Source organism: Oryzias latipes, chromosome 23 (assembly GCF_053564925.1).
Source record: "Oryzias latipes strain Hd-rR chromosome 23, Olatipes_Hd-rR_3.1".
In the NCBI taxonomy this organism is placed as follows: domain Eukaryota; kingdom Metazoa; phylum Chordata; class Actinopteri; order Beloniformes; family Adrianichthyidae; genus Oryzias; species Oryzias latipes.
Genome location: NC_136259.1, coordinates 8,619,521 through 8,691,609, shown reverse-complemented (window position 1 = coordinate 8,691,609; position 72,089 = coordinate 8,619,521). Strand labels below are relative to the sequence as shown.

General features: G+C 41.3%; 1 long non-coding RNA gene across 1 annotated transcript; it reads right to left on the bottom strand.

Moving 5' to 3' along the window:
* Positions 1–16,206: 16,206 nt before the first annotated feature.
* On the bottom strand, positions 16,207–66,110 carry LOC144989322 (uncharacterized). The gene is made up of 2 exons (XR_013653464.1): positions 65,719–66,110; positions 16,207–18,423 (listed from the first exon to the last, which is right to left on the bottom strand). It is a non-coding gene; the product is annotated as an uncharacterized LOC144989322 (long non-coding RNA).
* Between the last annotated feature and the right edge of the window lie 5,979 nt (positions 66,111–72,089).

The following is a 72,089-nucleotide window of genomic DNA, read 5'->3' as shown; positions in this document are numbered from 1 at the left end:
CACAGCTGACTCTCATTCACTCAATCAACCACAGCATACTTAAGCACTGCTCTGAGCCTCACTCAGTGTGAAGTATTGTTTGTGCAGCGTGGCACAAGCAATAGCATTATGAGTGTTATATTGGGACCTGATTTTTTGTCTCCTGACTTTGTTTCTGACACTGTTTGCCTGCCCCGATTCTCACCTGGATCCTGATTAGCCCTGTCTATTTTCTGGTGATGAGTAGATGAGGCCTCGTGAAGCTCTTCGACACATCACCCAAACTGTATTGATACAGTGTCACTTAATACTGACTCCTGCTGGATCAGAAATGTCATTGCAGGCAACCCACTTAAGTCCACTGATATTCTTATTACATTTAATCTAAACACAATACTTGTCATTGTAGTTCCTCATTCCCATATCTCGCTCTATAATGCCCCATCATTGGGGACGTGTTTTTAAGTTTGACAGTTCTGCAGAACAAATTCCACATTTAACCTCCAAAACATAAAAGGATTAATTTCAAATAAGGGTCAGTTTGAAATGGAATTGTATTCTGCTAGAATAATCGGAACGGGAGAAACAAATGGCCAAAAAAACTATGAAATAATTCCACTAACCTCAATGAAACACCACATTAAACACATTTAGGGAAGATTCAGTAAAATAAAACGTCAAACACAGGTAGGCGGGGAAAACGGGGGCACGCGGGTTCAGGAATCGCTCAACATCTGGAAGCTGACCGTGCATCTGAGGCATAAAGAATATTTTCCCCCCTACTCTGTCAAACTCACCGCTGGACTGATTTAGCATCCAAGTGACAGTAATGTAACCAAGAAGATCTGGTACTTTTTCAAAATAAAACAATTTTCAAAATAAAAGATTACGTAGACTCATAATAAAACTAACCAAAACCCGCCAAATTTACGAAAAAAACACCCAGATCAAATTTTCTCTGCAAAATTAAAATCAAACCCACCCAATTGGGTGGGAAACTGCAGAATCTGGCAACACTGCTGGTCGATGCGCTTCCTTGTTTGGATCATCTGTGACACACCGACACAGTAGCTGTATTGGTCACGTGACTTTTCTTGGAGCCGACGCGTCTGTGTTGCTGGACCCATCACTACTATTTTGTAATGCTCTCATGCCTGTTATGGACCCCTGCCTGCCTGACCCTGATTTAGCTTTGTGGACGTTTAGCTGAGCTAATAGACATGCTACAATTGCGACCAGCTGTCTGCCTGATCTAGTGACAGTCTCTGTGTTTAACCCTTTAACACAGACTTTAATTAGACTACCATAACCCTTCAATCATTTACCCATTTAATGTAATTTTAGTGACTTCTAAAGTGGAGTGCATGGATTTGCACCAACCATGTGTTTTATATCTGTGTGAACCTGACATGAAAAATGTCTTTTCTCCACATCATAATTTGTCTAAACGGTCTAAAGGCCCGTACACACCGGGACGAATTTCGCGCGCGATATTCGCCGACGTTTAACGCCTTGTGATTAAACAAGGGGCACCAATGTGAGTGTGCACACCGACGCGAAAAAACGGCATGCGTCAAAGCGTCACTTTTTAAAAACACGCCTCGGGTTTGTTTTTTTGGTTTGACGCGCCGCGTCAAACTATACGACCAATGAAAACGGCGCTTTTGCACACGTGTCTGGAGCTTCTGAAGTTACAGTAAAACACTACTTGGGGGCGCTCAATCACAAAACTGCCTTTCTGAGCAAAAATACCAGCGAAGAAGATAGACGCCAAGTAGCGTCTACACTGCCACGAAGAAATAATGACGGACATTCTAAAATATCCCCGAAAACGCTCAGGATTTTCAGCTCTTGTACCAGTCGATAAAACTCCCCATGTTCTTCTCTTCTCGTAACTATGGGATGTACCCAAAATCGGGGTCTTTTCGACAGATCAATAATTTCTTCATCGCTGGAACTAGAGCTTGAGCTACCTGTGCTTGAAATATTCATGTTTTCTTTGTATGATTCTGACAATCACGTAAATACTTGCTCTCTTCTTCTGAGTGAAAAGCGACTTTAAGAAGCGTGAAGTTGCGCAGCGCCACCTTGTGTACAGGAGTATTTCTGTTTTACGTTAAGCGCCATCTAACGTCAGGGAATGAAATTACATGTTCGCTCGGCTCATCGTCAGCGAAAATCGCCTGGGTGTGAACACAAAAAACATGTTGAAAAACGCTGGCGAATAACGCCTGGCGAATATTCGTCCCGGTGTGTACGGGCCTTTAGATTTACGGAGTGTTGTGTTGTGTCGTTGTTGAAGACAACATCTGCAATGTTAAAAGGTTATGTGAAGGTTGCGTCGTTCAAGCGTTTGAGTCACATTTCAGTTACTCTATGAAGTTTTTATTCTTTGTCTTAAATTTTCTGTCTGCTTCATTCAGGGCCTTCGTCACCCCCACTGTGTATTCAGTACAGCATGGCTTTTTAAAATGAGCAATAAAATAATAATCCATATGGCGGGACATGTAGAGCGGCTGGATGTACAGTTGGCTGCGTGCAGGACTGGCGCGTGGAAAACCAGGGCTTGATTCCTGAGGGGGATGACATTCACCTGGTGCGGGTCCTTGTGCAAGACCCTACTGCCTACCTTTATTGCCACAAGAGGGCCCAAGTCTGGATTTCTGTGCTGGTCCCCAGCACGGATAATATACAGGAAGGGCATCTATCCGAAACCACCTATACAAATCAGTGAAAGCTGATTCGCTGTGGCAACCCCTGAAGGGAAATGCTGAAAGGTGAACAGCATAGAAGGGAATGTATGACAATAGTTCAAATAATTTAAAAAATGTTTACTGTTAACACAAATAATAACACTCCAACAACTTCCTGATTAGAAGACAAGCAAAAGTGATGAATGACACCGTTTTTACGCGGAAACCAGACCAGGGTCTGCAACCTCCAACACTAAGGGGTATTCAAACTGGAAACATTTGGTTTGCTTAAAGTGAACCATAGTTCATTTCCCCCAATAATCTGGAATATATTTTCAGTCTGAATGCACTCAAGCAGACCCTGGTCCGAGACCATGAACCACTCTCTGTCCCATGATGCAAGGCGGTTACTGAGTAGATCTGCACCAAATTAAGCAGCCTCAGTCCAGACCATTGGGCTCTTCCAGTCTGAACATACCCTAAGAGCCATTTGGGCGGATTTCTCTCTAAACAAAACTCAGCAGGAGCTGGAATTTAACTTCACTTTATAGAAAAGTACATCACTACCTTGAATTTATGTTAAAGTTACTTTTATACTAAAAATAAATAAACTGTGTTTTTTTGGTATAAATAAAACAAATCTGTCCATCAAACCATTTTCTAAACCTACTAAATCCCTTAAAGGGTTACATGGTTGCTGGAGCCTATCCCAGCTACTACTAGTTGAAGGCAGGACACGCACTGAACAGGTCACCATCAGTTGCAGGCCAAAAACAGAAATATAGAGAGAACATTTTTTTTTAAATGTGCAACACGGGATCATCCCACTGCAACACAAGTCAAAAATCACATTTTCACAACTACTGATGGACAAATGCTTTAAAAAATATTTTCAATTTTAAGCAAAGTGTGAAAAATTAAAAAAATGTTACTGGAGTTCTGCTTAGTATTTAAAATCTGTGGTTGTTTGCACCAACCTCCTGGATTTAATGTCAATGGGGTTGTTAAAATCAACACAATTACATTTACTGTTATTGGAGCCCCTCTGCCATGGATTCATGAACCTGAATAATTGAAATAGTATTAAAATACTATCATTCTATGTTTCCACAGAAACATAGAATGATAGAGGGGTAAAAAAAAAGCCACACGTGGCATCAGAGCCGCAGGTTGCAGACCCCTGAAATAGACTGATGTAAGACTAATCTAATGAAAAATGTCTTTTCCCAGTATTTTTCTCAGCTCCTTGTAGTCTGCCTGGTAGTATTTTCATGGACCAACTGAATATTTTCCTCACTCCCAACCATCGTGTCGGCCACCTCTGTCCTCCCTTAGACACTAAGGACTGACTGATGGAGTCACTACCGTGGTTTTGGGGGTCACAAAGCCCAATTCTTTTTTTTTTTATCACTCCTGACATCAATTTGAACCGCACTTTCTGGTCCAGTTGTTCCATAACCCCATAAAAATTGGTTCTTTACAATCTTTTTGCAGTCTGGGTTGGAGATGTGACCGACACACCTATGACAACACTGAAATTTCTGCTTTTCTCTTATCGCCTGCTTTGAAGTAGAAAAACAACGTATTCCATCTTGGACTAGAAGTCCTGCAGGAACTGTCAGTCGGACCAGTGTTTGCAAATCCCTACTAACATCTTGCAACCTACAGCTATGTGCAGAATTTTATGAGCGTCTAAAACCCTTGTGGGGTCAAAATGACCCCACCCTTACATTGACGTGTTCTCCCTACCATGACAAAGGTGGATAAAGGATAATCCATAAAAACCAGTGAAGATCACAAATCATTGAAGAAAAAAGGTTCAGCGCTTGTCTTGTGGGGTCCAGATGACCCTACTCACAACGTTGAATTGCCTTGGATAGCTCAAGGGTTAAACGACATATAGTCGATGTTTGCGTTTAACGATCTAGTGCCTTTCTGGGTTTCCATGATACTAAGCTTAGTCTAAGGCACACCTGTGCAATAATCATGCTGTCTAATCAGCATCTTGATTTGGCACACCTGCGAGGTGGGATGGATTGTCTTGGCAAAGGAGAAGTGCTCACTATCACAGATTTAGACAGATTTGTGAACAATATTTCAGAGGACTGGTTATTTTGTGTATGTGGAAAATGTTTCACATCTTTGAGTTCATACCATAAAAAATGGGAGCAATAACAAAAGTGTTGCGTTTATATTTTTGGTCAGTGTATGTCTAAACAAATAATTGACCAAATTTAAAATCAAAATTGTGTCCTGCATAGAAACTGTGCCCCTCCAGCGAGTTGGGTAATTCGTGATGTGATTCACAGATCAATAATATCTTGGAGATCAAATTACCTTTCTTGTTTTAAATTAAAAACCCTTTTCTCATTTGAAACTGCAGCAGGAGGTCTTTTACAGCACTTCTAACAATAAACCAGTGCAACAATCTACACAAAGTTACATTCACTTTCAATACTTCAAAAGAGAGCAAAACGAATCATACAAAAAGTCAGTTACCTTGAACACAAGAGCAAATTATTTATACAATCAAAATTATTCAAATTTTATAAACCTAGTAGAGTATTGTACAGCTCAAATAATATTCAAGGCAGAAAACAATTTATGACTACAATTATTAGAACAATTTATTTATTACCAACGAATATCCCAAGGTTCTGTATTAAAAGAGAAGAAAAATACAATGTGTTTCAATATGTGGAGTAAGCTGTGGGACAAAACCAATAAATGCTTGAAACAGTGTCCAAACATAAAAAAGTTTAAGTATAATTACAGAAATATGATCATTGATGAATATGTACAAATACAAGACAGAACAGAACATCAGCATTTGTAAATTTGCATGCTTATAAAATGAGAATGTGTTATTCATTGGGGTGTTTTTGGGAAATGAGAATTACATGTGCAGCTGTAACTGAATATACACTGTGCTAGGACACTGGACTTTGATGGTGGGAGTACTGGGTTTAGGAAAGTAATAACTTAAGGTAAAAGGAGTGAGAGTTTATAAGATTTTTCTTCTTCTTACTCCCTTTTGGACTGTAGTTGTTCATATCATTTTGTCTTATTTTGTTGTTCTACATAGGGTTGTATTTTAATTTTAATCTGTGTGGTCAGTGCTTTTTCTGTTGCAGAACGGAGCCGGAAGAAGCCAGGGCTAGGAGAGGCTAAAACAGTCTAACAACATTTAGCCTTTGATGAACATAAATCCATGTGGGAAATGCTACAATCTGCAGCTTGGCTGAACTTAAATATGTGGGATATCATCAGCCTTTATTTTGTCGGGACACGACTGGAAACACAAATCCACGTGATTGTTTGAACGGTTTCTAAAGACTGAGCGACATTTCTGGTTTGAAAAGCTCACATACCACCTCAAAGCCGCTGACGGTCCGAGCTCTGCCCGGACACACACTTTTACCGGGAGACCCGGTTCTCCTGAGTTTGGTAGCTCGTTCATCTAGAGCGGCGGGACGGATCACAGTCCGAAGCCTCCCACACATAGTGCACACGTAACAAAGCATCCTCCCTTCCCCTGAAACACAAAGCTGTAAGTCCACCGGTTAGTCACTTCCCTCAGTTTATACTGGATCATCGCAGATGAGTCATTAGTTGGGAAATAAAATAAATAAATCAAAATAACGAATAATAATTATATACCGAAAAATTACCCCCCCCCCCCCCCCCGACGATATCATCGTCCATCCCGATGTTTTACTGCAAACATCCTCAACTGCCAATTTAAGGGACATCGCCCAACCCTAGTTCTACACTTTTTGTCCAAAATAAATATTTTTGAACTTGAGATTTTTCATCCAAACTATCTGGCTTAAAACTGAACGGCTGGATAGCTCCAAGAGGGAATATACAAAGGTTTAGTTAAATAGTTGGAGAGTGGCTGTCCTATGGATTTATTTCAGTTGTGACTTACTTTACTTGTGTCTTTTGAATAAAACCACATTGGAACCACTCAGTAGTTTAGCTGAGCCCTAAAAATGGCTTTCAGTCTTCATAGTTTCTCAGCGAATATGTCCTGCATGTACCTTTTTATTAGTTCACCACGAGAAACCAAGCATTGTTAAAACATTACATTTGATTTTTCTCCGTGTACACTTCACATGATACAGCAGAGGACAGAGCATGACTGCCAGTGTGAGCGGAGTCAATTAGGCGTGAAGAGAACCCTTCGGTTTGAATAAATGAGAGAAAACATGTTAAGTGAGTCTCGATGAAAAGGCACGGGTGACCCTTTCCCATCCCCTCGTCATTAGTGTTCCTCTGGTTTCAGGCCTTTGCTGCCTAACTCTGGTGGGCTCGGTCATGCTAATTGCTCTTGAAACTGCAGAGAAAAGGAACGGAATGTGTCGCGTGTGACAATAAGGGACGACTGGTTAGTTCACATCAAAGTTTCTTTCAGCTAGTTCTGCTGAACTGTCGTGTTTACCTTTTTATTTTTTTTTTAAAGGATTCGTTGGGCATCTATCCCTTGTGCTATCCAAGGGACGTTAAGGTTGGGAGTTGGGTCATCTAGACCCTACAAGACAGTGCGCTGAACCTTTTTTCTTCAATGATTTGTGATCTTCACTGGTGTCCATGGATTACATGAAATCCTCTTTACCTTTAAACCCCTTTGTAGTGGTAGGGATAACACGTCAATGTAAGGTTGGGGTCATTTTGACCCCACAATGGTTAAACAAACTGCTCTCATATTTGAGTTAAAAAAGGATTTTTAATATAAAGGATTAAGAAATCCAAAATAACCCTCAGATGTTTCAATCATGGTGTGATCTTGAAGCTTTTTTTTTTTTTTTTTTTGTGTGGAGGTCATGGAGAGTTTAGAGCCCATCTGTACTGATCACTGAAAGCCAGGAACAACCGATGAGCAGACGGTGTCAAATGTGGATTGGCTCACATGGGATGAAGCCAGGAACGGTTGTTATGTAATGTTTTTAATGGGTGAGCCAATAAACAGTTAAAAGAGTGAGCTTGTCTGATTGCCGCATCGTCAGTCATGTTTCTTCAGCCGACACTATTTCAGGCCAAAATACCAGCGACAGTTTGTGAAGACTTGGAGAAAATGTTTGACTGTTGTTACTGCCTACAAAGGGTTTACAACAAAGTATTGAGGTGAACTTTTGTTATTAACCAAATACTTATTTGATTCCATAATTTACAAATAAATTCTTTAAGAATCAGACAATGTCATTTTCTGGATTTTATTTCTATAACAGGTCAGGCTGATGTTTCAAAGTCAGGTTGGTCGGATAATATCTCATTTAGCTGTGATTTTCTTTAACATTAGAGAGTGTTACTGATGATGGATAAAGTCTTTTTTCTTGAAACGCCTCTTTTTTTTTTTTGTGAAGAACAAATCAGGATCAGTTCCACAGAGGGTATTAATTCACTAAGCCTGCAGTGTGCGATCAGTCAGTATAATTATAAGCATGGTTCAAATCTCTGTTTTTCTCTAATGTCATATCAGAAACAAAAAAAAATGCACATGACATATCCCTGCATTCACCTCATTTTTTTTATTTTGGCATTTAAGTCTACCGAAGTGTCACACAAGTGACGCCCTGTTAGAGTAGAGCTTCAATTATACGATAAACTCTACGGCAGTCACTGTAATGAAGGAACACGTGTCTTTTTTTGTGAAACACGAGACAAATCAGCGGTGGGGTTTTTCCAGGATTTTCTGAACAACACAGAACCGTTGACAAAAGATTCCAATTAAAGATGGAAGCACAACATTTAAAAGTCCTACTTACTTAAGGAATGACACAGGCGGCGCCAACAACAAATGTTCTGGAGCAAAAATGATGTCACTACCTGCGGTTACATGTGCAAAATGTCTTATATCGGATCAAAAGTGGGATTAGAATTTTGTTAGACTTGGATAAAGTTTTTCTGGGCCCCATGTACAAAAATACCGGAAATGGCCGTAGAAGAAGAAATGGCGAATCCTGTTGTAAAAAAACAAAGCTGCGGCATATAGCGAGACGAAACGTGCTTTTCTTATTGTTATGATTATTATTAAGCGTCTGTCCCTCATAATTTTCTAAATTCAAAAATGGTGTGTTTACACCATTGGGTGCTTGTGCCCCGCCCAGCGTGTATTCTACATCACAGATACAATCCAAACGTCCGTTTGCCGTCGGCTCTTTGATCCATCCTAGAAAAAAAACAAAATTTTCATCAGAGTGGGGGTCTCCGTGTCGCCACTGGAGTCCTGGTTGTGTTCCAGAGACGAACCGCCACCATCCCTTTTCCGAGTGAGCTCCCTACACCTTTGGTAAATCGCCTCGAAGCCACAATGTCTCACACACGGAGGCACTGCGACAGTCGGCACGCTCACACGGCAACAGCCACGCTTCCATTAATCATCTGTATACGTGTAAATTAGGCATGAAAAAAAAGGATCTGGAGCATAAAAGATGAGGCGCTCTGTCCTTTGCTGTGTGCTCTGGTGATAAATTGGATGATGGAGTAAAGGTAATGAGCTGCTGGCCTGGTGTGTTCCTGATCATACAAACCTCAGTGAACTTTAAATGACACTGGTACACAATCACAGATAGTGCTTTCTGTTTGACAGACTTCATCGGATAGATTTTGTTGGCCTCTAAAAAGAATCCCACACTTTCAGTCACGTTGCCACACACACACACATACACACACACACACCTTTTCATCTGCTTTCCACGTCCATTTATTGCTCTCCTACTTAATGCCCACAATTATTTATCTGTGTTGGCAGTATTAAAAGACTTTTTGAATGCCGTGTCTTGGCCCAAAGATTAACAATTCACCAAGCGCCTTATTAGAGCAATTCATCAAATCAGCGGGCAGTGCTGATTAAATCAGCTTGGTAATAAATGGAATGATCTAAAGCCTTCTGACACCCAGAGTCCTCACAACACACCTGCCTGATTAGGAGGCAATTTATCCCGTAGCTTTCTACAGAGTCACACAATTTAATTGGGGGAAAATGCGAATGTCGCTGGGGTTCTGCCTGGTGGCAAAAAAAGAAAAAAAAAAAAACTGTACGTCTTGATGAAAGATCTTTGCAAAAAGCAACCTCCTGCTGTTGTCAGGGAAGTCTTTGGAACTTTTTGCCATCCCAAAAGGGGTTTGAAAATTTCCCAGCCTATAGTTTTAAGTCCAAGCGTCCCCAAGTGAACTGCATGGATTGCACTGCATGTAGTTGGGAGACTCATGTCTGGAAAAAAAAACAAAAAAAGAAATAAACACGGAAATGTGTGTATGTTACAAAAAAAATGTCGGTACTGTTGGTTTTGTTGTTTTTAGTTTTGAGAAGTTTAATAATTACTTTCACTATTAAAGAAAATTTAAAAGCTAATTTATTATTTATTTTCTTACTAACATCCTTACTGAATTATTTCCTGCAAAACAGTTACATAGCATTAAAGGCGCCTCCTGGGGTTGTTGTAGGGAAATCTTTGGGCGTTTTTGGCGTCTCAAAAGGAGTTTGAACATAAAAACGAGGCTGGGAAAATTTTAAACAGTCTCAACTCCAGTTATTAAATGGATTGCATGGATTGTACAGCATGTAGTTACAAAACTCAAATTAAACCTAAAAATAGGAAATGTGTGTGCGTCGCAAAGAATGTTGATGTCATTTATCTATTACCTACAAAAACACAGAAAAAGTCTATTTTGTAAAATTTAAAGGTTAAATATGTTTTCATTACTGCATTTTTTCTGTACTAAAAGATCATTGACAAATAAAATGGAGTGTGGGGCCACCAGAAAAGAAAAAAAAAGAAATTAGGAGTTTGAAAAATAGGCAAAAATGCCTGTTAAATTACAAGAAAAAAATATTTAATGAGAATAAAGTTGTAAAATTGTAAAAATAAAGCCTTAATTTTGAAAAAAAAAGAGAGAGAGAGAGAGAGAGTTAACAGCAGTAATTAAAAAAGCTGACATTTTACGAAAAAGCTTTCAAAATTATAGGTAAAAAATTGAGACTTTAGAAGAATAAACTTGTAAAATATGAAAAAAATGTTATAAGTTTTAAAAAACGTCATACTTTTTGAACATAAAGTTGGCGGGGTAAGTCTCCATCCCCATCATCTGCCATCTAAATCCATCAGTGCCATTTCTGGTGATGCCATAAGGCTTCAGTTTATCATCTGAACAATAATGTCTATGGCCTTCTGCAACTACATCCTACTGCCGACGGAGTAGGTGGTGCGTCCACCGGATGTCCACTTCTTCTGGATCAAGAATCTTTTCCTGAATAATGCAAATTCTTTTCATTGACTGCCACATTGTAATAAAACTATGTTGACCCACTAAAAGACAGTATTTGCTTAAATGTGAAACCAGAACTGAAGTAGCTGCTTACATTGTGCTCTACATCTCTCACAGTATTGGTTCTTTTTTTTGTTTCTATGTTTCTTAGTAAACAGACTTTTGCATCAAAAATTGACTACTTTATTCTTGTAGTTTATCAAGTTATAACTGATGAAATCATACCCTTATTATTGTAAAATATTGACTTTTTTACTTGTAATTTTAAGACTTTATTTTCGTAAATACTTTTTATTTTTTATTTTTATGGTGGCCATGATACCCCGTTATAGATAAATGACATTGAGTGAGAGAGAAAAAAATCGACTTAAAAAAGCTTACGTTATTTTGAAAGAATTTACTCCAACATGTTTGCTCTTGAGATTCCTCTCAAAATTGCAGCATGAATGAAGGATGGTGGTGGATGTCCTCTCTGGTTTTACTCAAACATGGAGGTGACATATCAGCTGAGACACTTCAATAATTGCAGTCTCACCAACTGTTGGTTTTTTCATTCACTGAACAAGATGAAACAAAGAGAAAGGTACATAATTGAATTTCCATTCTGCCTAATAAAGACAATATGAAACAAAATGTATTTAAATAAAGATTGTGCCAAGTGATTAAAAAAAAAATCCTGTGTCCTCATAAAACCATCTCATTTATTAAAATCTAGGTCTTTGTTTTCTGTGAATTAAAGAACAATTACATTAACCCAGGACACGCTGCTGTGATTGCTGATATTGATCTGGTTTTTGCCTTCTCTGCTCACTCCCTCTGCTAACCTATTGTCATTTCCTCATTTAAAACCGATGGACTCACAGGCTGGACTGTCCTCCTAATGAGCCCATTAGTGTAACACAAGGCGGGAGTGCGGACACGGACTTTGATGAAGATCCTTCTTTCACCATAGCACAATGGTCAGTTTTTAATTAATAGTACCATGAAAAAAAGGTACATTTTGAAAATGACACGGATAAATGGATGATATGGATAAAAGTACAGTTGGATGGATGACAGTGACATTTGTCGTGCTGGGCTTCCAAAAAAGTGGAAGTGACACAAAAATTAAGATTTGGGTGAAAAATAAAAGTATTTACAACTAAGTTAATAAGAGGAAATAAATTAACAAGTTGATTACCAATTTCTCTATTAACATTAGAAAGTTAGTGAATTATCTTACAATTCCAAGGTCAGCTACATAAAGATAAAAACACAAGCTAGTTAAACCAAGCCTCCACCCTCTGTTCCTAGATTTAAATCTAACCTCAAAGTACCAAATTACTTTTCCATTGACTCCTATGTTCAAAATGTCAGATCTAAAAAAACATGTACAGCCTGATACTGAAATCTTTGATTAATGCTCACTACTTCACAATCAGCTGTTTACAACTATGAGGGAAGGTAGGTCTTAACAATTCACTGTTCCTTTATTGATCAAGGGGATACGTTGTAAAAATAAACCCCAATAGGTAAAATCTGCTAACAATAATTACAGACTCTAAACACTTTTCTCAGACAGACATGAACATTTTCACACTTTTCTCTCTAAACTATCAAAGTTCAAACCTTTGCAGAAAGATAAGTCCAGTGAGACCATTTCAGCAAACGCTAAACAGGAATATAAAAAAATGGCCCCTGTATTTTCCAAAACACAAATGAATTGGAAGATGGCACGAGTTTTGTATTTATTCATTTATCTAATTTTTTAGAAAGCAAAGTAGGAGTAGAAAAAAAAAATATATATATATATATAAACGTACAAAATTACACTTCCTGTAAAAGGTGCACTGGATTACAGAATGCATGATGTAAAATATTAGTCAGAAAACATGATATGACTATACAATAACCAGATGGGACAAGAGGCAAGAGATGCGTCAAAGCAGTTGATGTGACGTTCTGTTCATCAAGCTAACCCCGTTGTTTTTTCATGTGCGCCATTTTTACCTGCAATAACAAGGCATTCACATGACAGTGCAACACCACAAATTAGTGCAGTGTTGGACACCATGCTCACTTTTTTTTTTTTTTTTTTAATGGCGGATATGCCATCATCGATTTTACGAAGTCAAAATCTAATGAAAAGGAGCCTTTTTGTGAAGATTATTCATGAGTCCACTGTTTTCTGAAGATAAAAATGTTGAGAGTTTATTAAAAAACATTTAAATACATTCTTTCGATAAAATATGTTCCAACGCAATGCATTGTGGTCTATATTTGCTGATCTAGTGAGCATCGATGCACACTGGTTTTTCGCAGAGACTTCTGGGAAATTTCCAGGACACTCGATATTGGAATTGTACTTTTGAACAGCTCTATAAAATGGCGAACGCACTATATAGTGCACTATATAGGGGTTAGGGTGGGAATTCAGACATACACTGAGTAACACGTAAAAAACAGTCCAACACAAGTTAGCCACGATACAATATTTATAATAATTTCCAACCTTGTTAGGGCCGCTTAAAAAGAAAACACACATCGACATGCCGCAAGATAGCCACATTAGCATATAAAAAAAACAAAAGAAAACACCCCGCCAGTTAGCCACGTTAGCATATTTAAAAACATAAATAAATACACACCTACAGACACACCGCAAGTTAGCTGCGTTAGCATATTTACAAATACACTCAAATTTGTTCAGAAATTGTAAGAAACAAATGCTACTACACATTAGCTGCATTAGCATATTTACAATAAATTCCATCATTGTTTGGGACTCATTCAAAAAAACACTGACATTTTGACAAAGCGCTGACTATTTCTCACTTTAATGTCAGTAGCTAAGGACAAATAAAACTATTTTTTATATAAGGGGCGCACTGTCGTTTTAAAAAATAATAATAAAGTGCTTAAAGTGCAGAAAATACAGCAACACTTTCATGGTAATCCCACCCCCCATACACACACAAGAATTTACTCTTAGCTGTAAAAACACTTTAAAACAACAACAGTCCCATCTGTTATTCTAGTTTGCTATTAGCCCATTTCTTAACCTTTTATTTAAAAAGCGCGAAAGCGACTAAATCAACAGCTAATTTCTTTATGGATGTAGATTAAATCCTCAGGGCGAGAATTCATATGCTAATGCAGTTCAGCCAGTTTTCTTTTGCATCTGTCCTTGTGTGTACATCCTGTGTTTGTCAATTAACACTCTCTGTGAGTGTGCCGTCTGATCTTTGGGCACTTCGTGTGCAGGGAGGTGAAAGTGTTGGCAAAAAAGCGACTCTACGAGCATCAGATGGCTGGTGATGAATAGTCAATTAACTAGAAACTTGTTTCCAGGAATGACCAGTGAATGAGGGAGAAGAGGGTCGCTGCCACAAAAAAAAAAAAAAAAGGCATCCATTATCTAGCAGCTAATTATCCAGCCACTGCCATTTCCATCCTCTAGATAGCTGTGTGATTAAAGGGTTTGGTCAATCAAATAGATAACAGGGATCAGAACTGGGAGGACGGAGAGAAAGAAAGCTGCGACTCAGCCAGGAAAGAGCTGCCAAAGCTTCATCTGTCTTTTGTGTCTTTTAGGCAATAAACGCCAGAAATTGAGCCATGCTTTTAATAGTCATTTGGTTATTAATTAGATTAGCTTCCCTTCATGACTTTATTAGACAACGAGCAGTACAATTCACTATTGCAACCGAGCGAGTCATTTGAAATATTCTGAGAGCCAAGTATGCCTAAATAACCACAGGACTGAACAAGTGTCTGCTTTTATTGTCTATAATAATAAAAACAGAGCTTGTTCATTCTCAGAAGTAGGTGTGAGACACTCCAGACCTCCTGGTACCTTCTTCTCAACAAATCTGTGCCTCACCTACTGGTAATTATCTAGATCAGGTGTGTCTGGCCTGTCACAATGCAAGGGATGGGGTCTATCAGAAGACAGGCACGTGGCCTTAACTGCCCACCCTGATCAAAAGAGGAATTGACAGAACCATTGTTTTAACCTGCAGAATCCCCTTTGGGGTCAGAGCCAACCCAGCGACATTTGGGCGAAGGTGAGGTATAGGGGTGTAAGGAAAAGCAATTTGGATATATATACTGCAATTTTTCATTTGGTAAAATTTGCATCAGTGTAAAATGCTGTCAAGATGATATTTATTTAATTACTTATGAGCGTCCTTCAGCATCTGACTCTTAGACCCCCGACCGCTAGTTGGCAGTATGGCACACTGAGCGTCTTTGAGCAGCTTTACACCGCACTAAAGTAACAAGATCTATTGAGAATCAGCTTGTGTTAAATGTTCAGCCTGCCTCACAATCTTTCTTATAATGAGACCTGTGCTCATTAGTTTTTACTTGGGACTGTTACTGAACTGAAACTTTGTGCTACGTTGCTGCCAGTACAAAAACGCGGATTGCTGAACTTCCCAGCAAAAGATTCCAGTCCATTGATCTGATGAATTACAGTCATGTGTACAATGCTCTGTAAAAAGGCCAGTCTTGTGGCGATGAGCTGTGACAAAGATGTTTACTTCCTTCTGCGTGTGAGAAGACGGAGAAGTGCACATCCTTCTGCGTGTGAGAAAACGGAGAAGTACAACTGTCATGTAAATAAAGCATCTTACAACGCAAATTCTACCATGTTGATTCAACTCCACAGGAGTCAAAATCAACTCTTCTAGCCCTTGTGCTATCTTATGGGGTCCATATGACCCCACCCTTACATTGACGTGTTATCCCTACTATGACAAGGCGGATAAAGGTCGAGAGAATTTCATGTAATCCATGGACAGCAGTGAAGAAAACAGATTCAGCGCACTGTCTTGTGGGGTCCAGATGACCCCACTCCCAATGCTAAAGTGCCTTGGATAGCACAAGGGATAAAGTGTCTGTATGAGTCCACACCACAAAGTGTCAAAATAACAAAGTGTTGAGCCTTTTACACTACGATTGAGTTGTTTTTGTTTTTTAACTCTGTCTGTGTTGAAAATATCAAACTTACCATCTCTGGTCAGTCTTGAGATTTTTTTTAAACACTTGAACATAGAGTTAAAAATGAGCATAGTCAGAGTTTGTTATTGAACGCCAAATAGTCACCAGTTTGACTCTGTCAGTTTGTCAGTTTATTTCAACATTTTTGAAGTGTCTTTACGAGTCCATACCAGATAGTCAAATTAACTCATTTTGGGGTGTTGGTTAATGAACATTGTCATTGTGAAGACTGACCTGGTTTTAGGTGCATTCCTTAGATTACTAAAATAAAGAGACAGTGTTTAGTTGAAATGCATTTATTTTAACTGCACTACAAAAATGATAAAACAATCTTTAAAACATGTATCTCTCTGCTCTTCAATACAATTTGCAAATGTTCATTAAAGTATAGTGTGTTGACAGCATAACTAATTAGACAAAGGATTTTCGTCATGCAGTAAATAGATGCATATAGATGAATAAACACACATGGACAGACACAAAAAATTGCAAAAGACTAAGTCTAAGACTAAGAATACATTCAAACATGGACAACAAAAGTCTATAGAACTTACTAATCCATTTTTTGTGTATGGATCTTAAAGAAAGGTAAAAATGGTCACAATTCCAAGACCATAGTGGGTGCAAACACTTATCAGAGGAATACCTCCTATTACAACAAGATAAAAAATTGATTATTTACATTTTTTCTTAACCACATTTTCATCGATCACTGTGGTGTGTGACATCTCACCCATATGCAGATGTCATGTCTGCAACCAGAATATTCACCATCTGCCTTCGTGTTACATCTGACAGAGTTTTAGTTTTGTCCCACTCCTTGAAGATCTCTGCTCCCATTGGGTTGGACTTTAAGACAGAGTTAACCATCTAGAAACAAAAAATAAAGAAAAAATGCAACTCATTCCCACACACTAACAAATGTGTGCATTTAAAACACAAACATACATAGTAAAGCAAATAATGAGGAAAAACGTGTAGCACGATCAAATATAAATTAACATCAATGTCATGCTTTTTAATTAAATGTATTTAGCAAAAGGTTTGACACAATTTGACACGGGGTGCTCCCCTCCTGGGTGGGGGTGGCTGGCCCCTGCCTTGCTCCTCCCTGGACCAACCGTGGGCCGGGTGGGTGGCTGCCTGGAGTGCGGAGCGGGTCCCCCTTGGGGGGTCCCGGCTCCGACCTGGGGTTGGGGCGGGGGGATGCCCGGAACTCCTGGGTGGTGATGGGGTGCTTGTCTGGGGCTGTGGGTGCCCTTCTCGGGTGGGGTCCTGCATTGGGCTCTTCCGGGGCGGCGGGGGGGCTGCTCTCCTGGTTGGGCTGGGGCGGCGCTCTCTTTCCCCCCGTGCTTCCCTGCTCTCTGGCCCTGGGGGCCTCGCGGCGGTCCTGCTGGTCCTGGCCTGGGTGGCGGATTTGGTCGCCCGGGGGGCGGTTTTCCCCTGCCTGCTGCCATGTGGCGTTGGAGGGTTCCGGCTGCCACTGCTGCTGTGGCGGGGGTCTGGGTGTGGGGTTAAGAGTTTGCATGATTGAATGAATAAAAGATTTAAAGGCAGTTGGTTTAAAGGCATAGGTATGCGTGTGTGAACACTATCTGTTTTGTGCACATGTTGACATGTGGACATTTTTGCAGCTGGCAGGTGTGTTGATAACATTTCAGTGTGTGTGGGGACAGGCCCCGCCCTTTTTGTACTACATTTGAACCTTACCGTAATGATAAACAACCAGTAAACCTGTGTGCTCAATGCTGCTTCATGGTCTTATCCCCCCCCCTCCTATTATCACCCTCCTATCCTCCCCCTCTCTCTAACATCCCTCTTTCCTTTTCCGTCCGGTCCAACACCAAAGATTTTCAAACATGGTTGAAATTAATAACGTTTGACCTCAATTACAAAAGGGGTTTATTCAGACATACCTTTGGTTTGTCTGAAGATTAATAACCCCTGTTGTTAAAGTAAAATATGTCCAACACAAGAGGCCCTCAGTTCTCATCTGCCTGCCCAGCTGTTGGACAGGACAAGTTAAAAAAAAAATAAATAAAAAAAATAAAAAAGAACACACCCCTAGAGGGGTACACCCCGAACTGTCATGATTTGGGGGGTTTCTGCCTTAGTTTTTGCTTCCATTTTGTTCCTGTCATGATTTGAGTTCTGCTTCCTGTTTTATTTTGAAGGTTTCCTGCATGTCATGGTTTTGAGTTTTACTTCGCTGGTCCCAATCTCCCCTGATCATTTTTTTACCTGCGTCTCGTCAGTCCTGTTTATAGATTTGTATATATCTCTTCTCTCTGCCTTCCTCGTTGCTGGTCCATACCGTCTAATTCCCTGACTGTCTTGTCCCATGTCTACCTGGTTACCCCAACGTTTGGTTTCCCTGCTTAACAGCACCTTTTTGTTTGGAAATAAACACCTTTTTGCCTTGGAACCTTGCGGCAGCCCGTCTCTGTATTTTGGGTCCTTCATCAAGCCTCGTACCTGACACGAAGACGTCGCCAGTCTATTCCAGGGGAAAAAGAAGTATCAGTAAATTCATTTTCTTGAAGTTGGGTCATGGTATCTACTATGGAACTCTCTCCCCCTTGACCTCCGTATCATAGACTTGTTACCTATCTTTAAATCCAGACTCAAAACCCATCTCTTTAAATCTTCCTTTCTTCTATTGCCCATTTGTCCGTTGGCTGATTTTACTGTGATGAATTTATGCTGTAATGTTCAGTGTCCCTGAGTGGCAAGAAAGGTGCTTTAAATAAAATGGATTATTATTAATAATATTAATCTATCCATCCATCTTAACCTGCTGAATCCCTTTTAGGGTCACAGGTCTACGGGACCCAACCCAGCTACTGTTGGGCGAAGGTAGGGTGAACCTCAAACAGTTTGACAGTCTATTGCAGGCCAAAAAAAAAGTATCATTATAATTAATTGTCTTGCAGCAGGACTTATTGTTTTGCATGACTTGTTCAAGGAAGTGATTTTCCTTGAAATGTTAATCCAATTAGCCTTTCGAGAAACATTACCTAAGAATATTTATTTATTATTATATTTGTTAACAATATACAACATTAATAGTCTGACGATTTCTGTATTAATTATCTGCCTCTTTTTTTATTTAATAGTACTGTAATGTGTCGTAGTTTTGGAGAAAAAAATCAGTTTCTTGGAAAAAAAATGACATTGTCATGAAATTGTTTTCATTAGTGGCACAAGATTCATGCATTAAAACAGGGGTGTCAAACATACAGCCCGCAGGCCGTATCCGACCCAACATGTGCTTTAGTCTGGCCCAGACATGAAGAGTAAAAATCAAAAGCACGTTTAAAAAAGAAAGCATGTTTCTAGTCCATTCCTGTGGCGAGTTATGATTTTTTAAAGAAAAAACCGAAATGCGCAATTTCGCCACTAGGGGGAGCAAAGGAAAAGCAAAACAGGAGAAACAGCAAATCTCTGCATGTGCCAAAAGCAAAGCCTAACAGCTCTGCGTCTGAGTAGGCAATAGTTTGGTTCCCTGTGAGCCTCACCAATGTTACGTTGCTATGAGAATGATCAGTAGTGACACAATTAAGAGACCAAAATGTTGGCAAAAAGAAAAAAAAGGTTGAAGTGAAGTCCTGAGCTTTGCAGGAAAATTTGACAGTTTTATTTGTTCACAGAGCTGAATTCAAAACCTGCATACTTGGTATGTCATCAGCAGGTCACAGTGCTCAGAGAATATAACATTCACCACCACAATGAGACTCACCGTAAAGAAAAGTTTCACCATTTGCAGTTAAAAAAAATAAGATTTATCAACTATTAGCTGGACTGATAAATAACTGTCTGCATTTACTGCAGCTGTGATGTCAGTGATGGAGCAGTGACACCTAGCTACCTTATTGCAAAAAACGTTGGTGCAAACATCCAAACCATTATTGGGTGGTGAACTTGTTAAAAAATGCTGAAGGCTACAGAACGGTTGTATCCCAAAAAGCAGTCGACGTTTGCTAGCATAAGTCTGTCACAGATAACGATTACAGATACAACATCTCTGAGAAGACTTGGGCGCCAAATGAAGGAATCCAGTCATTTATTGCATTTACGGTCGCTATTGATGAAAGCACCGACATCACAGATATATACAGCTGTGCATATTTATTAGATGTGTTGAAGAGACCGTCATAGCGGAGTTTCTGGAGTTGTTGGACACAACAACAGCTGATGACATAGTCAGCTCTCTAGTTACTGTGCTGGACGATGTTGGAGTGAACTGGTCATGTGACGTCAGTTTGGTCACTGATAGTGCCCCATTAAAGGTCAGGATGTAGGCAGGTGTTGCCACTGTGTTTTGCACACTTGAATGACAGTAAATGTGTTTATGCGCAGGATTTGAATCCTGATATTGATGGCTTGGTGAAGTTTCAGGAGAGAATGGGAGGTTAACTCCAAACTCTTATGTTCACAAATGTTTGCAAGTTTAATTTAGTTAAATTTTTTAATGGTTTGGACATTTACATTTTAGGCAGGTGTTTCATTTTTTTCCGTAGCCCCTCTTGAGTGTATAATCGGATTGCTTCAGTGTCAGATGTAAAATATTTGGTCTGTATAAAATTGAATGGACCTTTTTTTTTCAAGTGAAATTAATTTTATTTAAGATCCATTGGCCTCTGTGAATGAATGTGTAATAAGAAATGATTAGGCTGCCATGTTGATTGAGGCATGTTTTCCAATTAAGTAAAAAAACAAAAAACAAAGCTGCTATTTTGCCTGTAACTTACTGAACCGGCCCACTTGAGATCAGACGGGTTGAATGTGGCCCCATAACCAAAATGAGTTTGACACCCCTGCATTAAAAGATGGTTTTCCAATAAACTATTGCTACTTCTCCGTGACTTTAAACTGGTTTGGTTTAAATTGTAACCTTTAAACACTTTAAGTACTTGCTTGTAACTTTTGTTTGGATAGTGAACCAAAAACCATTCAGTGTCTTTGTGCTATGTATTTTACATCCTGCAAATAATTTTACAGTTTTTGTTCTAATGTTTATTTCGAGAACTAGATGGACTTACCAGAATGACACTTAGAAATGCAATCCACCAAATTAACCCTTCAACATCTGCACTGACGACTCCTAAACAATGCCCACTCTTTCACATGGTATAAATCTTTGACCCCTTACATGATTAACGTGAATCAGCCGATTCTGACACTTGCTGCGGTTACATAGCGTATGGTAAATGGCGTATACTTATATAGCGCCTTTCTTCCTACAAGGACAAAGCGCTTTACAGTCACAGACCCAGTCACCCAGTCACACACACATACACACACTGGTGGCCGCTCCGCTGCCAAACACAGGTACCCGCCTAACACCAGAGGCAAGGTGGGGTTCAGTGTCTTGCCCAAGGACACTTCGACTCGGGGGCGTGCAAGGCGGGAATCGAACCTGCAATATTACGATCATGGGTTGACCGCCCTACCGCTGCACCACGGCCGCCCCGACATGGGCAAACGCAGAGCTCGGGTGCCGGGTCCAGACGTCCGGGCCCACAAAGTGCTCCTCCCCCACATCCCCCTCGTGAGGGGTGAAAGAGAGGGGAGAGCCAGCGGGGCGAGAGCGGAGCGGCGTTTTGCGCAGGGCGTCCGCAGAGCAGCTGGTCGGTCCCGTATGCGCTCCAAAATTTTCTCTCAGCGAAACACCGTCAATGCTTGACGTAAACCAGAGCAGTAGTGACACACGATCGTAATGAACCGTTTATATGCTCCACGATCGGATAAACAATCGGTATAACCCACCTATCTCGATCGGAAAAAAATTTTGATCCGAACGAGTCTGATCGGGGCAGAGTATTCCGAACGACGTGTTTACATGACACATTTTTCTTCCGATCAGGCGTTCTTTCCGATTACTTTTGCCCATGTAAACGCGGCTATTGAGAAAAGCGGCTTTGCATATCAGATTACCGACGCAACTGTTGAAGAGTTACTGTAGCTTAAGGCTCAAGTGTTAAAGAGTTGAGCCATGGAATGACTTTGCAGTCATTTAAATTTTACATTAAATATACAGGACATTTTTTTATTGTTCTATAGTTTTAAGGCATCACAATATCTGTATTACAAAAAAATCACAGATGTATTAAAAAAAAAATGGTATTGTCCAGGCTTCATCTTTTTAAACTGCTTCTGCATTTTTATTTCATTTTTGGCTCTAGTGGTTGTTTTTCTCCGTGGATTTTTGTGTCAGTGTCCGGTCAATACATTTCGTTGTAAGTCAGCTTGTTGGCAGCTGTGCCGGGCAGCAGGAAGCTGAGGCCTGAGGGATTCCCACAGCATCCAGGAACATCCTGTCTGGCTGATGCAGCACCTGTTGTTTGGAATGGAAAATTTGTGTGCACAGACACAAAACCCGCTCATAAGCATCCGAGTGAACTGGGATTTCAACCCCAGTGCTCTCTGCCTTCATTAAGCTCAGCTCATTTAGGGTTTCAGTTGGCACTCACCGCACACCGCCCTCAACATGCTGACTGAGGGAAAGATTTCCCTAGGTCAAACAACCACATTTTTTAGTTGCTTTTCCTCCTTTAAAAAATAATCTATTATACATGAAGTATTAAAATTCCCTTTCCTATTTTGAAAACCAGGCAGGACAATAAAATTTTTGCAAACCCAACTAGAAAAAAGGGCAAATTCTCTTTCTATTAAGCTAATTTTATCATTATATAATAACAACAAGAAAATGTGTTTTTAAAATTATTGCCATTGAACATTTAAGCTGATTAATCTTTTTACTTAACTAGAAATCCCCCTCTTCCTAAGCTTCGTAGTAAGACCATGTTTGGAACTTCCTATGCCTCCTGTCATTCAGGATCTCATTAAGATCAAGTAATTTATCTTCGTCATCACCCTACGTTCACACGAGGCCTGGAAACGCAGCGACCTCTTAAAATAAAAAGTCAAAAAATGTATGTTTTGGTTTTCCGAGTTCAAATCTCTCCCATTCACTCATCACTATTTTTTAAATCAGTTTTCTTGCTCTTAGTACAAAATCCATGGGGATTGTGTCAAAAATTAAACCAGTTGAATTTCAACCAACCGCACGAACTCTGAGTTAGTAGTGACATTTGTGTAGCTCCTTTGCAAAACTTTACAAGTTCCGAACAGTTGAAAATTAATCATGGATAAGAAATGAATTAATTTTGGTCTGTGCCCGGATGGAATTATATCGTACCAAGTCTGTCATCAGAATAGAGTTATGAAAGAAAAAGCTTGGAGCAACATTCACAAGATTTGCACTGCTTTGACATATTGCACCAAGCGTCCAACTGTAAGTACCTTATTTTCACGACCATAGGGCACACCGGATTATAGGGCACAGATTCAGTTATTTGTGCTTTTTTCTGTATTTAACACATACAAAAGGTGCACTGGGCACATTAAAACATGCATGCTAGTGTGTGTTTTTAAAAAAGGTAGCGGGAGGAAAACAGAGTTGGTTGTGATTTATTTTTTTAGTCATCAATCAGCATCCAAAAGTCCTCATCTTCTGGATCTAAAATGAACAGCTGGGCTAAATTTCTATCAAACATTCCAGGTTCCCTTTCGTCATTGCCAGAGTCTGTATCGTTGCCATGCGGCTCCTCATGAAGGATGCTTGCTTTAGCGAAAGCTCAAAGAACAGTGGCAACAGACACGTTAGCCCAAGCATCTACATTCCATCTTACAAATTGTGGCGTAACTCGCCCAGCGCTGCCTCCAAGTCTTAGTGAAACTGTGTGTACCATCCGTCATGCACCTTTCGCACGCCGTTCACAACCTTACTTTGAATGCCCTGTATACACCAATGTCCAGCGGTTGGAGTCCCTCCATCAAGCCTGCCGATATGACAGCAAGCTCAGAGTTCATTTGCTTGGCCGCTGTTTTTTCACAGCGGCCATGAGATCGGTCTTCCAACTCGGGCCACCTCGCCTTATTTCCACGGAAAATCAGCTGCGTCTTCTTGACTTGTCGGGGTTCGTTTTCCAGCTTCCTCCACTTGCGAATCATAGATTCATTAATCTTGAATTCTCTGACAGCTGATGGATTCCCATGTTCCTCCGCGTAGCTGAAAGCTTCCAGTGTAAGCTGTGCTTCATAAGTGTGTCTCTTTGCAGGTGGCATTTTCAGGGTTGCCAAAACTATGTTGTTGTACAAAATGCTCATACCTGCACTGCACTATTTGGGTGTGTGTTCTTTCATGTCCTCACTTCCCTCCTTAACGTTCTCATGCTGTCCTCTCCGACGTCCTCTTTACCGAAGTCATGCAACAACACAATAGGGGCACCGCACCATAGGGCGCACCGTACATTTTGGAGTTCAGTGCGCCTTATGGTCGCAAAAATACAGTACATGTGTTAGTATCGGGTAGCGACAGTCCTGTGTATGGAATTACATATCTGCAAAAAATTGAAAGGGCGTAAAGACAACTAAGCGGGCGAATTTAGGAACTGAGTGAGTCAACCTTAAAACCGGGCTGGCCCAATCCAAACTAAACAGTGATTTTGCGCGGTCAATTCCTTTTTGCGCGCTCATCTGGATTTACGCTCAGTGTTAAAGGGCCGTTTTTGTCACTTGTGGCGCAGGAACCTTTCTGGTTGATCTGATTGGCCGAAATTTGCATGTCTTATCGGCGAGGCAGAGGGGCGGGATTGTCATTTCTCAAAGCAGGGGGGGCTGACAGGCGGCTCTTGAGCTGCATGCGGTCTCTGCCTTTTATCATATTTTCTATATACAGTATTTTCACAACCATAAGGTGAAAGTCTTACATTTTCTCCAAAATATACAGAGCGGCCCTAATGTGTTGTTGTGGTACTTCGGTAAAGAGGATCTAGGAGAGATCAGCATGATGACGGTACGGAGAGAGGAGAGGACGTGAAAGAAGACCCCCCCCCCCCCCCCCCATAGTACAAAGGTACAGTTATGAGCATAATGCAGAACAACTTTGATTTTGAAACCCTGGAAATGCAAAGAGACACGATTATGAGGCACAGTTTGAACTGCAAGCTATCAGCTACGCGGAGGAACACGGGAATAGAGCAGCTGCAGTTCGGTTAAATTAGATCTTCACAGATTCGGACTTCCTGCTTCAATAACTCTTCTGATAAACTTTCAAATGTGTCAGCAAGTATCTCAATCCTTTAGTATTAACACAGAGAGTGAACTATAAAAGCATTTTTAAAGAAAAAAGATTGTTTTTATTTCCCTTTAATCAGAATTGTTCGTTTCAAGCTGTGAAGACAAACAGAGCAGCGAGCCGGCTGCCAAGGGACCGTCAATAAAGTGCGTACCCTGTGAAACAGCATTCTGTAAAAATCAGTAAACTTTTAAGAAGCGAATACATGTCTATTTATATGAACTGGTAATGAAGCATAGTCATGCTACATTATTATTATTATACTAAATTTTGTTTGAAAGTCAACCTCTACTTTATTGCTTATAGTTTTTTAAAATTTAATAGAGATATGAATCATAACATAAATGCACAATAGCTCTGAAGATACTAAAGCTTCTGTCACCAAACCTGTACTGACTAATCATGACCTTATTGTCCTACTGCAACAAAGATTATGTCATAATTCACGTTGTTTATTGTTAGGAATTTTTCAAATTTAAATATTGATCAGATTTGGTCAAAAATGCTCAATAGCTTTGAAGCTTTGACAGCCGTCTGCTGCATGTCTGCATTCACAGCTTGAAGCAAACAATTCTGATTAAAAGGCAAGAAAACGATCTTTCTTTAGAAATGCATTTGTGGTTCACTCTGTGTTAATACAAAAGGATTGAGAGACTTGCTGACCCATTTGAACGTTGATCAGAAGAGTTATTGAAGCAGGAAGTCTGAATCTGTGAAGATCTTTCTAACTTATCGAACCTCAGCTGCCAGAGAATTTAAAATGATGAATCCATGGTTCGCATGTGAGGACGCTGGAAAACCAACTCCGACAAGACAAGAAGACGCAGCAGCAGCTGAGTTTCCGCGGAAAAGGAGGTTGCCTGCGTTGGAAGATCGACACGAGGCTGAGCGCTGCAACTTCCAGCAGATGTCAATGAAAAGATGTCCATCCTCCCTCCCTTACCGGGACGCAGCGCCGGCGAGTTACGCCACACTTTGGGACTGCAGGACTTAAACTTGGCCTGAGGTGTCTGCCTTCACTGTTCTGTGGAGCCGCACGGCAAAGAGACGGACTCTGATGATGAGGAAAGGGAAGCTGGCGTGTTTTGTAGAAATGTAGCCTAGCTGTTTTAGATGCAGAAGATGAGGACTTTGATGGATTTTAAATGCTGATTGATGACTGAAAAAATAAATCACAACCAACTCAGTTTTGCGCTCGCCGCCTTTTTAAAACACACACCATCATGCACGTTTCACCGGTATGTGTTAACGTTAAATACAGAAAAAACACTCAAAACTGAAACGGCCCTGTTTAATCCAGCGCTGTTGTAAGGAGAGGAGGGGGTTATGGGAAATAACATGGCTTTAATTGTGTGTGTGTGTCTGGCAGGTCAGTGTGTGGTGTGGCTCTTTGACTATCACAGTTAGAAATGTCGGCTCTTTGTGTCAAACTTGTTTGCGCCCCTCCCTGTTAGAGGCATTCATAAAAATAAAAAAACGGTGGATGTAACGTGGATTAAAACATTAACCAACGACCCAAAACCAAGGTAAGAAAGTGCAGCAGGTTTTTTTGTGCTGTAAGTTTTTCTCATGTGAAAATCACTGCATTCGTTACCGTTTTAATGCTTTTAATCCACTTTACAGCCGCCGTTCATTTTCTATTAAAACCCCAAAATGAAAGTCTCGCCCCGCTGCTTGACATGCAAATTTTAGCCAATCAGATCAACCAGAACGGTTCATGCCCCCAAGTGACAAACACACCCCCTTAACACTGAGCGTAAATCCAGGTGAGGGCGCAAAAGAGAATTGACTGTGCAAGATCACTGCTCAGTTAGGATTTCAGCCGTTCAGATGTAAAATACGGGGTCGCTTGGTTAGAATTGCGCCTGCACGATTTTAAGGTTCACTCACTCAGTTTCTAAATACGCCCGCTTAGTTGTCTTTACGCCCTTTCAATTTTTGGCAGATATGTATTCCCATACTGTGTGAACACTATAGGCTTACAGTGTGTAAAAAACAAAATAAAACATGTTTAGTGTTTTCAGGAACATAAACATTTCCGGTGTGTATGTAGCATAAAGAGTAGTGCTTTGTGACTTGGTCCATCTTTAGCTCATGTTACTTGAAAGTCTAGTTTCCTTTCCCTTCGATCACCAGTTGTCGCCAATCGTCCAACCTTTGCCCGTTCGCAATTGTGAGATTATTTTCTCAGATTAAAAGGATTGGATTGGTATCAATACACTTCTTTCCCTTCTGCACCTATTTCTAGACCACAAACTCCTTTTTCTGGCCCAGAAGCCCTCAGACTTACCAGGGCCTCACCCTGATCCAAAGCAAGTCCAAGAAACATTTCAGGAAACCCCATCATTCAAGGACTGACCAATCCTTGAAGAGCCACAACTCTGCCTGTTTTCTAGCCCTCCACAGACTGCTTAATGCTGACTACCTAAAGCATTGTATTCAGCCTTGGACTTGGAGTCTGACTTGACCTTACTAATCAGGAGTAAGCTGGGCAGGGAGAACTTCTGGTTTTGGGGTACAAAGTGGACACATGGGCCTTTGGCAGCTCTCACAACAATGTTCAAACAGATTAAAAGTTGATTATCTCCTAAAAAGGCTGACCGTGGCCCAGAAGAAAAACCAAGCAACTAGTGACAACGATGACATTGAAAAAATCCTCTAAGACATCCAAGCTGCGTTGTATACTTTCATGGAGCAGGTGAACAGCATTCAGGCAAAGCTAACTCCTCCATTGGTGCGGAAGAGTTCTGAAGACTCCAAGCTCAACAAGAGCAATGAGATAAACTGGTCAACATTATGGAGAAAAGACTGGACGATGTGGAACAACAAGCAAGGATGACTACTGTCATTCTCACTGGATTACAGATTAAACCTCAGGCAAAGCTAAATTCAGCTGGAGGTAGCATTGCTGCATAGCGCTAGCACTGCTAGCATTTCTCCAGAACCTGGGTGCGAATGGGAGACTCTGGAACACCTAGTGGAATGATTTCTCCGCTTCCCAGGAGAAAGGAGATGGAAAAACCAGCGATCCTTATCAGGTTTGTGAATCAGGAACAAGAGCTAGCATTGATGAACCAAATCTGAAAGGATCTGCTGTTTATCTAAACGACCATCTGAGCAGAAGAAATGGTAAAATTACCAACATGCCAGGCTTCTCAGGAAGCGTAAGCAGATTCTGAACACTTGGGTTAAAGGCTGCAGGATCCTTGTCAAACCACTTGGTCCACTGGACCAGTCCAAGGTTCTGGTTTTCAACAACATGAAGGACTTGGAGAAGTGTGATCACAGATGTCTGAGCTAACAAATGCAGTAATAAATCAAAGAGCCAAAGATAAATTCAAGAAACATGGCGCCTGGGATCCGTGCTATCTCTAAAAGTCAACAGTGGCCCTGAATTCATCAGCAGAGAGTTCTGACCTGCCGACAACTTGACCTCAACTTTCAGCTGGGCTGATAATATCTGCAGAAGGACAAGGACACTGACAATGTCTGCAGACCTTACAGCAAAACCTTACAGCAAAACCCAGAAGGACGGCTGTCAATCAGGCAGCAAAAGATGGAATACCAACCTTGGACAATGGACAGTATATTGACCCTTTTTTCCCCCCACAGCATTACCTTACAATCTTCTTCCTCTTTCGGCTTCTCCCATCAGGGGTCGCCACAGCGAACAAGTCGCATGGTAAACTTGGCAATGTTTTACGCTGGATGCTAAAAAGGCTTAATTTAATAATATTCTTTTGATAAAAAATAATCTGATACTTTTGATACTTGATCTGCATATGCTATGCTGATTTCGGAAACAGTGTAATATTTATTTTTTCTGATATAGTTTAATCACAGTCAGGATTTTTCTAATGAAATTAATCAGCGAATATTTTTCGATAACTGATCTGCATGTCCCGTGACCCTGAAAGGGAATACACGGAATAGAAGATGAATGAATGAATGAATGAATGAATGAATGAATGAATGAATGAATGAATGAATGAATGAATGTATTTTGGAAATCAACGTAGCACATGCAGATCATTCAGTTATGTCTATTTTTACATAAGTAAGTAATTCATCTTTGTCATGTGATTTATTGATACTAAAGGATTCTTAATTCTGTCTTATAAAAGTTATGAACCGGGTAACGAAAAATCATGTAATAAAAAAGGTTATGGTAGAACAGGGGTGAGATTATATAAGTTCGCTTGCTCCCACTCCCTTTCAAGCAATATTTAATTTAATGTCTAATTATCCTATGTTTGGTACGTCTTTGTATGAATGTATAACTGATGATTGTAATGTTTTGAGCATTATTCTTGCTTTGATTGCTTCAAATAAACCACTTTAAATCAATATCAACAATCAAATCAAACTGAAATACAGACAGGGTTGTGGCTCTTCTCGAAAGGAACAAGATGGCCGGCCCTGGTCCATTCAGTGACAACAGTGTTTGCATTATTTCAATTACAGTAACTATTCAACCGTTTATGCAATCAATGAAAATCAGCTGATTCTGATGCAGAAAAAGTGTATTTATGCTGTTATGGAAAACTTTAAAGTAGTAATGGGTCACTTGGTACAAACCTGATATGAAAATGAATGATTGTGTTAAGGGTAGAAGAGCCACGATACAATCTGATTCTTTTGGCTACCATAACTTTTAAACCATTATTGCCATCCTGGGCATTCAGATCAAGAAAAACACCTTTGCACAGATATGCAACACTTTCAATTAGTGATGCGTTACATAGTAGTATAAAGCCAATATGAAAATCCACTTTTCTGAACTGGCTTATTCACGTTAATTGCATCAAAGCATTTTTGTATGTCAAAGAGCGAGTGTTATCTACGCCTCTCTGGCGATATCTCTGGTGTTAAAGGGTTAAAGCTGTTAGCTTGACATTTAGTACACGGGTTGTCAAAAAATCAAAAAAAGTAATCAAAATTTGTGGGTGTAACATTAACGGAAAGCACTCTACCATGTGGAAATAAATATCTTTGAACTGACGTGAAAAACAAAACAAGGTCACTTTCAGGTAAACGGCTACAATAATGAGAACTATAATCAAAGGTAGGCACATTTGGCGAAGACCTTAAACCAATCAGAGAGCACCTCAGGACTAGTTGAGCTTTGATCAATGATGGGTCTTGATTTGCTCATTAGGCCCAAATGCAAAGCCTAATTAGGCTCACCGGTCTCAATTGGTGTTGCATCAAAACACACACGCCTGCAAACCTGCATTAACACAACCACTCCACACCCCCAACCAACAGCTTCCTGAGTGATCGATGCTTCTGTTATCTGGGGCTGCGTCCGGGGTGCCGGCCAGGTCCGGGGAGCTGCTGCGGCCTGGCTCGGGGCTGACATTAGCGGACACGGGGTGAGCGATGTTAGCCTGCTTTTCCCCAGGGGGGAGCAGAGGAGGCAAGGGGATGTAGCTCAGCTCGACGCAGTGGGCTCGGAGAAAGGTCATCGCCGAGGCTGCTGTGATTAATAGGACAAGAAGCCGAGCGTCCGCGATGCCATTATCAATATCCGTGGCCAGCAGCTGCCCCAACTGCATATGCAGTAGGAGTTTCCGCGTATGAGAATAGGAAGAGAAACCCAGCGATGCACAAACCTGGAGGAGTCGAACTGGCGTTGGTCCCATCGGTTAATGTGAGAGGTCAGCTATCAATTAAATCATATTTATTCACAACAGCGGCTCTGACTCAACCTGATTCCGGGTAATGACTCACAGCGCACAAATCCAAGAGGTGGAAGTGTGGGGGACTCAAATGTCAGCGCAGCCCCGGCGACAAACATGACATTTAAACAGACATCTGTTTCCTTTTTCTGTTTCCCCACCAAACCAAAAATAATTCTCCTGAACATGTTTTTGCCATGTAAATTAGGGACAAGTACTTTTTTTCTTTTTTTAAACTGTCTCGAGAAACCATACATTTAAATTTTTCCCTCCAAATCACCCATCTCTATGCAGTCAGCTGCATCTCCCTGAACTCTGGCAAAGTCAAAACTCCATTACTTAGATGCAGCCGCTCCTCACCGTATTTTTGGTGCACAAGTTGCGTTCTTTGCATCAGTGTGGCCAAGGTTGTGACTTATCTGTATTATTTTTTAGAATAACTAGGCTCATATGTTGAATATTTTTCAAATAACTATTGCTAGAGCAACATTTTTGGGAAATGATCACATTATAACCCATAAAAAAAAAAGAATGGAACCAAAATCTCATCTGAGCCTCAAAAAGTTTTTTTTTCAAAATCCACAACGAAACCAAAACACGTGTCCGGGAAAATTACAAAATTATTTAGGGTTGGCCACAAGACATACCGCTTGGGAGGCATTATGCGGCAAAGTGTGACATCGTGCGACTTTTACATTCCCCCACAATATGGGAAAAGAAAACGTTAAAATTGTACACATTTCCCGGTGGTAGAAATTTAAACCCCTCCTAGGAAAGTCAATGTACCGCCTCCTCTCAAGTATCGTTGGGAAGCTACCTGAGAAAAAATGTTGGAATTAAAAGTTGTGTGTTTTGAACGGCGTTAGCATGGCGAGCATGCAAAAGTAGCATTTTCTTAATTGCACATTTTGTAATCTGAATAGTGTGACTATTGAATACACGTATCCCTGGCTCAAGTTGAAAGGAACGATGTAACAATGTGGGCGTGGTTAACAACAAACCTCTGTTACCAAGGAAATCCAAACGTCTGCTTTTGCCAATTCTTCTAAACCTGTTCGTCAGCCCCAGGTGGCCCAAAAGCAAAAAAGGAAAACAGCCATTTTGGAATAAAAAATAAAGGTTTTATGTTAACTTGCAGCTCTGATCAGGGTGTCAGAGGGGGAGAGTGAAAGGCAAGAAGCAGCTGCAAACCGAAACACAAAAACAAAGAACCTAAAACCGTGACATAACCCCCCCCTCAAGGAACCGCTCAGAAGTTCCACAACAAAGCCAAGGAGGAGGGGGTCTGGTGAACGAGCTGCCATAGGTAGCAGAGTCTGGGGGACGGCCGGGAAGCCGCGCAGTCCGGCGAGGCGGGTCCGACCAGCAAACGGCAGGGGGCTCAGAGTTTGCGAAGGCCGGCTCGGGCTCAGAGTCTGCGAAGGCCGGCTCGGGACAGGCATCTGGAGCAGGGAGGGGTTGGGGTGCATTCAGCATCCTTCTGGACGCAGGAACGTGTTGGGGTGCGTCCAGGTCCACCTCCGGAACAAGAAGAGTCGTTGAGAAGGTTTGCGTCGATGCCGGCGGCCCCTCCTCCCAGCCAAACGACTCCAATCAAAAAATGAGGAGGGGATCTGGGACCAATCTAGGGTCCACCAAAACCTTCTACCTTCAGGCAGAACACTCCCGAGACCCACTTGTTCCTCTCTGCTGGGTACTGTAAGGGCAGGTAAAACAAGGGGGTATTTGGGATGTGGCAAGGGCAGGTAGCTACTGCAGCTTATGGCATTATTTAGTTTGCATTTTCAGATGGTCCCATACTCTGTTAAATCAATTTCTCTCAAAAGTGCGACTTCTTTGTGATTTTTTTTTTCTTCTTTATTATTCATTTTTCTTGGCTTCCTCTGGTTTCCTTCTCCCAACTATTTAGCTAAACCCATCAACCCCAACAAGCAAATCCTGCTTCCTTAAATCAATTTGCTTCTGCATGTTGAGTGTAACTAATAGCCCTGCGGAATCCTAGATTAAATATGCTAGATACAAGCCGGGTATGAAGCGTGATAGTTGAGATAATTAAGAGTGATAAATCCTTCTGAGGGAAAGTGAAGAGGGGGTGAGTGGAATGGAGTCTGAACTTGCTAAATGTGGATAAAACGGCGGCTCGGGCGAGACGGGGGAGTTCAAGATGGGACAGTTTAATGGGATGAAAGACCAGAAGAAGAAAGGAAAAAAAAGGAAAGATGATCGGAATCAAGAACAAAGTGAGGATACGAGCTGAAGAGAGCCGGTGATGGAGATGGGAGTTGTTTTCAGCCTCGCCCCGAGCTGCCCAGATGGCGAGGGCTCGTCTTCATCTAGCCCTCGGTGCATTTGGCAGCAGCTACTCTTCACCGCTGGCCGCTGTAGATCTCTGTCTCCCGTCTCTCGTCGGGACGTCACATTAGCGCAGGCTGTGAAGGATTACCGCGCGTTTTCACTCTGCACACAGTCGTGAGGTTGTAGCACACTGACCTCCCCCTGTTTTCCAAAGAGATGGACGGTACGGCGCCCAGCAGCGCTTTTCACACCTCTCCGTGAAACAAAAAATGTCAAAGCTTTACCTGGAACGTCCACAAATAACACCTTCTTTTTTCTCTTCAGACACTTAAGAGATATCTTGACCACGCGAGTGCTTTTACCTCACACAGTCTGAATTTTCAAAAGGTAGACATCCATGGATGCCCCCCCCCTCCCGTTTTTCCTACGTCTGACCTTAGAAAAAAATTTACCATGTGTTGGGTCTTTCAAAATAAAACTGTGCCTCTTTCATATGAGATGTGGAAACTATTGCTTAGAACCGACAAACATCTTTAAAATAAAATAAGAAATAAACAAAAAAGACAAATTGTAGATTAATTTGTCTTTAAATAAATTAAGTGATTCAATAACAGAGTTTTGGCAAAAAAAAACAAGAAAATTTGCAAACTAAAAGTTTTAAAACTTAAATTTAGAAAGAAATTAGTTATTCTCCTAAATGCTAAGATTATTTTTAATTTAAAAAAAAAAACTTGCACTCTAATTGTTTATACCTGTTTTGTAGCAGCTGATAATGTTCTACAAAGATTAAAACTTTGCCTTTTTTTTAATTTTTTTAATCTTTCCGGGAGATTTGTGTTGCCACTTTTTTTCTTATCCTCATTTGACAATTTGCAGAATTAAAATAAATAATTTTATAAGACATTTATTGAATGGTTCCAGCATTTCAGTTTAAATGAAAAAATGATAGAAATTAAAAAGCTAAACTTTTAAAAATAAATCTTTATTTTCATGGTAAAACCATTGGTGCCTTAACTAACCACTTTTTATCTTACTGTCAAATTACTATGCACATTATATTTTTCTAGGATTTCTTAAACATTCAAGTCAGCATCATTTTTTAAGTCACTGATACTGAACAAACCTCCAAAAGAAAACCACATTAAAAACCTACAGTGCACTGTTCCACAACATTTATTTTTTATAAAATACTGTAAATGATTCATTCATTCATTTTCTTAACCGTTTTATCCTTTCGGGGTCACGGGGCTGCCGGAGCCTATCCCGGCCACTTGTGGGCGAAGGCAGGGGGGACACCCTGAACAAGTCGCCAGTCTGTTGCAGGGTAGAATATCCCCAATCACACATCCATTCACTCTCACACTCACACCTATGGTCAATTTAGAGTTGCCAATTAACCTATGAAGCATGTTTTTGGATGGTGGGAGGAAGCCGGAGACCCCGGCTTCTCCCGCATGCACGGGGAGAACATGCAAACTCCACACAGAAAGGTCCCCCATTGATGTTGAGTTTTCACGTCCCCCAGCCGGGACTTGAACCGGGGGCCTTCTTGCTGTGAGGCAAGAGCGCTAACCACTGCGCCACCGTGCAGCCTCTGTAAATGATTGTTTGTGTAATATGCAGCATATATAGGTAATTTTTACTGAAATTAAAAGCTATTCCAAAAAAAAGAAGGAAAAAAAATCCTTATAGGTTAAGTTACACTTTAACATGGGAGCCTTGTTTTCTAGCAGCTTCACAATTCTTGCATCCATTGAGTTTCTGCTTGAATCTCTTTGCAGGATGTCAGAAAATCCTCTCAGAGCTGCTGTTTGGATGGAAACTGCCTCCCACCGTATAGATATTTTTTGCTCCAGGATTCTCCAAAGGTTCTCCATAGTGTTGTGGGGGCCACACCATCAGTTTATCTCCTTTCATGCCCATAGCGGCCAGTGATGCAAAGGTATTACTAGCAGCATGGGGTGGTGCATTGTCAATGGTGGTGCATTGGCCGACCAGCTCTCTCCCTAAGATTGCGGTCCGAAACATGACTACACAACTTTTTTACTGAGGCCGCAGCCTTGTTGGGACATGGTGGCCATCCACCAAACCCAAAGTACTCCTTCCACGTGGACTATCCAGGGTTGCACGGCACTCATTAGTCAACAAGTCTGTTTGAAAATGAGTCTTCATGTACGTCTGGGCCCACTGCAGCCGTTTCTGTTTGTGAGTGTTGTTCGGGGGTAGCCGAATAGAAGGTTTACGGATAACTGGAAGCCACTGGAGGATCCTTGATGTACGTGGGATTCCAGATGCATTAATCCGGTGCATTTTCTTCCAAACCAATGCATCAGGATAAAAGGTGCATTTTCATTCTCGTTCTTCCTTTATTTGCACAAACCTGTGTGCTCTGAATCAATAATTAATAGTACAATCATCACGGTCAAGTTTTCATGACATATCTGAGGTTTTCATACCTTGTCCAAAGGCATTTAACTATTTCACGATTTTCAGCAGCAGGGAAATCCATTTTCTTTCCCGTATTACTTGAAATTGTTGGTCTGCTTAATGAAGTGAAACGTCCTTCTTTCATAGTTTTTGTTTTAATTAAACTTGCCGGGCTAACTACTTATGACAGCTGTCTAAGATTGATGTCAGGGACCCAAAGAGCCCCAAGCCACTATTCTCAACGTCAGAATCAGCTGACTCAGGTTGAGCGTGTCAGGGTTTGGGTTTTTTGCCTTAATTTTTTCTTCTGTTTTTGTTCTGTCATGAGTTGAGTTCTGTTTCCTGTTTTATTTTGAAGGTTTCCCGTAAGTGTTAGTTTTAAGTTTTACTTCCCTGGTCCCAATCTCCCCTGATCCTTTTCACCTGTGTCTTGTCAGTTCTGTTTGTATTTAAGTTTTGTCTCTGCCTTCCTCTTGTGCTGGTCCATCCTGTCATTTCCTTGACCGTCTTTTCCCCTTATATTTTTTTTCTTTTTTTTTGTTTTACTTGGTAAGCCTAGTTAGCCCTTAGTCGGTTTTGTTGTGTTTCACTGCTCGGCAGCACTTTTTGTTTTGATGATAAACCCATTTTGGGTCCTTCATGCTCATCAAGCCTCCTACAGATTGATGGGTAGATGAGGCCTCGTGAAGCGTTTCAGCACATTGCCCAAACTGTATTGATACTGTGTCGGTACTGTGTCACTTAATACTGACTCCTGCTGGACCAAAAACGTCATTGCAGGCGACCCAGTTGAAGGAAAGAAATGATGCTAATATATTTATTAAATTTAATCTAAACTAAATATTTGTCATTGTAGTTCCTCATTCCCATGTCTCACTCAATAATGCCCCAGCATTGAGGAGGTGCTTTTAAGTTTGACAGTTCTGCAGAACAAATTCTACATTTAACCTCCAAAACATAAAATGATTCATTTCAAATAAAAGTCAGTTTGAAATTGAATTGTATTCTGCTCAGCTGAGAGGAACAGGAGAAACAAAAAGCCAAAAACACTTTTAAAACTATGAAATAATTTCACGAACCTCATTAAAACACCACATTCAACACAACTTTATGAAAGATTCAGTAAAATAAAACGTCAAACACAGGTGGGCGGGGAATACGGGGGCGCAGGAGAGCGAGAATTGTTCAACAGCTGGAAGCTGGACGCGCATCCGGGGAATCAAAAATTGAATTCCTTTCCCCCCTACTCTGTTAAACTCACCGCTGGAAAAGTTTAGCATCCAAGTGACAGTAATCTTACCGAGATGATCCGGTAGTTTTTCAAAATAAAATATCTTTCAAAATAAAAGATAGCTTAGAGACTCGTAAAACTAATAAAAACCCACCAAATTGATGCCAAAATCGCCCCAATCAAATTCTCTCCTCAAAATCAAACCCACCAAATTGGGTGAAAACTGCAGAATTTGGCAACACTGCTGGTAGACGCGCTTCCTTGTTTGAATCATCTGTGGCACACCAACACAGTGGCTGTATCGGTCACGTGACCTCTCCTGAAGCGACACGCACACCGAAACGGGGTTTCACTTTATGACCTCGACAGGTCAGCCGACGCGTCGGTGTTGCCAGACCCGTCGCTACTTGTACCTGACAGTGTGCTATGTAGGTGTCACCAGCAACATCTCCGGTGTTAAAGGGTTACTATAAGTTTAATTTTTGTTTTTTGAAACTTTGTTGCGAAGGTGAGGGTTGTTTGTTTATTTATTTTCCGTAGGGACGGGATTCTCCTCCTCCTGCACCTCCCTCACAGCCTCCCCGGATAATACAGCCTAATTTCCCACTGTAATGGCTGCCGTGACGGCTTTGAGATTAGCCTAGATAAATATAAAGACCGGCAGTTTTCCTGCATGGCTCATTGGCATGGCAGATGACAGTTATTACATGCTGCGGGTTAAGGGGAGAAATCCGAAAGAAGGGGCTGGCAGAAAACGGCAAAGGCAGATGGATGATAATGGAAGAGCAGATGTTTTTCCTCGCAAGACTGAATAATAAACATTTGCTTAATGATTTTTTGCATATTAGTGTCTACAAAAAAGGCCTCTGGAATTCACATAGAAAACTATGTTGAGGTGGGGGTGGAGGGAAGGTAAAATTCCTGCCATATTCCCTTGTTAGCAAATTTAAATATTGCAGGATAGCAGCTTCATGCTGTTCTTCCTGCTTTTGTCAAATAAATCAGGGAAAATAAAAGCCTAGAAGAATGCGTGGTTGTGTGGTTGTGCAGAGACAATATAAGCGTCGGAGCATTACTTTTTGGCGCATTTGTTGGAATTTTTTTACCTCTGGGGGAGAAGAAGACACAGAACTGACAGACTGAAGGGCTCTATGAAGTCATTTTGATGGGGTAAATACTTTTTACAGGATATATTTCAGTTAGAAAGTTGCTATAAAGGTGAGCTGTAACCTGACATCAACTTCTGGGGTGACCATAACACATTGGGACTGTTTGAATTTTGTTTTTTCCAGTGAATTTTATATTTTTCGTCATTTTTTAACCGTTTTGTCACAATTGAACCTTTTAAAATAAAAATTTTAAAACTAAATTTAGTGTGAAAAAGAATCAAGAAAGGGCATACATTTAAAGTAAATACAGTTTCAGAACCAACCGCAGTGTTGCGATGATTTAAGGTCCAGCAACAGATGCTGAGCGAAACATATGCGGCCACTGAGCTCGAAGAGATAGCAACACGTTACTCTGCCTTGAACTGCAGATTTACTCTGGCAAGTCTGCTCCAATCCACCCCTGAATGCAGAAAAGCGTGTGATGGCTACACGCAGAAGTCTGGACCAAACATCTGCCGCTGGCAGGAACCGCCGCATTTCTAATCCAGTCAGCAGTCTCGTTATCGGCTGGGATCTTTTTGAAGCAGAGAGAACAGAAGACGTATTTTTAGGTCCACCTGCAATCGACATTACTGTGCAGGTACCTGCTTTTCTCTCTCTTTTTTTTTTTTTCCTTTGAACTCATTTTCTTTGTGGTTTTTCCATCTCTGTGAGGCTCCATGCTGTGTGGCGTCTTTGCATATTATGGAGACTGACTGCAAATCTGTGCTATTCTTAAGTAGAAGTTCACCTCATGTGCACCCAAATAATAAGAAATAAAGCTCGACAATTCCATTCAACATTCCGCACATTAAATGTCAGTAAGGAAAGAACGTGTAAATAAAGTTATTTATGCTCATGCTAAACTTGAGCAGGTAAAATTGTGTTTATCTTACAAATTACAGATACATATGTCTTAGTAAACATGTATGTATAAGTATGTGCATGTGAATAAATGTAAGTGCTGTCATGCAATTAATTTTTTGAGCAATTTGTTAATTTTGACCTGTAATTAATCAATCTTATGATCTGTTTATAATGTGAAAAAGCCTCATTTTGAGATACTGTCATGTGTGGCATTGTGTTACAGTAAAAGATCAAAATATTTTAAAAAAACTTTATTGAGTTTTACCATTTTATTAGTCTTGCAACCTTTACTTTTACACCACCAAGGTTTTTTTTTTCCAATCCTGAACAATTAAGAAAAATAAATACTCAAAACATCAGATCCAGAGTACTTTGTATGAATACGTCAAAAAACAGTTCTTTTGTGAACAATCCCAAAACACTGACCTGTGGCCTTGGCAGCTATTACTATGACAACTCGTCGTACCATGTAAGGCAAGCCAAGTTGCTTTGTATAGCACAATACAGAAAGTTATGCCAAGTGCTTCACAGAACAGGAAAACACATTAAAATCACAATACATAACAGTGAAAAGATTAAAAACATATATAATCATCATAAAATTTACTTTAAAAGAAAGGAATGGGGAGAGAAAATGAAAAGAGGTGTAGATAAGGACCCTTCAGTTATATGCACAGCTAAACAGGAATGTCTTGAGTCTAGATTTGAGCCTTGACGCAGTAGAGTAGTGTCACAAGCTCAGGGAGACTGTTGCAGCTTTTAGCTCCATGCGACTGAAACGCTGATTCCCCTTGTTTAGTTCTGACTCTGGGCACACATGGGAGGTTGGTCCCTGAGGTCCTCAGAGTCTGAGATGGTTCATATGGCACTAACATGTCCGAGATGTACTTTGGTGCAAGGCCATGGAGAGACTTGTAAACAAGCAGAGCTGCTTTTACCCTTGTGCTATCTTGCGGGGTCCAGATGACCCCACCCTTACTTTGATGTGTTCTCCCTACCATGACAAAGGTGGATAAAGGTGGAGAGTATTTCATGTAATCCATGGACACCACTGCCGGACCCCACAAGACAGCACGAGAGCTATAGTCTATTTTTTGAGGTTCAGGGAGCCAGTGCAGAGACTTGAGCACAGGACTGATGGTACTTCCTGGTTCTAGTCAGGACTCGAGCAGCAGGGTTCTGAACGTACTGAAGCGGTTTTTACAGCCCGTTTGGGGAGGCCAGAGAGCAGGCCGTTACAGTAGTCTAACCTACTGGAGACAAATGCATGAATAAGTATCTTTAGGTCTGGTGTTGACACCATTTGTAGCTTTTGTAAAAACAAAAAATAATGAATGGACATCACAAACCCCATCAGACCTTCGCACACTACATTCCTGATGAAGGTAGTCTCGTCAGGGCAGGATCCCAAACTTGGTAGACAATAGCGCAATTTTAAAAAGTGCTAATGTGTCTGTAAATATTTGAGCACGTATAACGTGATATTTGACACCCCTATTGAAACCCTATTTACCCCTAATATTTATCTATTTATTTAAAAGGAAGTCATTACAACCCAGTAGTGTAGTGTTGTGCTCGTGGAGTGAATCATTAAACTTTGGTGTGTCATATTTTGTTTTTGTCTACTAATGTATTTTCAACACATTACTATTTATAGAGTCTGAAAGTCTGATAGTCTGAAACTTTGGTACTTTTAATTGTAATTTGTATGTGCATGAAAGTATGCATAGATGTAAGTATTTGTTGTATTTGTGTATGGACATGTATATATGGATATGTATTTAATTATTGTTTTTTCCAGTTTTTTTTGTTATTGCTTAAAAGTTTAAAAAAAAAACCTGATGTTTTAGGAACCAAATAAACTTCCACCAAATCCTCTTTTGAGGGTAATAACTTAAAACAAGTACATGATTGTTTGTACTCCTCTTGTAATATGTGTATTTGATATTACAGATGTATTCCCCTTTTTTGTTACATTACCAAGAAAACTGTAGACTTGTAACTTAGCAAAAAAAAAGTCATAGCTTAATCAGTTTTGTGAGAAAAAGTAACAAAAACTGTATTTTTACGATGGACTTTTACCATATTCTATCTATTTGGGGCGTATTAGTGTGCAACACCCCCAAACCAGTCACAGAATATGTGCATACTTTCTCTTCCACCCTCTGCAAAGTCTTCCAAAGGCCATTCACTCAATGCAACAATCAGAAATGACCTTAATGTTGACAACAAGGACACCAGCAATGGATTACTTGTCAATTTGACTGCATAACAGAATCATGGCGTCGGAAGATGAATTACCCTGCAAACCAGGGAAGACAAGTGGTGTGTGTGTTCATTTAAACCCGATTTATGTATTTAACGGCGTTGGACGTAGGCGCACGTGACAAAGTGCCAACGGCACCTAATTCAGATGTATTACAGCCAACGCACGGAACCTCTGAATGACAGGCAAAACATAACGCTTGGAAACAATTATTCGCGCGCTGGGTTCAACTCCGAGATCGGTGACCCGCTCGGTTTTTGATGATGAATGTTTTTAAGGGGGGGTGGGGGAGGGGGGAGTTTGAGTTCCAATTAATTCCCTCCATCAGCATCCATGAACGTCCGTTTTGGGAGCGGCGAGCTTTCCTTTGACGAGTGCCCTCGGTCTTATCGTCGATGTCGCGAACAATGCTTTCACCCTCGCTGATTTAATCACAGCCTGTCAATGTGTCTGTTCCGTGATGATTTGTTGAGCGTCTGCACAGACGGAAGGCTACTTTTAATCAATACGTCAACGGCAATGACAGGCTTGTCAGTGACAAGTGCACGCCGTTGTTTGGGCGTGTGACACGTTCTTTTCACGTCTTCATCAATCCCTCGTGTTGGGCGGCTCTCGCCGTTAAACTATTGGAATCTGCGCTCCACGTGGCGACTCGAGCTGTTTATTATGCTTCCCTCTCTCCTCTTTATTCCGTCCCTGTGCTTCTCCAACCCCCCCAGCCCATCACCTCGCGCGCACAACAAGCTTCCTAGTTATCTCATGTCTCTTTACGCTCCATCTTCCACAACCTTCATCAAGCAGAGTGAAAGAAATGCTCCGACAAAAACAACATCATTAAACTCAGAAAATTTCCTCCTTATTCGTTTTGAGCGTTTGGGCGCCACGCTTCACGTCCGTTTAGGAGGCGAAACAATTCAATTTGCCGTGTCTGCATCTCGCTTAATTCTGCGCCCTCGCAGAGGGCTGTAAAAACACGCTTCTTCGAACAAACGGGGTTCTTTTATTTATTTATTTTTCCCCGCTGCAAAACCGCTTTCCTCCGGAATCGCATTTATTAATCAGACAAAACGTCAAAAAAATAAAAAACGGAGATTTGCGATGAGAAGCTGCAAATTGGGTAATTTATCAGATGCAATGATTGAGCAAAACAGGAGATTTATCCTTAGAATCCAACCGTCTGCTATACATGAATAATAGAGAATCAGCCATTTAAAAATAGTAAGCTGGAAAACAAAGAAAAATTAGCACAGAGACAAACAATTATATAAACCCGCAACAATGTAAACGATGCTAATTTGTTTGCGTGAATATATAAATGTGTCGAAACACAAAATGAGTCCTCTTAGAGTTGCATATGCATGGACTTAAATGTCACTTAAGAATGAACTGTTGCCCATGGCAACAAATGATCTTGTCATCTATAGGAAAAGCATTATGATTCTGCTGTTTTTAACCAAAATCACAAAATCTGTGTTGTGTTCAAGGCCATAGTTTCTGCAGAGCGGTAGGAGTTCATTGGAAGTTCTCCTCTGGGTTTTTTTTGGCAGGACTCTTGGCGCAGAGTAAGCCCACCCCAACATTACATCATTCATCTACACATTCACTCATAACCTATTATTACAAGTGTAACAAAAATGGCAAACAGTTTTGGAGCCATCCACTCGCACAATTTTGAGCTACATGCCAGCTTGGATGAGTTTTTATTTTTTGATCTTTTTTTTTGTATCCCTTGTGCTATCCTAGGCACTTTAACATTGGGAGTTGGGTCATCTAGACCCCACAAGGCAGTGCGCTGAACCTTTTTTCTTCAATGAAACCCCACCCCCCACCTCAACTCCATTTCTGAATTTTTGGGAAACCAGTTGCATTTCTTCAAATCTCCACTGGAAGCAGGTGCCAGAAAGGAGCAAATTCCCACTTGATTGCTATCTTTTTTTTTTTTTTTTTTTTTTTTTTTTAACTTGTCCTGTCCAACAGCTAGGCAGGCAGATGAGAGCTGAGGGCCTCTTGGGTTGGACATATTTTACTTTAACAAGAGGGGTTATTAATCTTCAGACAAACCAAAGGTATGACTGAACAAACCCCTTTTGTAATTGAGGCCAGACTTTTATTCATTTCAACCATGATTGAAAATCTTTGGTGTTGGACCGGACGGAAAAGGAAAGAAGGGAAGAAGAGGGAGGGATGTCGGGGGGGGGGGGGGGGGGGGGGGGGTGATAGTGAGAGGGGGGGTAAGACCATGAAGCAGCATAAAGCAGACAGGTTTACTGGTTGTTTATCATTACGGTACAGTTCAAATGTAGTACAAAAAGGGCGGGGCCTGTTCACACACACTCAAATATTATCAACACACCTGCTAGCTGCAAAAAAATGTTCACATGTCAACATGTACACAAAACAGATAGTGTTCACGAACGCATACCTATGCCTTTAAACCAACTAGTGTGAAATCTTTCATTCATTCAATCATGCAAACTATAAGTGCTAAGTGAGCTAACACCTGTGCTCAGGTGAGTGTTTATGTTCTTCTAAAATGGATGGTGGAATGTAAAAAGAAGGAGGAGGAGCGCCCAGCCACCCCCACACCCAGACCCCCGCCACAGCAGCAGCGGCAGCCGGAATTCCCCCAACGCCACACGGGAACAGGCAGGGATCGACCGCCCCCCGGGCGACCAAGACCGCCACCCAGGCCAGGGCCAGCAGGACCGCCGCGAGGCCCCCAGAGCCAGAGAGCAGGGAGGCGCGGAGGGAAAGAGAGCGCCGCCCCAGCCCAGCCAGGAAAGCAGCCCCCCCGCCGCGCCGGAAGAGCCCAACGCAGGGCCCCACCGGAGAAGGACGCCCACAGCCCCAGACGAGCACCCCACCACCACCCAGGAGTTCCGGGCATCCCCCCGCCCCAACCCCAGGTATGAGCCAGGACCCCCCAAGGGAGACCCGCTCCGCACTCCAGGCAACCACCCAACCGACCCACGGTTGGTCCAGGGAGGAGCAAGGCAGGGGCCCGCCGCCCCTGCCCAGGAGGGGGGAACCCCGGGGAAAAAAGGGTGGCCCACAAGGGGTGTTATAAATATGGCCCGACCAGGCTCGGCCATGTTGGAAGTTTAGCGGGGCCCAGCGCTCAGGGGCAAGGACCAGGACCCACCCCCCAGGGACACGAACACCCCCGGCTCAGGTGTAATATGAACCCCCCCACCGTGCGGAGAGAGCACCGCCGGGCCCAGGGAGCCAGCACCCTAGGGAGCCAGCACCCAAGGGACACGGCCACCATCGCCAAGGGGCCCGCACCCCCCACCAGGGAAGGGGTAGGGGACAGATGGACCCAGGTCCCACCTTCCTTGCAAAATGTGTGTGCGTGTATGTGTGTATGAGAGGGTGTGTGTGTGCATGTGTGTGTGTTTATGTTGGAATGTATATATTGAAGGGGGAGGGGTGTGTGTACTAAGGAGGGTGCGGTTAAAATTGGCGAGTAGGGCACTAGGGGGACATCTCCTGATTACTCACAGTGATGTCCCCTCACCCTCCCCACCAAGGAGCCCTAAATGTCTAAGGTGTGGTTAAAATTGGCGGGTAGGGTGCCAGGAGGACATCTGCTGCTTGCTTGCAGTGATGTCCAAGCACCCCCCTTACCAAGGACCCTTCTTGTCTAAGGTGCAAATAAAACCGAAAGAGGGGGGGCCCACTCCATACGGCAACCATAGGAGGGGGGCCACTGCCAAGTAGCCCCCCCCAAGGCGCATCGCAGGCTAGACCCCCCACCCCCTCACCCTAATATGAGGTTATATGAGGAAGGGGGTAAGTTGGGGACAGCTGGTAGACTGTCCCCCGGTGATCAAACAGCTGCCCCCCCCCCCCCCCCCCCCAGCAAAGAGGCCAGGGCCACCCAGCCCAGGGGCCCCACCCCCGGAGGCGCCGACGCCCCACACAGAGAGAGAGGAGCCAGAGAGCGCCGCCCCCCCCGGAGCAAGCCCAGGCCCCCACCCCCAGACGCCGGCCCTAGAGGAGCTCTGGTTAGCCCCCCCGACCCGTACCAATCTTGATTGCTATCTTTAATTACAACAGTTAGGGGAAGGGGGAGCTTTATTTGTAATCAACTTTTCTGATTTTTCTTAAAAATAATTAGATGAACAAAAACTCTATATAATAATCACAGGTTCTGGTTTTGTTTCCATTTTTCAGATCCCCTGAGATGATGGTGGAGATGGTGGGTCCAATGCATGAACATATTTATGGTTCACACTCATATGGTTCCATTTTTACACTTAGGAGCTACATGTCAGCTGCAGGCAGATAGGGTCAGGGGCCCTTTTTTAATGAAGCAATGAAGGTGTGGCCAAAAAACAAACAAAAACATAAAACAAAGAGGTTCACACATTGTTAAAAATATTACTGTTTTTTGTTTTTTCGGTCTTTCGTGTTTGATATAATTGTTTATTGTGCAAATGACTGTGAATTTCTGTAAATTGAAAAATGTACAATAAAGTTTGTCCAAAAAAAAGGTGTGGCCAATATTGTTGTTCCACCAATCTATCCATCTTCTGGCCCAGCTTAGTCCCTTACTGGGTCGCAAGGTTAATGGAGCCAATCCTAGCCACTGCTGGACAAAGGTGTGGTACACTCAGGATGGGTCCCCAGTCCATCACAGGGCCACACAGAGACACACAACCACATTCACACTTGAATTCTGCCAGGATTCAAACCAGGGGGGTATTCCAGGAAGCATGTTTAAACTAGCCTGACTTTAAGCCTGAACTCTGGCTGAAATCCGCCTGAACTTGCTTACTCTGGGTATGTCGGTTCCAAAAGACCGGATATGAGTTGGCGTAATTACGCTCGACTTGGTAACCCTGGGTTAACGCACGGTACATAAAGACATTCTCAATAGATCGCCGATTTCTGGAGTCACCATGGAAACGCCTTGAGACACTTGAGACGGAAGTGAGACGGAGTCTGAGATTTTAATGACGGCGGATAGAAATTATAAGTCCATCAAAAAAGTAACACGGCTGAAAGATAATTTAGTTAAATTTATTCAAACTCAATAATTGTTTATACAACTCAAATTTACGTATTTATCTAACTAAATGTCACATTACTTCATTAATCTTTTTTCCATCTTAATTACTTATATTTCTTGAACTTTCATATGTCTAAGTTTGAGCCGGCAGATATGCTCATTTTTATAACAATAAAAAGAATGGAAAAAAATGCACGGAGTGCAAAAATTCATCACAGAATATTCCATCACTGTCATAATGGGTTTGGGTGGTAGAGGTGCTACATAAACTCATCATCCTCTACTTTACTCTCACTCATGGTGCAGAGACTTAAGCATAGTAGGACAAAATAGCTCGGCAAAACACGGTGAAACACGGTAAAACAGCTATACAACTAAACACATTTTGTAAAGAACCCACACTTAAACCCAAATCCGTCCAGACAGGCAAAGGGAATGATATCCCAGAATCCCTTGCAGTGCCGATCTAACAGCAGCATCAAAGTTACACCCACTTAATTGAATTAATTTGAACGAAAGGAAAATAATTGTCTGAAAACTATGTGTTATTTTTAAGGTGACCTAACAAAAAAATGATTTATCTTAACTGAAGCAAATAATTAAGTTAGATCAAAGTAAAAAAGTTTATCTTTCCAACATCCATATGTGGTCTTATCACCCTCTCATGGTGGAAAAAGTATTATCTGAGCTTTTTCATCCACTAAATCATCTTCAAATGGACACGCCATGCTGTTTCACCTCTCTGTAAACAAATTAATCTTCAACTAAACCTGCTCCGGACCAGGTTATGTTCAGAGCATGAGTTGCCATGGTAACTTGACCTACCCTGAAACATACCTCCATTTCTGGAACCGAAAGCTGAGGTTATCAACTTCCTTAGCCTCAAACTTATCGTGGGAGCTAGCATAACCTGTTTTCTGGAATACCCCCCAGGGCCTCCTTGCTGTCAGGTAAGAGTGCTAACCACTACACAACGGTATACAGTTATTCCAAGGTCAAATCCTGGCTGTCCAAGTATTTATTCAAAAAAGGGATGCTTTTTTTTTGTTGAGTTTTTACCTTTGGAGAAAAATTATTTGATGTCAGGATTTGGTGGAGTATAACCCAGAATGCCGGAGACCAGGCTCCATGGCAGGAACTTAAAATTTGGCTTCAATACCTCAAGGTGTGAAGAAAACCATGAACACGAATGAAGAAGACGATGAAGGTGACCTGACCAGGAAGATTCAAGAATTCAGACATTTAAATGCATCGATGATGATTTGCTGAAGACAAATGTGGATGATTATTAATGTGAACCTGGTGTGACTGACAGGGAAAACCTGAAAACAGAACTCCACACGAACAAAGAAACCATAACAGAAATCTGACAAAAAGACACAAAACCCCCACATTCTACTGGGTATATCCTCAGTGAATCAAAAAAAGACAAACACTTATCAAATAAATTATATGGATATTTAGTGAATACAGAGTTCTTTGCAGATGCTTTACACTTGTACACATGTAATGTTTGGGCATTTGTCCTCCATGCTGTACCCATTAACTTAGAGCTTCCAGGTACTCCAGTAATTCTAACCTTGATTTACTGGAAATATTCAGACCTCTTTTGTTTTTTTTTCCCATCTGAGGCATGAAAAAAGTCACCAGCATGTGCAAGTTATTAGCAGTTGTACGCTAGCACATCAACTATTAATTAGCTGGTGATTAGAGTCAGCAGGAAACAATGAGACACAGCCCGAGGAAGCCATTGTCCTTGTGCTCCAAAAGAATAAATCAGCTTCCGTTGACGAAAGTTTGAAGTTCTCTCCTTGTATGTATGTATGTATGTGGTTAGTCTCTTAAATGACATGGTTTGGGTTTCTTTCTATTGGTTTTTGCTTTCTATCTTGTTCTGTCATGTTTGAGTTCTGTTTCCTGTTTTAGTTTGAAAGGTATCCTGTTTTGTTATGCTTTTGAGTTTTACTTCCCTGGTCCCAATCACTTCTGATCATGTTCACCTGTGTCTTGTCATTCCTGTTTGTATATAATTCTAGTCTCTGCCTTCCTCTGGTGCTGGTCCAATAATGTCTCTACTGTAACGTCTCTTCCCTGACTCCCTTCCCATGTGTTCATGCAATGCCAACAGTAAGTTTAGGTTTGTGTTCCTGCTCTGCAGCGCTTTTTGTTAAGATTAAACCCCCTTGCTTTAGAACTGTGTGCCTTCCGTCTCTGCATTTTGGGTCTTTCATGCTCCCCAGCCCCCCCAACCTGACATTTAACAAAGGAACGCAGAATTACAACATTTTATGTCTTAGTCACAACTGCCCTTATGGGTGGATGGGGGCTGTCTGCGGACAAAAAATGGGTAAACCTGTAGGAAATTTTAGGATTGTTCATTGTTAGCATCCTGGCAGTGACGTGTATGGATTACCATCATGTTAAGAGAGCGGACTTTGTTTATCTTCATTTAAAAAACAAACACAGACATCATCGGGCTTATCATCGTGTCTGGGTTCACCAGATCCATTTGTCACTACTTCAATCCGAGCCCCTGATTGGTCAAAGTTCGACCACGTGTGGCCATGTGTTTTGTATTAAGAGCAAAAAAAAAAAAAAACTGTTGTAAAACTTCCTAAGGCTGTGTGTGAATGCAAGAGTTTGAAACGCAAAAGCCCGAAAGCCCTTTCTCACTGGAAGTGGGCGCTTAAACACGCGTTGCCAAGGGCAGTGTGAACATACCTTTATTCAACACATAGTAAGAGTATGACAGGGTGAAGTGGATGAGACACAGGTGTGTATTGCAGATTTCTCATTGTTCCATCCCAGGGGTCCCCAAATCCGGACCTTGAGGGGCCGGTGTCCTGCTGGTTTTCCAGAATTTCTGCCTTTTTTGCTGCTGATTGCTTTGCTCAGGTGCGTTTAACCAATAAGGAGCTTCAATGGCAGGTTGGTTGGAAAACATGCAGGACACCGGCCCCTCAAGGTCTGGATTTAGAGACGCCTGTTCTATCCCCTCAATCCTGTGCACTAAACAAGGGGGCCTGTTCACCCGATAAGTGTGTGCTCCTTAAATGAAGCCTGGCTGTTAAAAATGAAGAAATTAAACAGTGTAGATTGAAGAGGCATCCTACGGGCATATACCTATCACCTGCATACAGTATTCCCTGCGTGCAGCATATGCCCAAAGTCTACTATCTGCACCTTACTAATGATCAGAGTGTGGTGTAAGGGTACCGTACGACAGCATCACCCATAGGTCATAAGTGTGTGTAACTTAATTTAATTCTCACTAATACTTTACGATACACTTACCACACACACAACAGCATTCCATTTTCAAGATGTCCCTTGAGGTAGTCGCACGAACCTCAAAGGGACTGGGAGACACACCTGCACTCTTTTTGAGATGCAGACAACCCAAAAACCCACATCAACTGTACAACTCTAACTCTGTATGGGTGCGTGTGACTAAGGCATTACAAATGACTCCAGTGTGGCATAGTAGAATACAACAGTATAGAAAAGTTAATGTCCCACTATCTGTTACACACCTAGGTGTTTGAAATTTGTTCTCAGCATTTGACCCATCGACTGGGGGAGCAGTGAGCTGCAGACACAGCTGTGCTTGGGAATCAGTTGGTGGTTTAACCCTCCAATCCAACCCCTCAATGCTGAATGTCAAGAGGGGGGGCATTGTGTCCCATTTTTAGAGTCTTTGGCATGACTCGTCCTGGATTTAAAGTCATGATCTTCCAGTCACAGGGCGGACAATCTTCCACAAGGCCAGTGAGCAAAAATATAAGCAGTGCAAAAAAAACAGTATAAATGTGTATATATATATGTGTATACAAATGTCACCATGTAGGGCATGCTTCGTCGGTACATTAGGGCACAACACGACAGCATTACCCATACTTCACAAGTGCATGGAACTTGCATTATCCTTACAGATACACTTACCAGACGCACAACAATTGCATGTTCCATTTTCCTGAAAAGCCCTGAGGTGGCCACACAAACTTCTAAGGAATTGCAAAACACAACTGTGCTCCCTTTGATATGCCACCGCTACTTTCTACAACCCTCCACGGACCTGGGCAACCCAAAAACGTGGAGCACCCATACAGATGAAAGTGGCTAAGGCTTTACTAATGACTACATTAGGGCACTGAATGACAGCATCGCTTGTACGTTATAAGTGCCTGTAATTTAAATTATACTTACAAATACTTTACAGAACACTTTCCAAATGCACCACAATGGTACATTCCATTTTCATGACGTCCCTTAACCCTTGTGCTATCCTAGGCACTTTAACATTGGGAGTTGGGTCATCTGGACCCACTAGACAGTGCTCTGAACCTTTTTTCTTCAATGATTTGTGATCTTCACTGGTGGCCATGGATTACATGAAATCTTTCCACCTTTATCCACCTTTGTCATGGTAGGGAGAACACGTCAATGTAAGGGTGGAGTTATCTAAGATAGCACAAGGGTTAAGGAAGCCGCAGGAGCAGCAAGGGAACTCCAAGACACACCAGTGCTCTCTTTAAGATGCCCTGTCTGCCACCCTCTATGGGCCCAGACTACAGAAAAACCCTCAGCAAGTGGATGTAACAAAGAAATTAACAAAGAACATTTTCTGATCCTGAATGATAAATCTGTCTTGGGTGTTTTACCAACTTCTAAACGCAGCTTTCTTTTGCAAACTGGTAAAAAAAAAATTTACACACAAACATATTTCAATCGAAACACTGACTCAAGGAAAAAAAAAGAGTGGAGGAAAGACGTAAAGACGAGGATAGATCCCCAGTCAACGTTTGGCCTTGATACATGACTCGGAAGATCTTCGACACAAACAATTGTGAAATGGATTCTTGCGAATTTTTGAAACCAATCCCTGTCCTGTGTGAACGCCAGTAGACTGTGCACGCTCTGACCCCAAAAGACAAGGTTCTTTGAATTCTGTCCCTTGTGGTTTGTTGCATCTAAAACGCAGAACCTATTGTGAATTTTTTGTTGTTTTGTTTGTCAGAATATTGTTTTCAGTCTTTGGTATTCAAACCTCCGTGAAACATAATTGGAATGCACACACCCAATATGCAACAACCAAAGTAGAGGAGACGCACAGGAGATATTGGATTGCTTTTCAAGTGTTTGGATAAACCGTGGCTGTCTGGAGTCTCTGGTATGATTACAAAGAAACAAGAGATCTCTGAAACTTTTCTCTTTTTTTATTTATTTTGTCTCATAAATAATTGGAAATATTAGAGAATGATGTAAAATTGGGATTGTCGAAGTGTGTGGATCAACCCCCCGCACCCCGGAAAGAAATAATGCCGTCTTTTAAATCAATCTTCCTCCCTCGGGGCCCCTAACTCAGAAAGCAACATCCACCCCAAGTAAACAACATCACAAAGATGAAAAGAGGACATGTGTCAAATACATATCATGTTTTCGGCTTTTGGAGAAGCAGGGAGCGGTGTTAATGGATCAGGGACCCCTCCAAAGCAATTACCGCCGCAATTCCCCCAGTGACAAACAGGTGTCAAAAAAAATCCAAACCTCAGAGGTCAGATTTCATATTCTGTCTGCTGTTTGACTCTGTTGTAAACCAAGTTGGAAATGGAAGAAAGGGGGCGGGGTTGTTCAAACCGCAGCTCTTACAGGCAGTCATTACACACTGATATCAGAGGCCTTTTTTGGTTTTGGCTTATTTTATTCGAGGTGTTGATTTGCTGAACAAATTATTTGCTGTCAAAGGCTTAAACTGTGTTCAGTATCCTAATTTATTTCAAAATTACATGTTGATCTAGGAATTCATGACATTATGTTCTGGGTGAATCTCCACTCCCACCTCTTTTTTTAAAACTTTAGTTATCCTGAATTAGGGGAGAAGCTACACAGCCTTTGAAACAAAGTCTTTAAAAATTCAAATTTCAAAAAGGGCAGGGATTTTCCTAATAAATGCATCAAAATATTATATCACTCATGGTTTCACCCTTAAAATCGGACAGTGACACCTAAATAATACACCTTCAACACCAGAAGCGCCATTTAGGTCTATTTATCACTGACGAAAACCCAGTAGGAGCCGCAAAGTTCAACTCCACCCTTTAGCAAACTGAAACACTGTTTTGTATTATTGTTACTATTATGATGACTATAAATGAATTGTTGCTTTTTAGAATACATAAAACAAACATAAAAAGAAAATGGACTTTTTTTCAAAATCTAAAATATTTTATAACTTTTGACAGAGATTCACATGACATATTTTCAAAATAAAAGACAATTTGTTTAACATAAGTTCAGCACATTGCCACAAATGTAGAAGTATTAAGTAGTATAATGTCAGCAGTGATTTTTTTTTGGTGCATCTCGCTAAAAATTAATAAATCTAAATTACTTAAATTAAATCGGAGCTAATGAAGTGTGTTTTGAACCATAAGGCACACTTAAAATCCTTGAATTTATGTAAAATCCATCTGATAATATAGTGCGCCTTAATTTTCATTGTGCTATTTTTGACCTTCAATTGATTTTCTGTGGTACACAGCACCCAAAAATCTGTCAAAATATTTTACTTAGACTTATGGTACTTACTGTCCTTCAACTGTTTGTGAATGACTTTAATAAATTTGAGGTTAGTTTACTCTGCGTTTTTTTTCCTTTACAGTTATTTCTACAAAAATAAGTATTTTTTATTTAATCAGAGAGCCACAATGGAGGGGAAAAGATCCACGTATGGCTCCAGAGCCGCAGATTGCAGACTCCTGGTTTACACATTGATTCTGATGCAGAGGGAGGCGGCTTTGGATTTAAAAAACAAAAACAAACAGTAGTATTTGTTGACTTAACCGCGGTGATTCTGTGGGTCGGAAAGCTCTGGTGCTAAAGAGTTAAATCTTATTGAATTGTATGTAATGGTGCTCAGAAATAGAAACATTTTTCATTATTATTATTTTTATTACTATTATGTCAGATTACCACTGGTTTGCACAGCTGTTAAACTTCTTTACAAATTGAAATCCTAAAAGTGTAATTTAAGAACTCTCTTCTGGCACAAATGTATTAAATAAAGAGTTAACCACACTGTAGAAAAGTCCATTTTTTTGGGTCAGTTTTGTGGAGTTTTTTTTACACACTCGAACTGACAATTCAGTCAAAAAGGTTGATGAGACTCTGAGGACCGATTTCACATCAAAAGTCAAACTACTGTAACCCCTCAGTACCTGGACCAGATGTAAGGGGGATAGTTTTAAAGTGGGGATGTTGTCCTTATTTTTAAATCAGTTTTTCTGTGTGTTTTTTTAATCTGCAGCCTTTTGGGGTGCTTTTTCTTTTTCTATAATTTATCTATAAAGACCCACTTTTTTAATATGTTTGTTTTTATATTTTATGGAGGAGTATAATAGTGCGGAAAAAAGCAACAAAGGTCTAGAAATGTTTTGAGTATAATGCTAAAAAACCACATGGATTCATAACAACTAAACACTGTCATAACACATAAATAATCCATAGTAGTTCTGTTTCTATAAATGTTTTTTTTTTTAAATCTTTTAAAGTGACATTTTTTGCTTTTGGTAATCTTAAACGACTAGATTTTTGATCGGATTGGAAGAAAAAGGTGGCATCGCCTAAACATCCTTCCAGCACAATGCTAATTGCTTCAATATCCTTCATTTCTCCCATAAAGCTTTGCTGCTTTTGTGTTCTTGAAGTAATCAGTGGACCTTTAATGGTGTTTTTGAATACATCTGGTTTTAAAGGGATCTACTGTTGACACTGAGCCATGACTGAATGTCTGTTTTCCTTATCAAACCATTGAGTGTCGGGAGTACGCACCTTTAAAAACAATTCCTCTGGCATGTTATAGCGCGCGGCTGCAGAATGATCATGTACCGCATGCACAATATACTAGTTTCTTTATGGCTTTCCCTCTTGATGGATGAGCGCTCTGCAGCGTAGTTACATGGCAGCTATAATGACCTTAGTCAGTGGCGCTGTTCCGGGCCACGGCTTTCGATTCCTTGTAAGATCCCGCACCCACATTACGCTCCCCGTAAGCAGAAGCTGTAGCAAGGTCGTCTCAAATCACTCCCATCAAAGCCGTGAGTTCAAACCCAATGCATCCACTCCCTATAAATAAAGCTTAGCTTGCCATATATCTTCGGAGTGGGTGGGATTAGAGTGAACAGAGTGGAAATATATTTCTCCCTCTCTTAATGGATCAGTCAAACATCACTCTCATGGATGGCACAGATGGCGTTTTTGTGGCCTAAAATGGGGAGGGGAAGCATCATTAGCATTGAAGACATTTTGGACAACAACAAACACCAAAGATGATTGCCTGATAAACTCCATGCACTGTTAAAATCGGCCTGTCAAGTCTTAAAGGCTCAACAGAAAACGCCCACGGTTGATGCTGATAACTGCAAAACAGGCTTGTTTAGCTAACAGTCACCATCCCAAATCCCTTCAATTTCACTATGTCTTATCATCAGGCCAATAAACTGGCAGGCAAGGAAAAGTAGGGCACTTTGAAATAAGGGCTTGTTGTGTGGCATCTCCCACATGGGAGAAAACAGCTTATAAACGCTAGGTGCTCAGCCATCAGGAGGGGCTCTGTAGAAGCCGTTGTGACAGTGGATGAAATGCAAATGCACACGCCGGCAAAGTTTACAGCCAAGGCGCGCACGCACAAGTGCCGCATAACAATAAGACATTAATTCAGACGAGCACACGTCTAAGCGAAAGACTAATGCCCAAAGGTGGCAGACCCTCTCCTTGTCTTAAAGGTCATGAATGATGTCTATGTCTCTGAAAACATCAAGTCTAGACAAGGTTTGGAAAAAGGATATTTTCTTGGAAGGAGACAGTATGAGGCGGCCGGTTCTCTCGTTATAGTTAATGATTAAATTCTGTTGAGGTTAAAGACCCATTTAAAGCTGTGCATGGTTAATTATGGAACCAAAAAAGAGTATCTGGACTTTATTTCCTGCACTCGACTGCCTGCACATGCCATTAGATTGGAACAAGTAACAACATGTGAGTCTGTTTCGGAAATTATAGTTTTGTAGGGAGGAAATACCCAATTATTGAATCCTTGTTAATCTAATGTTTCAGCACTAAAAGTCAAGTTATTCAATTTGAAGCACAAAAGTAACACAATTCAAAGCATTTTTGTTTCATCGTCTACAAGTATGGTATGTTGTTGGGAGTTACTGGTACACTTAGAAGCCACAAGAGTTTTTGTTGTCATGAGGGACACACGTGATAACGGGCGGAAGAGGTTGAGCGGTCGACCTCTATTTGGAAGATTACAGATTCGGTTCCAGCCTTGCCTCCCCATGTGTCGAAGTGTCGTTGGGCAAGACACGGAACCCCACATTGCTCCTGGTGGTTATAGGTTGACGGCAGTATTTGAGCAGCTGCCATGAATGTGTGTGTGGGTGAATGAGACAGTGACTGTAATATGCTTTGGGCCTTCTAAAAAGGTAGAAAAGCACTATACAAGTATACTCATTTAGCATTTGTACAACCATCCAAGGATGTTATGGCTTTTTGTCTGATGATGGTACTTGTGACCTGTGATCATGTCTAACTTAGAAGTGCAGATGAAATCACTTTGAGCTTTAGCTGATGTGGAGTTGGAGTCTTATTTCATGATTCATGAATTCAATTCACGAGTTCAGATCCAAGCAAAGAAAAAAAAAGGTTTAAAGCAATAACAGTTTGTATGTGACTTTAAAATATGATGTACCGTATTTTTGGGACGAAAAAGGCACATTTAAAAGTTGTACATTTTTTTTAAAGTGTTCCTTATGTAGGAATTCTTGTTGTTTACTGACCTGGAACCAATTTTGTATGGAACACGCACTTAAAAATCTCTCCAGATGTTTTAGTACGACTTTTGTAAGCTACGATGTTGAAACGACTGATGGATTGTTGGAGTATTATGGGTAGTCAGGAGCCTGACAGAGTAATACATACTGTGCTTCAACATGATGGAGTGCAAAAGTGAGAGCTTTGTTTGGCATTTGATGTGTTACAACTGAACATTGTTGAGTTGTTCTCTCTGCAAAGACTGATTTTCGCAGATAAAAGAGACACAGATTGAGAACACACAGTTTACCCTTCTGACCGATTTTGGGTAGTGTAGTTAAACCACAGTTACCGGTATGTAACTGTTGTTTCGTTTAATGCGATCTACAACCTGATTGGCCTTGCTTTAACCAAAGAAAGATGTTTTCTTTTGTACAATTACAAAATTACAGCCTTTAGCTGTAATTTCAGGTCAAGTCTTAAAAGCCAGTGATGTTGTGGAGCTAACCAAAAGAATAAGCAAAGTAATATTGTTTACAAGTCCTAAAGCTCAAGTCCCAAGTCTGTGCATGTTAGACTTTAGCCCTTTCATTCATCCATTTTTATTAAACCTACTTAATTAAGGGTTGAGGGGGCTTTTCCAGCCACTGTCAGGTGAAAGCAGCAACACCCTGCCTCTTTGGAACACACAACCAGATCTATGAGATAATCAATTTAGTCACTGAAAACTCCGTGGGTGGTTTCTCACCTCAGCTCGGGTCCTCCACCAGGGGCCTTGGAGCTTGAGGGTCCTGTGCTGTGTCTGTGCAGAAGCTGTTCCTAGCACTGTGCTTTTCTGGACTGAGAGGTCTTTCCAGGTATCTGTTGTAGCCACTCCTCCAGCTTGGGGGTTACTGCCCCGAGGGCTCCAATTACCACGGGCACCACTGTACCCTTTGTTTTCCATGCTTTCTCCAGTTCTTCTCTGAGTCCCTGGAATTTCTCCAGTTTCTCATATTCCTTCTTCCTCATGTTCCCATCGCTTGGCACTGCCACATCCACCACAACAACTTTCCTCTGTTCTTTATCCACCACTACAATATCTGGTTGGTTCGCATTTACCATCCTGTCAGTCTGGATCTGGAAGTCCCACAGGATCTTTGCCCTCTCATTCTCTACCACCTTCGGAGCTGTTTCCCATTTTGACCTTGGGGTTTCCAGTCCATATTCTGCAAACATGTTCCTTTATATTATTCCAGCCACTTGATTGTGGAGCTTCATGTATGCTTTACCTGCCAGCATTTTACACCCTGCACTATGAGCTGTTTCAGGTGCACTTGGGTCTTGTCTGGTGTGGTAGATCTGAGCCTCTATTGCTCTGGTGCTCAGGGCTTGTTCCTGAGCTGCCAGGATGAGCGCTTCAGTGCTGTCCTGTAGGCCAGCCCTTTCTAGCCATTGGTAGGACTTCTTGATATCAGCCACTTCAGTTATGGTCTGGTGGTAAATCCTATGCAGGGGCTTGTATTCCTCTGCTCTCCACTGCCTGAGACATTCACTGAGCACAATGTCAGTTTTGGCTTTGAGCTTGATGTAATCATGCATCTTGGATGTTTCATCCTAGTGGCTCCACACTCACTATTCCTCGGCCTCCTTCCTTGTGGCTAGCATAAAGTCTTAGGATGCTGTATTTGGGATAGAACCCTCCATGTATGGTGAGGAGCTTTCGTGTCTTAACATCCATGGTCTGTATCTCTTCCTTTGGCCATCTTATTATTCCTGCAGGGTATCTGACAATTGAAAGTGTAAAACTGTTTAATGCCCAGGTCTTGCTCTTGCCATTGAGCTGGCTTCTCAGGACTTGCCTTACTCAAGGTATGGCGATGGCGACAGTAGTTGCCATAGATATGATGACTCAAAGCGACTTACTGTTTACTGGTTTTTATCATGGTGGCGCCCGTTTCAGGAAGCAATGGTACTTCCTATTTGGGAACACGCGAAGGATGGGATTGAGCTGTCCATTGTTTTTACAGTCAATGAGCTGTCCTCAATGTCTGCTATTGTACCTTCCGGGAGTGAGACCCCTCCTGTCTGAACTACCTTCCCTCTGTTTGTCACCATGACTCCATTTCTCGAGCGCAAATGACATCCCAATGTCAGCACTGTAGATCCTGGTGGTGTAGATCAAGGAGCCAATGTCACACTCACTCTTAACATATAGCTTAATGTCATTATATCCCTTTGCTATCTTGTGGGATCCAGATGACCCTACCCTTACATTGTCTGTTATCCCTACCAGGACAATGGTGGATAAAGGTGGAGAGGATTTCATGTAATCCATGGACACCAGTAAAGATCACAAATCATTGAGAAAAAAAGTCAGGTGCACTGTCTTGTGGGGTCCAGATGACCCCATTCCCAACTTAACGTGACTTGGATAGCACAAGGGTTTCAGAGGAGGTGACTGATGGTGGCCCCATTTCTGAGTCGGTATCCATAGCCAGTCTTGTTGATGATTTGGATGAGGGGGTTCAGACCCATGCAGAACACTAGTGCGGACAGAGCGTCGCCTTGGTATGTGCATCATTTGATGGACACTTCTGCTTATATATAGCTGCACCAACAGTCTTTGTCATTAACTTCCTCCCAAAAAAGGAAAATTTGATTCAAACTGACTGACGTTAATTTCAACACTATGTGAATTTTTGCCCTAGGCTTGTGTCTCTGTAACACTCATTTTATCATCATGGCTATGCCAAATCAATAAGGCAAAGGTGGAAGCATGATCTGCTGCCAATTTTATGTGAAAACTAAAAGTTATCCTCATAAAATATGTAGCTTAGAGTCATTCTTTAAAGGAATTTTAGCATTTAAGATCTTACATTTAAAAGAAACATGGTTTTGAGTAGGCAGTATTTTGCAATTCATTTATTTTAATGGGATTATGATTCTAAAAAATGTCCTGAAGGTCAGCTTTGACTTAGATAGTTTTTCATTTTTATAAACTGTACATTGTATCACATATACTGTATATTTATTTAAAGTAGATGTTGATAGATAATTATAAACAGCCTAAATACCGGAGGATTCTCTTTTTAGGGAAAAAACTGAGTGAATTTGTTATGAGTTAAATGTCAAAGTGAGAAAAATCGCTCAAAGCTCTCCTCCTTAACAGTTTCTCACAAAGTGGCAGAATAATGAAAATGTGGTGCAGCACTGTGTGATTGTGAATTGGAGGAGAAACTGCCACTCATTAACAGGAACCTTTTGACATTTGGAGAAAAATGTTTACGTATATTTGGCAATTGCCTTGAGTAATGTTCCCAAGCAACTATTCCGAACCAAGTGATGTTTTGGGACCAGTCCTGGCTGCTCCGATCGTATTTGAAGAATGAGGTAAAATGTTGGTGTAGTTTATTACAGATGTCTGTAATAATAAATGTAAAAAAAAATGTTGTCCCATGCCGACTAACATTCAATCTTTGTTTCAAAACAGAGTTGCTGTTAATAAATATAAATTGAGAGGAATCCACAAATTCTGTCAACTGAAAATAAGGACAACATTAAAATCGATGTGTATCTCAGTAAAGGGTGTCACACTCTGGAACAATTTATCGGTCAACATGAAAACTTGTAAAAATCTTGTTCATTTTAAAGTTATGTTTAAAAGATATATAATGAATGTGTACCAAGTTGCAATGTAACAATGATGAGTATGTGTATTCTCGGACTTTGAAGGATCATTACCAAAGTGGTTGTTTTGTTTTATTTAGTTTTATTCTGTTCTTGTTTTTTTTTTCAGCTGAGGCATCTTGTTTCCTTTATAGGGGGTTTGGTGTTTGGTCGGAGTTTTTGGGCATGTCTGTCTGTCGTCATCAGGTGTTTTTTGTACGTTAGCGTTATTATGTCAAATGTTTAATTTCGTTGTTTTGTTGTTATGAGTGTTGCTGAGTGGGGGTTTGGATTTTTATAAGCTTTCGCTTCTTCCATTCCCCTTTCAAATCTTATTTTCCTAGTCATGTATTGACTTATATTTTCTTTTTCCAGGTAAATGTTGCTTTGATTTGAAATAAACTTGTTACTACTACTACTACAGGAACTGACCTCAAGGCTTTTGCACGTGTGTGCTGAAAGGAAAGCAGCGCCATTTATACAGTAAAATAAAGTTTCTCCTCGGAAAGAAAAAAGTACAGGTGTTGGGTGGGGGGTCCTGGCTACCACTGCTGCTTCGGCGGGGGTCTTGGTGTGGGGATTACACAAATGAGTGACTGAATGAAATGCTTTACATATGATGGGTTGTATGGATAAGTGTTAGATTTATGTAATTATAATTTGCTTACACGCTATTATCACCATAATATGATTGTCTCTGTAGTGCTGATTGTACATGATATGATGTTCCTGTACTGCTTGATTGAATGACCCACTTATGTCATCAACCCCGGCCACCAATAAAACCAGACTGGATACACTGGGAAGGCAGAAGTCCTCTGTTACAGTTCGCGCTGTAACAGACCGATTCTCCTTCTGCAGAAGTCTAGCAAAAGTTTCTCATCTCCTGTGTGTTGAGTGTGAGTGTTTGTGGACATGTAATGCCCAGCTACAGTGGCTGTTTTGGTCCAGTTGTTCCGCCACAAGCACAGAGCCAATTCAGACTAAGAAATCTCAGAGTAAACCAGAGCTCAATCTGACTGAAAACTAACCTAGACTACCTCAAAAGATAGATCCGAGAGCGGTTCCTTGCCCCTGACCAGGGTTTGCTTGGATGCATTCAGGCTAAAAATCTGTCCCGGATTATCAGGGAAAAAGAACTGGTTCACTTTAAGCGAACCAAATATGTCCAGTCTGAACACACCCTGAAGCTTTAGGTCTTCTCCTGTTGCTACTGGAGGTAAGTTTATACCAGTAACCAATTAAATTGCAGATTTAAAGAGCAGAAAAAACAAAACAAAAAGAAGAATGATGGGTGGGGAACCCACTTTTACCTACAAAGACAACCTGTCTCTCTTCTTTTCTCTTCTTTATTTTGTGAACTAAGCAATCGTGATCTTTTTAAAGGTCATTTCAACCGTTTCTCTCATCTTCAAGTTTCATCACCGCACAAAAAAGCAGAGCAGAGTCTTTGCCTTAGGCATTGGCTTTTTTATATTTCATAATCACCTACACAGAGCTTGGCCAGCGAGGATTTCTCACACTAATACATTTTTAATTTTTCTGTTCTGAAATTAAGATGCATTAAATATACCACTTATTAACATGAGGTTTACAGCAGCAGTTGAGAGGAATAAACGGTGGATGCTTGACTAACCCTGTGTTTTGGGACCTGGATTCTTGAGGGTTTTTTTTTTTTTTTTGCCCTTTTCATGTGTTCTGCTTAGTGTGTGTGAGCGCTAATAAGACACAGAATGCTGCCGAGGAGACTGTTTACTTAAAAAGTTGAAGAATTGTTGTGGAGTGCTGCCGCCTTGTCCTGCCGTGAGGACGGCTGTGCCTGTTCTCAAGTATTTACCTGCTATTATGAAAAACGAGGGATAATTATTACCCAGGGTGCACTGGGGACAGCAGTCATTACTGCCACTTCCTGTTCCTGCGGCAGTTAGCTGTTACCCTTCGTGTTGTTCACAAAACACCTGTGCCAGGCACCCCAGGCTCCAGCAAAGGAAAATGAGAAAATGAATATTTATAAAGAGGAACAGCTTCAGACTAATCACCAGAGCTATAGCAGCTACCTTCAGCAAACATAAAAGAAAATACAACATTTTACTATTAATGTGCTTAAGAAATATCTGTTAGATAATTACATTTTACTTTCCCCCCCAAAAAAGGGATTTTAACTTAATGCATTGTTTTCACGCTGGTTTCTTAGATAGCACCTTCTTTTTTTGCCTTGTGGGAAAACCCATAAGAGCTCTGGCACAGACCAGTGAGTGTGACGTAACCCCGGAGAAAATGCCTTGCTTCAATTCTTGGAACCAGTTGGTACTTCTTATTTGGAATGCAAGGGGGGAGGGGTCACTTAGTACAGTTCGCATAAAAAAAAATAAAAAATAAACCAGTGGACCAAACATGTAGTGTGGACCAAACCAGTTTTCCCCTAACGGTTGCCAAGACAGATAAGAAGAATAAGGCGGCTTTGAATCTGGATGCACAATATTTAATAAATCTCTATTTGAAACTTTAAAACCCTGCTTTAACCCTTGTGCTATCTTAGATGACCCCACCCTTACATTGCCGTGTTCTCCCTACCATGACAAAGGTGGATAAAGGTGGAAAGATTTCATGTAATCCATGAACACCAGTGAAGATCACAAATCATTGAAGAAAAAAGGTTCAGAGCACTGTCTAGTGGGTCTAGATGACCCAACTCCCAATGTTAAAGTGCCTAAGATAGCACAAGGGTTACATATGATTTTAGTCTCATTCCGTAAAAATCAATTATTTTATCCTAAGAATGAAAAACGTGAATATTTCTGTCAATCACTATTGCAAGAAAACAGTAAAAAGTTGCAAAGATATTTTCTAAATTAATTCCCAAAATGAAATGTTTTGGCAAGATTGGCAACCCAAACTAATATTTGACATTTTTAAAAACTACTTACTATTGGTGTAAACAAATCTTTTTTCACTTTCTACAGTTCTTTGTGTCCTTAAATAAAAAAAAAAAAAAACCTGAATTATTATCAAGACGTTTCTATATAAATGGCTGTAGAGAACTGGATAGTGGAGATATCCTTCTACAGAATCTTGCATCTTTGTGTACCTAGTCTTTAAAGCAGAATGATCTAATTGGAGACGGCTTAGGTACAGTTTTTGTTCTGTAAAAAATATCAAGATGCATCCACTTCACGCAAAAAGACAAAAAGGCTTTTGTTCTTTTTTAACCAGCAGTCATGGGAGTGCTGCAAAGCAAACACAGCAGCTTATTTTTTTCAATAAGCCCTACCTCCCCACCTCCTCTGGACAAAGTCCACCCTGAGGTATTTCCAGCTGTGAGAAAGCGTCCCATGCAGCGAACGTTCTACTATCTTGGAAGTGCGAATGAGCAGCCAAGGGCAGAGCCAAGTGTGAAAAATCGAAGTATTTGGTTAAAAGCTTTATGACTTTGCAAGGTCATAAAACTTCTAGATTTTTGTCACTCCTCCAAACTTAAATTTCCCTCCAAGGATACAGAGGTGTGGATGTGAATAAGTGGGATTACCTTCCGCTTCTAATTGTTGTTCTGTTAAATCGGGTTCACAAGATGTCAGGATGTATGGGTAGATAGCAGGCCATTAAAAATAAGTCTGTATTTCAGTGTACGAATATAAACATTTCAAATGATGTTTCTTTAATAATAATAATGAATTCGATTTTTCAGACGCTCAAAGCGCTTACAATGTGTTCATTATTCATTCACTCCTCATTCATACTTGGGGATGGTAGAGGTATGGCTGCCAGTTCACGCCCGTTCCCTCTGGCCATCTCACCGGGACATTCATACGCAGGAGGCAGGGAGGGTAAGTGTCTTGCCTAAGGACACAACGACAGTTGACTGGGGGGAGCGGGAATCGAACCGCCAACCCTTCAATCATTGAATGACCTGCTCAACCTCCTGAGCCACTGCAACCCCATGATTATGATTCTAATCTGACCGCATGTTGACTGTTCACAGCAAAATCTTCAAAATGCCAGCACGAGTCCTCAAATCAACTCCAGGCCTTTTATCTGCTTCACTCATAATGACATAACAAGGGAATTGCCCACACCTGCCCATGCAATAGCATGGAAGGCAATTGTCCAATTACTTCTGAGCCCATGAAATGAAGGGATTGTGTTTAAAAAATGATTTAGTTTTTCACATTTGTATGCAATCTTTTTGTTCACCCGGGGAATAAAAGCTGAAAGTCTGCACTTCAATGGCATCTGAGTTGTTTTATTTAAAATTCACTGTGGTAATGTACAGAAACAAAATGAGAAAGAATGTGTCTCTGTCCAAATATTTATGGTCCTGACTGTACATCGTACTTTAAGTCATACTGTCAAACATGGTCCATTTTTTAACGTGTCACGTGTAAGACACACTAAGAGAGGCGTGAGATTCAGAGATAAGTCAGTCAGTCAGACTTCATTAATTGCAGTCACAGTAACTCCAGAACTTGTTGGTAACTGTCTACAAATAAGCCACTTTAGAAGCGTTAGCGTATTAACAATACCTGTAACTTCCAATATTGTTAGCAACACGTAAAAAAAAAGACTGATACCCACTGATTGTACAATATATATCTGGACGAATCGCGTGTGACGTCACCCATAGAAAATGCCTGGCTTCATGTTCCAACCAATAGAGTTCCATTCAGTCACCATTTTTTCGCGATGTGTCCTTCGCCATGTTAGAACCAGGAGTGAGACAGTTAGAAGCCCACTTTAGAAGGCCTCACCCCGACCACTGAAAGCAAGTTTGGGATAATCTGTCAATCAAATGCTTTGAACGTTCAACGCGAGCTTACCTACTTTTATTGAGGCATCTGATTGGTCAGATTATAAGTTGAATAATTTTGCGCTACAGCGGAAATACCATGAAAAAAAATCAAGAACATGTCAATAAAAGGTAGTAGAGCAAGGATGGTTATTCTGACGAATGACTGGGTAATAACTGTTTATGTCCCACTAGAAGTCAATAAGATTTGGACTTTTTGGTACCAGCGGCTGCTTTCTATTTGCAACGCGAGGGGGGAGGGGTTTTTCAGTCCAGTTCTCATTGCTGAGAACTCTAAATGCTGATACGGATAAAATAAACATTACTCTGACAACACTAACTCCAAACCTTGTTAGCAAGACGTAAGAAAAAACAGTCAGAAACCACTACATTACTAGCTGTGTTAGATTGTTCACAGCAACACCCAACCTTGTTTGTTACTGATAAAAAAAACCCCGCTGTGTACCTCTCAAAATCACTTTAACATTTTTTACACACGACCAACATCAATCTGTAAATAAGGCGCGATAGATAGATAGATAGATAGATAGATAGATAGATAGATAGATAGATAGATAGATAGATAGATAGATAGATAGATAGATAGATAGATAGATAGATAGATAGATAGATAGATAGATAGATAGATAGATAGATAGATAGATAGATAGATAGATAGATAGATAGATAGATAGATAGATAGATAGATAGATAGATAGATAGATATTAGGACATATTGCCCCCCTTGACTCCTTTTGCCAGGAAGTATCTCGGTGCCTAGTGGAGCATGACACTCTGGCAAGATACCCTCAATTAACCTGCTGCGCTTCGGCCAATGACATTTAGGCTCAAAGGTGACCTGAATCACAAAGCAGGCTGCCTCCTTCTGTCTGCGGGGGTGCCTCTCCTCTAATTGCCACCTCAACGGTAAGCAGAATCTGAATGCAACAGGGCCGCCCGCTCTCAACGGCCACTTAAGCAGATGCCAGGGATGCACTTGTGATTTTTTTATGTGCATGCTTTTGTGCAATATGCTCCCCACCTTGACGCGAACTTCCCCACACTGCTGCGGGCAATCGCTCCAGCTCTCACAGCACCTCCGACTGAAATATTCATTCTAAAAAAGATGTTTACAGCAGATGTTTTATTTTGATAGTTCCAAGCCTGCTGTTAGGAACCTTCATATTCATGGCGGCAGCTATGTTATGGTAACAGAATATGCATAAAGCTCTCTTAAATCCAGATGTGGATTGTCTCACTGGTTTTGTGTTTTTCTCTGCTGCTGCTAGTGCCACCAAGTGGTTGGACGATTACTTTGAAAGGGATGACTGAAACACAGGTCTGCTCTTTTTTTCTCTTGGTTTTCCTGCTCCTCAAAGAAACGGCTCCATTTGCCTTTTTTTGAAATCTACCATCAACTATTCATCTACATCACACAATGGAGACACAACCACATGTGGGTCAGCTGTTTATAAATTACCTCCGAAGTTGATGACAGATGTGCCTCTGATTGTTGAGTAGGGGGTTGATTGAAAAGCGGTCCACCTGCATCCCTTGTACTCTGCCTTTTATGGTTTCCCCCAGGGTCCCGCGGGACGGGAGTCAGACCGGAGAGTCGTGAGTGATAGACGATGCGACCTGCGAGAGATGAAAAGGAGCTGCCAGGAAGGGGAGGATGTTGCGAGGCGAGAGGTTACACACATTGAAACACCATTTCCCGCACGTCCCTGCTTTTACTCCGACCGCCCAAGACCAGGACATGAAAAATGGCTCCCATTACAAAACCGACCCGGATGATCTCTGCTGTCAACCAGCCCGTCATATAACTGTGACCATATTAACATGGCTCTACCTTTTAACCTTCCCCCACAACCAAACCTGTGCAATCACCCCCCCCCCCCATGCACCATTAAAGTCATAAAGACCATCAAGAAAGTTGATAGGAGACCAGTGGGGAGCATCTAGATTTATTTCCCTCTTCCTCTGCCTTGCCTACTTCCCCCATCCTAACCATAAAGATTACACCTTTTCTTGCCTTCTTTACTACCCACCTTTCGTCTTTCTGCACTCTTTTCCACGACCTTTAAAGCATTTTTGTTTCTTAACTATTCCAATTTCTTTCTTTCTTCCTTTCTTATGAGTTCATTTTCATAAAATAATGGTTCTCCAGTGTTTTCTTTTTTATTATTCTAAATTGTGGTCAAGCTAAAGTTTTTCTACATAACAACAAATATCTTTGTTCTTCTGTACTAGCATTGCATTTGTCTTTGATTTCTTGAACGGACAGCAAAAGTCCAGATCTACAGCGATGTATGACCTTTTGATTGAAGACCCCTTGTTTGAGGTCTTGCAAGCTGACCAAACATGCTACTACCTGAATCAATATAAAGCTCCTGAAGAGACGCAGGGAAGGTACCTTCTTCCTAACCCACCTTTCAGTTGTGTTAATGCCTGTGGGCATTGGAGTTTCCCCTGAATGCTGGAGTCTGTGGGAAGGTCAAACAAACCTCGTCTCCACCGGTATTTTGAGCATTTCCATTATAAGAAGGACCCATTAAACCGTACCGAGCCATACCCGTTTTTGGCCCCCGGTGGTTGTAGGTCCGTAGAAAAATGGAACGGTTAGGGCGAAGCCGCTGTCGTCAAATGAAACACAATGATTAGCTGACAGTCATTACTCCAAAGAGCCACAACGGAGGGAAAAAAGAGCCAATTGTGATCCAGAGTCTCAGGTTGCAGACCCTTGGCCTAGAATCCTCATGTGGCCGTAGAACCCTTATCAACTCTTTTCATGTAAATCACCTGACTATTTTGAACTTCTGCACTATAAGGTGGTCTGCTGGTGTGAAATGAAGCGCCTGGAGTGCTGCAAAAAAGGAACAAAAGCATAGAAAATTTGGGGGAAAGTGAACTTCAAATGTGCACTTTAGGGTCTTCATTATTTAAGTTGAGAGTATAGTTCTTAAGGAGATTTCAATATGAATCAAAGGTCTACTAACCCTTGTGCTATCCAAGGCACTTTAACATTGGGAGTGAGGTCATCTAGACCCCACAAGACAGTGTGCTGACCCTTTTTCTTCAATGAGTTGTGATCGTCACTGGTGTCCATGGATTACATGAAATCTTTCCACCTTTATAATAATAATAATAATGGATTGGATTTATCTGCGCTTTTCAAGACACCCAAAGCGCTTACATTGTGTCCATTATTCATTCACTCCTCATTCATACTTGGTGATGGTAAGCTACGGTTGTAGCCACAGCTGCCCTGGGGCAGACTGACAGAGGCGTGGCTGCCATTTCGCGCCTACGGCCCCTCTGACCATCACCGGGGGATCGAACCGCCAACCCTTCGGTCATTGGACGACCCGCTCAACCACCTGAGCCACTGTCGCCCCAACTTTGTCCTTTGTCATGGTAGGGAGAACACGTCAATGTAAGGGTGGGGTCATCTGGACCCCATAGGATAGCACAAGGGCTAAAAAGATGCCAAAAATGGTTTATGTAACTGCTAAAGTAAGCTCATTTCCCATGATCCTCATGGTAATCATTTAACTGTTTGGTTTATTATCATTTCCATGTGTTGTTTTCAATACATACAGAGAAGCGTATGCATTACTATAATATACTACTATAATAACTTAAAAAAAGTTTTATTATGGTTTTATTCAACTAAATGGTTTGCACATAATGTGAATTTGTAAACAGGGGACGGCCTTGTGAGTGATTGGAATAGCAACCTCAGATTAAAACTGTGTTTTTATGTTCTCAAAAATACCTTCATTAGAAATAGTTTGTCATTTGAGGATACAGTTGTGGCCTAAATTCTACAAGTTTTTTTTTTTTTTTCCAGTTTTATGTGAGCATAAACTATTCTTAAAGCATTTCTAATTTTAGAGTGGCATCAGGGGTCAAATAACATTTTAATCAATCTTAAGTTCTAACATATTTTTATTTAAGAAAGAAAACGTGTTAAAATTACTTTCAAAGCAAAACTATTAAATATTTCTGCAAAAGCGACTTTTTATTAACCAACAGAGTTTTGCAAGAATGCAATTTAACCTTTGGAATTTTCTCTAAATTATTAATAAAATGTACTTTAATTCAAGTGCAGAAAACGTTTCTGTTAAAAACTTGGTTTAGTTTTGCAAAATTCGCTTTAACAACGAGATATAATATCTGCTGTAAAGCGTGTGATTTGTCAGTTTTTCCCAGTTTGTTTGTGTTTTTTTTTTTTTATAAACATGTTCACTATTTGGGTGATTATCTGCAAAAGTGGGGGAAATTTTAAAAATCCAACCAAAAAAAGCTTAATTTTTTTGTCACAATTTATTTAACAAATCAAAAATGCATGAAAAAAAAACATAGTTATGAACGTTTCCTTTTTTTTTTTCCTTAGATGTCATTCTTACATACGTCCTAAATATATTGTACATATAGGGCAGATGAGATTACATTTATGGAAATGTCATCTGTTTGGAGCAGCTAAAACATACTGCTGTAAAAACTCCCTCTTTGTTTAAAACATGCAACTAAGCATTCATAATTATGTGTGTATGGGTTTATAAAAATTGCTTCTTATCATTTTTAAAGCAGCAGGCTTTCATGCAGCAAGCAACGGACATGTGGTGTGCATTCAAGAAAGCACATTCTTGTGGTGGGCCTGGTGGATGGCTGCCTGGAGCGTGGAGCGGGCCTCCCTTGGGGGGTCCTGGCTCGTACCTGGGGTTGGGGTGGGGGGATGCCCAGCCCCCCTGGGTGGTGATGAGGTGCTCGTCTGGGGCTGTGGGCACCCCTCTCGGGTGGGGCCCGGCACTCTCTTTCCCACCATGCTTCCCTGCTCTCTGGCTCTGGGGGCCTGCTGGCCCTGGCCTGGGTGGCAGACGTGGTCACCCGAGGGGGCGGTTGTTCTCTGCCTGCTGCCGCATGGCGTTGGGGGCTTCTGGCTGCGGCGGCTGCTGTGGCGGGGGTCTTGGTGTGGGGGTGGCTGGTCAACCCCCCTTCCTTCTTTTCAGATTCCATTATCCATTTTAGAAGAACATAAACACTCAACTTAGCACAGGTGTTAGCTCACCTTTGCACTAATAGTTTGCGTGATTGAATGAAATATCTCACACTAGTTGGCTTGAAGGCATAAGTATGCATGTGTGAACACTATCTGTATTGTGTACATATTGGCATGTGGACATTTTTGCAGCTAGCAGGTGTGTTTATAACATTTGAGTGTGTGTGAGGACAGGCCCCGCCCCTTTGAGATTTGTATTCTATCTGAACCTTACCGTAATGATAAACATCCAGTAGCTTGTTGCTTTATGCTGCTTCATGGTTTTACCCCCCTCCCCCTTCCTATGATCACCTATCCCTGACCATCCTATCCCCCCCTTTTCTAACATCCCTCTCTCTTCTTCCCTTCTTTTCCGCCCGGCCCAACACAAAAGAATTTCAAAAACAATTAAAATGAATAAAGTTTGGCCTCGATTACAAAAGGGGTTTATTCAGACATACCTCTGGTCTGTCTGAAGATTAATAACCCTTTTGTTGAAGTAAAATATGTCCAACATAAGAGGCCTTCAGCTGTCATCTGTCTGCCCAGCTGTTGGACAGGACAAGTTAAAAAAAAAAATATAGAAAAAAAAAACAAGAAAGCACATTCTTAAACACGTGTTTAGTCCATAATGTTCACACTGTACAATTCTTTTCATTTCTTATTGTTTTTACTAGCACATAGCACACCTAGACTTGGTATAAAATGTCAAAGTGGTGTAAATCCCGCAAATCCTGCTCCAGGCTTTTTCTTTCACTGCTCTGTTCCGATAAATGAAGGACTTAGTGCCATATAATCATGGCCGGACACAAACTGGAATTATTAATTTCTCCTTCATGATCAAACCGTTGGCACTTTCATGAATTAAATTGTATGTATTGCCTGTAACCTGTCATAGAAACTTGCATAGCTGCGTGTGAATGCGAAAATTTTGATTGCCATCCATCTTCCTCCGCTTATCTGGGACCGGGTCGCAGGGCGGCAGTCAAAGAAGAGATGTCCAGACTTCCCTCGCCCCGGCACCTTTCCCCAGCTCCTCTGGGGGGACCCCAAGGCGTTCCCAGACCAGCCGAGAGACGTATGCTGTCCAACGTGTCCTGGGTCTTCCCCGGGGCCTCCGCCCAGTGGGACATGCCCGGAACACCTCTCCATGGAGGCGTCCAGACCAGGGGCCTCATTTATAAACGTTGCGTACGCACAAAAGAAGGCGTACGCCACTCTCTACGCAATAGTTGAGATTTATAAAAAGCAAACTTGACGGGAAAATGTGCAGTCCTTCACGCAAGCTCTGAGCCAGGCGTACGCACAAAAACGGGTGAAATGAGAAACGGCGACACCGTCGGCAGATGGAAGAAACACGTGAAAGTGAAAATGACAATACTGCCTCTCATAAATAACATGAAGACTTCACAAAGCAAGTCTTACAATTAACAGCCTACACGAACACCCGTTTGATCGATCAGCAGTGAAACAAATAAAAAAAAAATCAAACGAAAATTACAACAGAAATTCAAATGAACACTTATTTGCAGAAAGAAAAGTGAAATATGTTCTGCAATATTGGCATGTTGTGCAATTCATCCTCATAAATAATATAGTTAACAGAACGAAATAATGTACAAAACTGATATTCCCGTCAATGTGTCCGTCTGGCGGAGCAGATATAGGTGCAGATAGACAGACAGATGGATAGATAGAGAGAGATGCATTAATTTTCCACTGGGGAAAGTTGTTTTCATAGTAAAACATTTCTTCGTAAGCTACGGAATTATGGTATTCATGCATATGCCTTTAGTTTGTTTTATTTTTGATAAAACAATGTATGGCGTATGTCTCAACCATTCAGAAAGCAACAAGAAATTACTTTTGCGCTGATCAATTTCCCTTTTCCACGTCGATTATTACCGACATCTGTAGCTTGTCAGATGCAATTAAATGGATGGAAATAAAATGCCTCAACACAATGCGTAATGACGCACAATGGCTGATCTTGCACTCTTAGAAGATGTGGCAAATGGAAGAATTCGGAGTGAACGCATCTTTAGACAGCAAGAAGACTTGCTGGCAAACGAGGACGAGTGGCTTATGAGCCGGTTCCGACTTCCTCGAGCCGTCCTATTGGAGCTTTTGGGGGTGTGTCACCCGGTGCATCTGGTGCGTCGGTGTTCCCCTTACGCCTCAGTCACCACTCCACTTAAGGGATTCCCCAATTATTGCCGCCAGTCTCTCATCAAGAGGGGTCAGCTCCGGTGTCCCCCCCCCGTGGCAGACACACTCTGGCGATGCAGCGCTAGACGTTTTTTTGCATCGACTTTGATGTCCGACCATTTCTTTTTAATTTCGGCCACGGTCCGAGGTTGTGAGGCTACAGGATTTACGGCGTATGTCAACGTTTGCCGCTCAAGTGCCTTTTTGGCGTTAGTAATGCCCACACTGTGCCCTCCAAACAACACTTTTCTCCTCTTTTCCACCTCGCCAATGATAACTTCTAATTCACATTGAGTGAAGTTACATTTTTTTTCATTTCCTCTCTGTGTTTGCCATGGTTTCGCAATCAATGAATATTCATTTGTGGGCGTTTCACGGACTATTTATGGGCAACTATGGGCGTGTCATGAAGCCGCAAAAGCTGCGCTGCATTTAGAATTGGTTGTGATTTATTAAGGGAAAGATGCGTAGGTTGTGCATGCGCACGGTTTTATAAATCCGAATATTTCTGTGCGTACGCAAATCCTTCGCAAAGTTTTATTAATGAGGCCCCAGATGCCCGAACCCCCTCAACTGGCTCCTTACGATGTGGAGGAGAA